Genomic DNA, 72,089 nt, shown 5'->3' with positions numbered 1-72,089 from the left:
CCCAAAATATAGGAGATGACGGTCATAGGACACTTTCTAAGGAAAATTGCAGACCAGGTTTGGAATCAACCCAAGATGGACGTGTGTAGCAACCAACAAAGCTGAAAGGAGTTGGCTATCTGGAGTCCTTTGGCATCAAACATAGAGATGCAGAATTTGGAGTTTTCTCTGCTAAGTTTTGGTCTTGCCTTGGTCCAGTATTTCCTCACTGTGCTTTCTTTCTTCCCTTTTGGAATCATAATGCATGTTCTGTGCCATTGTATGTTAGAAGCATGTGATCTACTTTTTAATTTTTATTTTACAGAGGGTTACATTTAAGAGATTGTCCTGAGTCTCAGAAGAGACTTGGACTTTGGAATTTTAAACAGTGTTGAGACTGAAAGACTATGGGAACTTTTTGTTTTGTTTTGTTTTTCAAAATAGGTTTTCTCTGTGTAGCTTTGGAGCCTATCCTGGAACTCACTCTGTAGACCAGGCTAGCCTCGAACTCACAGAGATCCGCCTGCTTCTGTCTCCAGAATGCTGGGATTAAAGGCACGTGCCACCATTGCCCAGCTTGGCTATGGGAAATTTTGATGATAGACTAAATGAATTTTTCTTTATGATATGACTATAGGCATATAGGGGACAGGGAGTGGAATATGGTGGTTTGAATAAGTATGACTACCATAGGCTCATGTGTTTGAATGCTTATTCACCAGGGTGTACCACTATTTGAAAGGATTAGAATGAGTGGCCTTTTTGGAGGAAGTGTGTCACTGAAGGTGGGCTTTTAGAGTTTAAAAGTCTACACCAGGCTCAGAGCCTCTCTCTCAACCTATAGATAAGAATATAGTTCTTAGCTATTTCTCCAGCACCACACCTGCCTGCTGCCATGCTCCCTGTCACCATGCTCCCTGCCATGATGATAATGGACTACGTCCCTGAAACTGTAAAGAAGCCCCCAATTAAATGCTCTCCTTTATAAGAGTTGCCTTGGTCATGGTGTCTCTTCACATCCGTAGAACAGTGACCAGGACACAGTTTTCCTATACGAAGTGTTTCATTTGGAAAGGATATATTCCACTTAAAATTTGATTCTTACTTGGTCATCTATTATTATATTTGTTTTGGGCCCCTGACTTTAAATGAATCAGTAATTGCATATTTAGTGCTGTGGACTTATTTTCTATATTAATCAATCAATTTAGAAAATCTGAGTGTAAAAAAATTCTCCACAAAATCTATACCTTCTTGCTAATGAGTCAAGGATGTCCATTTGTGTTGATTATCTATCAGGTAACAAATATTATGTAAATTTTAAATGTCAAAAATCGTTTAAATTTAACTTTTTTCTGAAATCTTAGTGAAGTCTGTGGCAAATTCTACTTGTAAAAGTGTTCTTTCTGGCTGATCCATGCAGGAATTCATCTCATTTGTCATAATTCCACATCTTGACAGCAAGCATAGTACCATGTACTAACATTTCCTATAGGATGAAACTTAAATGTTGCGTCCCCAGGGTTCCAAGGTAGAAAAACCAGTCACATTCTATCTTAACTGTACTTGGAGGGATGAGGATGTTTCCACTCTAGTTTAAGAAGACTAGGAACTTTTGTCTAATATACCAAATCATATCTATAAAAACACCTCTGATCAAACTGTGGTCCTGGTTATTACGATGTGACAGAAGACTAAGATTCTCTACCTCTGAAGTGTTAGCCAAATAAAAATATACAAGAGTATAAATGACATTTTCTTTTTGAATCATATGGACTCATCCCCCACAAACTTTTCTTTTTATTTTCTTAAATAATTTAGTTAGCTATTTATAGCTATAAATTTGACTGCAGCTGTTCCAATTAAATTATTCAGGATTTAGTTTCTTATCCTTTTGCCAATATACGAGCTACTTCTAATAGCTTTTATGTAGTATGTGGGAAATACATTGAGTGAGAAAATAGTTTCCATTAGGTAAAATAACCTTCAACCTTTTTGACCACATATTTTTATCCAAATTACTTTCCCATGTCTTCTTCCTCTCACTTCTATTTTGAAGCTAACTATTCCAGCTTCTACAGTCTTGGGATATTCTATATAGTTCCCATTTTTTTCTTGATTTTGCTCCATTTGTTACTTGCATTCTTCTAATTTCTCACCCTCTTTCAGCTCTTTTTTTTGGCAACCCAAGTTAAAAATCCACCTTACTTTTTCATGTGTTGAGGAGCATATTCATGTGTGACTGTACATGTGGAGGCTGAGGGTTGGCACAGAATGTCTTCCTATTCTCTCCACCTTGTGCATATCTCTCAAGAGCTTTATACAGTGAGTCGTCTCCCAAGCCAAGTTTATTTGCTGAAGATGCAACTCAGCGGTAAAGACGGACATGTGTAAGGTCCTGTGTTACTTCCATAGTATGATAAAATTAATAATGATAATAATATACTGAAGTAAAATAATCCCTTCACTGTCATCTGAAGTTGCATTGTCTGTGTTTTAAGTTTTCTTGGTAAACTGTGTCAAAAATATAAAACATGAAATTTAAAAAACAATAATAAATTTTAAATTGAGTGTTGTCTGGAGATAGTGTTCGATCCCAGCCTGTCTTTCCAAGGACATAAATCCTTCCTTGCTCCAGCATATCGACATGTATGCTACAAGTGCAATAGTAATTTTGGAGCAGTCTCTCTGATCAGATTGTTTGTCATGGCACTTCATGAAGTGTTCCTTTATTGAGTCATCTTTATTTCATTTAAAATGGCCCCAAGGTGCAAACCTTTATTACAGAATATTGTTATTATCATTATATTCCATTAGCTATTGTAGTTTTGTTGTTAACATATTACTGCTCTTGATTTGTAAGATACATTTGGCCATAAGTGCATTCTGTGAAGAAGGAAGATGATTGCATTCATTGACATGTATTCTATCTTAAGTAACATGTTGTGTCCATGAGTTTCAAAATGACTAAAACATTTTCAAACTGGACATAGAAATAAATGTTAAGCTGTTGGGTAAATATAAACCAACATTGTATAAATAAATAATAGTAATAACTACATTGGTGAGAGAATAAAACAATATTGTACATATGTGAGAATAATGTAGCATTCAAGTAAAAAGGAGTAATTAAAGTATCTTACCTTTATTATCTTCACCAGGTAGTAAATATCTTTATTAATTTAGCCATCTGAAATTTGTTACACAGGAGTAACTATTAAAAGAAATAATAGAGTCCTTAGCTAAAATTCAATTAGCAGAAACTTACTGTTCCACTCAAGATAGACTAATAAAAATCCCTTTCTATCTGAGACAACAGCACAAACCAATAGACAAATGGATGAAATAATTTCAGAATCCTGAAAGAAAATGAGAGCCATGCAGAGGGAGATTACCTTACAAGACTTTGGCCTACTGTCCCAGGAAAGAATTTAGACTACAGCGGGGAGAAACACAGATGTTTCTCCCTGAATGGAAGAGATGCTCCTGTGAGCCTTAGAGTTCAGGGCAACCAGAATTGTTCAAGGAGCAGACTAATGAAGAGTGGAGAGCTACCAAAGGAAAGAACTCCACAAGTCTATAGTAGATTCCCCGGGCCACTACAAAAGTGTAGGCATGTGAGCAATGACAGTGAACCACTTGAAAGGAGTAGAAAGATGAGTAGTTGGTATTCCCAGTAGCCTATATAAATGAATGCTCCCACCAGCCACTCCAAGCTTAGGGTACATTCCTCAGGTGAATACTGCATCAGTAGTTGGGGACAGTTGGTTTCAGCGTGTTGTGTGATATCCAGTTAGTACAATTTCATTGCATCCCAGATAGCAAATCAAGAATATGTATAGACATAAAAACACTACTACCTATCCTATAAGAAACTCTCCCCCCTTATCACTGCCTAGCAGCCAAGTAAAGAGTCATAGGCATGCAAAGAAAGAGGAAATAAGAACACAATTTCTAAAGAAGTCTCTAACTGAAACCAAGAGAGAACTGAGACAGATGCCGTCATCACTCAGTGACATTAAAGCAGTTTCTAAAACTGTTTTTCATATGAGCCAAAACCTAAGGAGAAATGTGGAATGTATATCTTTATCTCTTCTCATATATATTAAAGATTATAATTAAACTTCCAGAACTGATGACTACATCTTCTGCAGTAAAGATGCATAGGATGGAAAAACTGGAAGATAATGCAGTACAAGAGAAAAATACTAGAAATGGAAACTAAAATTAAACTTATTGATGGAAAATAATTTAAAATAGAAAATCAGTGAACTGGGGGATGATTCCAAGCATAAGTAAATAAATAAAGGATAAATAAACATAATTGTCATCCCTAAAGGAGACATAGAAAAACAAATGGAAAAAAGTATTATGCAGAACAGAACAGTGAATAAATAATGGTAAAAGAAATGTGGATTGCATAGTGTATGTACACAGAGACACAGGCAACTCGACAAAACCCAAGGATGAGAAAAAGGATTAAAAAGCATAAGTGCACAGCAAAGTCAAATGAATCAAGAACAGGAGTAAGGATGGTGTCTCTAGAGTGACAAAAGGCAAACATAAGAACTGACAGTTAGCATCACTCTGAATGGCAAAATCCCAGAAGCTTCCATCCTCACAATCAGGAATGAGACTGTGATGGTGGGTTGTCATCACCTCTTCTTTAAAAATATATTCATCTCTATTGTTCTTGAGTACTGTGTGTGAGTGTGCACATGCCATAGCTTATGTATGGAAATCAGAGAACAACTCTGAGAAACCAGTTTTGTCCATCCTCCTTTATGTAGGTTCAAGGACCACATTTGGGGGGTCACACTTAGATGGCTAAGTGCTTCACCCACTCAGCCATCTCACTGGCCCCATCATCAATTTTATTCAGCACTTACATAAATTATAGGCCAGTACAATACAGCAAAAACAAGACAGGAAGTCCCATTGAAATTCTATTTTAATATCTTGGATAAACTTATTTCTGTGGTGGTATTTTACTTGTACTGAAATGTGATTTTAATTGTATGTTAATAAATAAAGTTGTCTGGGGGTCAGAGCTATTAGAGTCATAGCAAGTGCATGGCGGCGGTGGCGCACACCTTTAAGGACCTGGAGGGCGGTACATTCAGGCAGTGATGAGGCAGTCACATGTTTGGGTTTACAACCAATGAGAAGGCAGAACAGGAAGACTTTAAAGACAGACACACAGGAAGTAGGTCCTTTGCGGAGAGCTCTCTTGGCTGGAGAGGATCCCTGAATCAGGAAGGGTGAGGCTCTTAGCTCTGACCTCTTGGCTTTCTTCTCTGAATTGGCTCTGTGTTTCTTATTTTATAAGACCGTTGGTTACATCTACATTTGGCGCCCAACGTGACAAGAATCCATTAAAAACCGCTTAACTTGGCTTGGCGGCAGGTCCAGTTTCCCGCCAGGGCGGCCGGCAGGTCCCGTTTTCCAACAGGGCGGCTGGCTCCCTAGCCCGGGCCCAGGTCGGCTTGGCCTCAGGCTGGACTAACTTTGAGCTACTTGCTTAAAGCCGGTGCTACAGACAATTCAGGCCTGCCCTGCCGAACAGGGCCCCTGCTTGTAAAGCCAACGCACGTGGTTGGAGCTTAAGATAGCCAGATCCAAGGCTTGACTAGGCTCAAGCGGGAACACGTGGCTGGATTCAAGTTCTTAGGCAGAACTTGTGGCTACGGTTCTTGCGTGTTCTCGTGTTCTCTCTCTCTCTCTCTCTCTCTCTCTCTCTCTCTCTCTCTCTCTCTCTCTCTCTCTCTGGATTCACACCTCGGACACTAGGAGGCTGTTTTGAAATTCCCTTGGATTGGTACTGTTCTACGAGGACTTGGTAAGCCACTTAACATATCAAATATTTTAAAGGAAACTATTTAAAAGAGAAATTTTTTCCACATTTAAAAAGACATGGGTTTTCTGTGTTCATTGGAAGAAAATTGGGCTTTGTTTGCAATTTTAGACAGTCTGACAATGGAACAGCTATATGAGAAGATTAATGTTGACCGAATTATGCTTTTTATTACTATGCTTATTCTCATTTTACTATTTAAAAAGATAGTCAATTTAAGTGCCAGGATGACAGCTTTAGAAAAACTTGATAAACCTGTAAAAACTCAGACAGAAGAAACTAACAGTGAAGTTGCTTCAAGATTGGATCATAGGGTTACAGAAAGAAAGCCTGTGTTCACACAGTCACCCTTAGTTTGTCCAGTAACCATACAGCAGTTGCCTGATCAAATGACTACACAAAATATTTGGGCTCCAATTGAAATGTTAGATTTACGAAGGTTTAAGGAGGCAATAGTATCTTATGGCATGCATTCCCCGTATGTAAAGCAAATGTTAAACTCTTGGTCAACATATAATAGGATTGTACCACAGGATTGGCGGGAGCTGGCACAAGCTGTTCTTGAACCCAGTCAAAGGCTTCAGTGGCTAACTTGGTTCAAGGATGAAGCTAAAAACATAGAAAAACAGTGGAGGGATAAAGGAATACAAGTCTGCCAGGATCAGCTTATTGGAGAAGGTCAATATGCTTCAGCACAAGCACAATGTTTATATGATGTCCAAACCCTAATTTTATGTCGAACAGCAGCCTTGAATGCATGGGACAGAGTTGAGGAACCAGGAAAAAAAAATGAGTCATTTACAAAGGTTGTACAAGGCCCAAAAGAATCTTTCACAAATTTTTTACAAAGACTGGCTTCAGCAGTAAAGAGAATGGTCCCGGATTCAGAAGCTAGTAAGATAATAATTGAGTCTTTGGCCTTTGAGAATGCGAATGCAGCATGCAAAACAATAATCAGGCCGTTAAAGGCAAGATCTGCACCTTTGGAAGATTGGATTAGAGACACGGTTAATGTTGAAGCTCATGAGCATGATGATACGTGGGTAGGAGAAGCAATTTCAAGAGGTTTGAGGAATGTTAGATGTTTTGGATGTGGAAAGCAAGGACATTTGAAAAGGGACTGTAAACAGGTCATTCCTAGAAACAATGTTTCTTCAAGGAACAATGGCAACAGACTGCCCCTTCCTTCTGGAGTATGCAGAAGGTGTGGTAAGGGAAAACACTGGACCAACGAATGTAGATCAACAAGGGACAGACAGGGTAATCCTTTGCCTCAGTCTTCGGGAAACTCCCAGAGGGGCCTCATGCAGGCCCCAATAGCAAATCCAGTTCAAACCTTTCCTGCAGTCGTAGAGGAAACCCCTACTCAGAACAATTAAATAACCAAATGCCTATTGGAATAAGTCATGCTGGTCAGGATGATGAAACAGAGAGAATAGAAAATTCAGGAGAAAACATAAAGAAAATTTTTTGGCAAACTTCTATTAATGAACAAAGACCAAAATTATCCATAAAAATAAATGGTGTTTTGTTGTCTGGTCTGGTAGACACAGGTGCGGACGTTACCATAATTGCACCAGAATTTTGGCATCCAACTTGGCCTCTTCAGGAGGTAAACATTCAACTGTTAGGAATTGGGACATTATCTCAAGTGAAACAGAGTGCAAGATGGCTCGAATGTATAGGTCCAGAAGGACAGAGAGGAAAATTAAAACCATATGTGGCTAACATAGCTATGAACCTGTGGGGTCGAGACTTGTTACAACAATGGAATACTCAGATTAACATCCCACCAATCTCAGAAACAAATCATAAACTAGCACATGTTTCTGAGAGAAATATTAGAAGGCAATATTCTGAATGGTCACCAGGCATCCATATTATACAAGAACAGGGCACAACAACTGATGATCTTCCAAAGACATCAACAGCTCTACCTTTAAAATGGTTAACAGACAAGCCTGTATGGGTCCAGCAATGGCCTTTAACAACAGAGAAACTCCAGGCTTTAGAAGAGCTGGTAGAAGAACAGTTAAATGCTCAGCATATTGAAGAATCAACCAGCCCTTGGAATTCTCCTGTATTTGTTATTAAGAAGAAATCTGGTAAATGGAGAATGGTAACAGACCTTAGAGCAATTAACAAAGTAATTCAGCCAATGGGCTCTCTACAATCTGGAATTCCTTTGCCTACTCTGTTACCAAAAGGATGGCCTCTCATAGTTATTGATTTAAAAGACTGTTTCTTTTCAATACCCTTACAAGAAAAAGACAGAAAGATTTGCTTTCACAGTGCCTACTTACAATAATTCTCAACCGGTTAAAAGATTTCAATGGAGAGTCCTCCCACAATAGTCCAACTGTGTGCCAATATTTTGTACAACAGCCATTGGAAGTGATACGTAAAAAATTTCCTAAATCTATAATTTATCATTATATGTATGATATTTTACTAGCTGACTCAAATGCAGATACTTTAGAAAGAATGTTTGAAGAAGTAAAGAAAATTTTGCCTTGCTAGGGATTACAAATTGCTCCTGAAAAGATACAAAGAGGAGATTCTATTAATTACTTAGGATATAAAATAGAGCTACAAAAAATTAGGCCCCAAAAGGTGCAAATTAGGAGAGATAGACTACAGACTCTTAATGACTTTCAAAGATTATTTGGAGATATTTCTCATCTAAGAACTATTGTTGGGGTAAAAAATGATGAACTGCATAATTTGTTCAAAACCTTAGAAGGTGACAAGGACTTAAATAGTCCAAGAGAATTATCACCTGAAGCTGAGAAAGAATTGGCCTTGGTAGAAAAGAAAGTACATGAAGGACACGTGGATCGTATTGATCCAAAGCTGGATTGCATTTTGGTTATTTTACCTTCTAGGCATTCTCCAACAGGAATATTAATGCAGAGGGAAGATATTATATTAGAATGGATATTTTTACCAAATAAACCAAATAAAAAATTAAAAACTTAGGTGGAAAAAATCTCTGACTTGATTTGGAAAGGAAAATTGAGACTTCGTCAATTAGCAGGAATAGACCCAGCAGAAATTGTCGTACCTTTAACTAAGGAGGATATTGAAAAATTATGGACAGAAAGTGAACCTTGGCAAAGAGCTTGCAGTAATTTTTTGGGAGAAATTAACAGCAAATATCCCAAAAGCGATAGAATTGATCTTATAAAGAGAGCTGATTGGATCTTGCCTCGAATTGTACGGGAAAAGCCCATATCTGGAGTTCGTACATTTTATACAGATGCCAACAAACAAGGAAAGGCAGGTTACAAATCAGAAAATTTAAGTAAAGTGGTTCAAAGTCCTTATAATTCAGTTCAAAAATCAGAATTGTATGCTATTCTGTTGGTATTAATGGATTTTTCAGAACCTCTCAACATAGTAACTGACTCTCAGTATGCTGAAAGAGTAGTATTACATATTGAAACTGCAGAATTTATCCCTGATGCTTCAGAATTAACTTCACTATTTATTCAATTACAAGATACAATCAGGAAAAGGGTCATCCTTTATATATAACTCACATTCGATCCCATACTGGTCTGCCAGGCCCTCTAGCACAAGGCAATGATGAGATTGATAAATTATTGATAGGAAATGTGCTGGAGGCCTCAGAATTTCATAAAAAACATCATGTCAATAGTAAAGGTTTAAAAAAGGATTTTTCCATAACCTGGCAACAAGCCAAAGAAATAGTAAAGAAATGTCCTACTTGTTCCTTCTACAATCAAACGCCATTACCAGCTGGATGTAACCCAAAAGGTACTCAAAGGAATGAAATCTGGCAGATGGACGTGTTTCACTTTGCAGAATTTGGAAAACTGAAATATGTACACCACACTATCGATACTTATTCAGGATTTCAGTGGGCAACTGCTTTGAGTTCTGAAAAAGCTGATTCTGTAATCACTCATTTGCTCGAAGTTATGGCCATCATGGGTATACCTGCACAAATCAAAACTGATAATGCTCCATCATATGTCTCTATTAAAATGAAACACATTTTTGCTTATTACAATATAAAGCATATTACAGGCATACCACATAATCCTACAGGTCAAGCAATTGTAGAAAGATCAAACAGAACTCTAAAGGATATGCTAAATAAACAAAAAGGGGTAACAAAAACCCCCAGAAACAGACTGCATAATTCTCTATTAACTTTGAATTTTCTTAATGCCAATGAGAAAGGAACAACAGCTGCAGAGAGACATTGGATAATAGAAAAAACTACAGAATTAAATCAGCCTATATACTTTAAGGATGTGCTGACCTCAGAATGGAAACCAGGGTATGTGTTACGTTGGGGACGAGGTTTTGCTTTTGTTTCTACAGGAGAAGATAAACTGTGGGTACCATCAAAATTGATAAAGGTTCGATTTGAACAAGAGAAACCTCTTAATTAGAGGAGATGATAGTTCTTCAACAAGCATGAACATCCAATTTAAACTAACTTATACCAGTAACACATGTCTTTTCATTTAATCAGATAATAACTTGCCAAAAAGGAACATCCCCAAAATTAGTCTTGGGGAAAGGTTTTTGTTTTTGTCTTTTAGGAGAATGAAGGTTAAGGAATCTGAAGAACACTGGACAAATGAGACAACTGAAGAAAAGGGACAAATCATCTATCCCAAGAAACAGAGTGAAACGGCATATGGGTATATATTATCTAAAAAATTTTATGTCTTCCTAAATGTTTGTTTCTTCTTTTCTCTAAAAATTTAACACTATTGGTCTTCTAATAGTCCCAGTTCAATTAAAATTTAAAGCTGACTTTAGAGTTGGAGAATGGCTCTCTCCTTCTTTAAACTCAAGCATGTTGTTAAAAGGAAAATGCAAACCCCCTGTATCATGCCAGAATAAAAGAGCCATCTTCTGCTATGGGACAGGAGAAAAGCCAAATTAACTAAGGGACTATTCTATTACTAATCTCAACTCTTTGATTCTATTCTGATTCTTTAAAACTTTTCTTAAAGTATAAATTTTATATCAAAATTTACAAGATTAATATATATAGATATATATACATTTTAACCTTTGTTAAGATATGAATGGTCATATAGAGTATTAATTAATTCTAGAAAAAAGGCTTCAATTAGCTGCATATATATGTCTTTGTGTTCGAGTCTCTTATCAGTTTTCTGCAGGAAATCACAGCCAGGCCTAACATCAACTGAAGTCTCCAGGAAGAAGTTGGGGCCCCACAACAACAACAATTCCACGTGGACAATAATAACATCATTAAGCTGACAAACATCATCTACAGATCAGCTTTGAACTACAAGGTGCTCATAGCAATTTTGAGATGACTAGCTGAGATGATCCAGTCTCAAAGACTACTTGAATAAAGACTTGAGATAAACCCTGAACTTTGGCATTATACACAGACTGGATAATAAAGGATATGGTTACCTTTCCTAGAATTTGACAATTAACCTAAAATTTTTCTTTCAGGATAAAGATAACTTCGCCCATACCCAGCAGGAAGCAATTTTAAGAATACGACGCCCACATTCCCAAAGAGGTGGTGTGGGGTGGGTGGTTTTTTGGTCTTTTTAATGGGTTTTGGGTCTGGGATAATTTTCATTGTTTAGGGGAGTTGGTTACAAGTTGTTGTCAAGGGTTAGGAAAAAGGCTAAGCAAAAGAGATTAGATTTAAGGTTCTTGTTTAAAAAAAAAAGAGAGAAGGAAAGAAGAAGAAAAAGACAATTACTAGTTTTAAATACTTTACATTGGATTGGATTGTTTTATATTGTATACAAATTATATATATACTGAAATTGATATTGTTAGAAAATGCTATATATATATTTCTAATTGTACTTATACCGTTCATTTAACAATGCAATTTTCTGATCCTTGAATGTTATTATTACCAACTATTAGGATATAAAGAAATGAAAGTTAGTAGTTAGACATTACAATTGAACTTGTAGTCATATTAGATATGTTTTAAAAATTGAGCAGATATATTTTAGACAGGTCATCTTCAAACCCTTCAGAGATCTACAGAATATGGCATTTAAAATGTTTTAATAACTTAGAAAATTTTTCTTTTTTGTTATGATTATGAGACATGTCGGCTCCTGGCAGTACCAATCTACTTCAGAGAAAATATGGGCACTGAAGAAACTGCATATGGAGTTAACTTTCATTGTGGCAAAAGTTAGCCACTGGACAACAAAGTATCCTTGAATCAACTGCTCACAAAATGGACAGACAGGACATGAAACAAAGGACTACTGATTCTTGCCAAAACAAGTGTGGTTATGGCTTTATCAAAAGGCATCTTCTGAGGCCAGGACAATATGGCACCATCCCTGAAATGGCCTTCGCAATTTGGAAAAGGTACAGTGCCCTTTTCTTCGAAGGCAGCTGAATAGGCAGTGGGCTGATGGCTTCTGATGTGCAATGAAACAGCAGCTGAAACAGTTATTCTTGAAGAGTAACTAAGCTCACGCCTCGCAATAGTAAACTGGCATTTGACAGAGGGATGTGGAGAAGAACGGGATGCTAAGATGAAGCCATATATACACAGCCAAGAAGAATGGACAGCTGAATTAAAAAATCAACAACAATTTCCAGAATTTAAAATCCTGAATCATGACATGACACTAGTGGAATTCAGGTGTTTCTGGTACATGGACTGCTCTCACCCAATGTGAGGTTGAACTGTTGACCTTGTGTACATCCTACTTCACAAATGAGTCTGTCAGATATGCTAAGCCTATAGGCTGAAGATGATGCCCCAACACTGTGGAGAAACCTCAGGTGACTGTCCAGGCAGCTGGCTGTTTCTGTCAACTCACAAATTTTTTGGAAGTTGCTTGCATGCACTTTCTGTTTTTATTTTTGTTAGCTAATATTATTTCCTTCTTGGGTCTCTGAGGGAGTTGAAGATTAGGTAGTTATAGTTGAAGGTTAGTTAGTTATAGTTGAAGATTAATTAGGATAGAAAGTGAATTAGATACATTTTGGACTTAACAAAATAGAATAGATAATGAAATTATTTTCTCTGAATTTGTCAAATACAAATGGACTAGACATTGTTTAGACATTTATTACTTGTATATATTGTATATAGTCATTGTACTTTTGTATATAGTTTTTCTTTTGTTAGTTATAACCTTTTTCTTTTTTTCCTTTTTATTAAAATAGAAAAGGGGAAATGTGGTGGTATTTTACTTGTACTGAAATGTGATTTTAATTGTATGTTAATAAATAAAGTTGTCTGGGGGTCAGAGCTATTAGAGTCATAGCAAGTGCATGGCGGCGGTGGCGCACACCTTTAAGGACCTGGAGGGCGGTACATTCAGGCAGTGATGAGGCAGTCACATGTTTGGGTTTACAACCAATGAGAAGGCAGAACAGGAAGACTTTAAAGACAGACACACAGGAAGTAGGTCCTTTGCGGAGAGCTCTCTTGGCTGGAGAGGATCCCTGAATCAGGAAGGGTGAGGCTCTTAGCTCTGACCTCTTGGCTTTCTTCTCTGAATTGGCTCTGTGTTTCTTATTTTATAAGACCGTTGGTTACATCTACATATTTCACTCATCTCTTTTGTCTTCTTTGCATTGCTTGGCCATAGTTGTTATATCTATATCTATATATGTATAGTTATTAATTATGTAAATATATATGTATATATATGCATATATATATATATATATATATATATGAATCTGAAATGGATTTACCCTATAATCGGATGAAAATGGCCCTACGAGACGTTATAAGCTAACAAAGAGAAAACAGAGTGCCATGAATGGGTTACTTCTTTTGGAGGTGCTGGATAGTAAAGTCCTATAGACTCACAAACATTACAGGCTATTGCTAATGCTCTTGGTTACCTTCTAGAACTCGATAAAGGACTACTGCTGAAGCCACCATGGACTTAAGTCACAGAACATGGAGTAATGAAGGTCCTCTGATCTATGAGAACAGAAAACCTTTCTATCTTATGATGGCTTTGTCAATTTCTTTATTATACAAGTCATTCATTTGGTTAAAGTTTTCCTAATTTTTTTGAGGCTGTTGTAAATGGTGCCATTTCCCTGACCTCTTTCTCAGTTTCTTTGTCATTTACATATAGGACAGCAACTGATTTTCTTTTACGTTCTTTCTTTTGTTTTTTTTTTTTTTTTTTTTTGGTTTTTCGAGACAGGGTTTCTCTGTGTAGCTTTGCGCCTTTCCTGGAACTCACTTGGTAGCCCAGGCTGGCCTCGAACTCACAGAGATCCGCCTGGCTCTGCCTCCCGAGTGCTGGGATTAAAGGCGTGCGCCACCACCGCCCGGCTTCTTTTGGTTTTTTGAGACAGGGTTTCTCTGTGTAGTTTTGGTGCCTGTCCTGGATCTCGCTCTGTAGACCAGGCTGGCCTCGAACTCACAGAGATCTGCCTGGCTCTGCCTCCCGAGTGCTGGGATTAAAGGCATGCGCCACCACTGCCCGACCAGCAACTGATTTTCATCTGATAATTTTGTATCCTTCTACTTTACTAAAAATATATATCAATTGTAGAAGTTTCATAATGGAATCTTTGATAAATGAAGTCATATTGTACACAAATAAAGACATGTTGACTTTTTTCATTTTTGTATTCCTGATTTACTTCAATCATCTCAGTGCTCTAGCTAAGGCTTCAGGTACAATATTGAATATGTATGAAGATCCTTATCTTGGTCCTGGTTTTAGTGAAAATACTTTGAATTTCTCTTCATTTGGGTTGATGTTGGCTGTGGGCTTTCTGTAAATCATCTTTATTATGCTGAAGTATATCCTTAGTCTCCAGGACTTATTTCATAATGAGGTGTTGGATTTTGTCAATGTCATTTTTTGTGTCTATTGAGTTGGTCCTGTGATTTTGTCTTCAATGATGGATTCATACATTTATCATTTGGTTTATATGGTAGATTAGATTTATTGATTTGCCTATGTTGAACCATTCATGGCTATCTGGGATAAAACCAATTTGATCATATGAATAATCTTTTTGAGATGTTCTTATATTCAGTTTTCAAGTATTTGCTGAGAAATTTTGCATTTCTATTCATAAATAATATTGGTCTATAATTTTCTTTTTTTGAAACGGATCAGTAGATTTGCAATGAAAATTAGGAAATGTTCTTTCAGTTTCTATTTTGCTGAGTAATTTGAGATGTATTGATGCTTTTTACTCTTTGAAGGTCTGGTAGAATTCTGCACTGAATTCATCTGACCCTGGGCTATGTTTGGCTGGGAAATTTTTTATTTACTGCTTAAATTTCACTAGATGTTATGTGTCTGTTTATATTGCTTATCTGATCTGGATTTAAATTTGATAGATTATATATATATCAAGAAATTCATCCTTTTTTTTAGGTTTTCCAGTTCTGTGGAATACAGATTTTCTTATTAAATTTTTTTTCATACAATATATTCTAATCACAGTTCCTTCTTCCCAACTCCTCCAAAATACTTTCTCACCTCACCACCTACCAAACTCCATGTCTTTTCTATCTCTCTTTTCTTAGAAAGCAATCAAACAAAGTCATACAAACCAGCATTTTTAAAAAAGAAAAAAAAACACAAGAAACACCTATACACAGATGCATACATACACATGTCATCACACAAACAAAACCCATAAAACCACAAAATCAGAAACCAAAATATACAAGAAAAAGGCCATTAAGACAAAAGAAAGTACCTAAACAAAGCAATATAAGACTAAGTGTCTACAAAATATCATTGAGTTTCTTTTGTTTTGGCCATCGATTGCTGGACATTGGGCCTAACCTTAATTGTGGTTATATACTCAGTGAGACCCCATTGGGGAAAACTAAATTTTTCTTTACAAGTGAGTATCAGTTGTAGATGCTTCTTGGTTAGGGGTGGGTACTTGTGTCCAACTATCCCCTTCCTTATCTTGGTTGAACCAATGCAGGTCCTGTTCATTTTGCCACAGTCTTTGAGTTCATGTATTCAAATCCCTAGCCATAGGGGAAATCCAAATGAAAACAACTCTGAAATTCCATCAGAATGGCTAAGGTAAAAACACAGGCGAGAGCTTATGCTGGAGAGGATGTGGAACAAAGAGAACACTCCTTCATTGCTTTTGGGAGTGCAAACTTATACAGTCACTTTGGAAGTCAGTGTGGTAGTTTCTCAGAAAACTGGGAATCAATCCACCACAAGACCCAGCTATATTGCTTTTGGGCATATACCCAAAGGATGCTCAATCATACCACAAGGATACTTGCTCAACTATGTTCATAGCAGCTTTATTCCTGCATAAATAGCCAGAACATGGAAATAACCTAGAAGTTTGTTCCTCAACTGAAAAATGGATAAAGAAAATAGTATATTTACACAATGGAGAATTACTCAGCTGTTAAAAACAAGGACACCAGGAAATTTGAAGGTAAATGGATGGAACTAGATAAAATCATCCTGAATGAGGTAACTCAGACCAAGAAAGACAAATATGCTGTGTCCCACCTTTTGGCATTGCAATATGCTGTTGTCATGTACAATGTTCCTGCTTGAGAACCATACTGTATCATGTGCATGTGGTCCATATATCTGCAAAAATCACACTATTTTAAAGGTATTTATGATTTTTTTTTTTTGCTGTGCTTCATTCATAGCTATTCTTGGCACTACTTTGGCCACTCATGACCCAGAGGTCATATACGATACAAGTCAACAGTTTGGAGGCTAGGGTTTTTTTTTTTTTGTCTTATATATAAAATTAGCAAGTACTTGGGGATTAAAAATGGATTATCTGCCCTGCATTGTTTTCTTTCCATAAAAAAATTTTTCTCCACTAGTCTTAGTTGCCATAAAAGTATTTAATTCTATTCAGAAATGTATTTATTTATTATTTATCTATTTATAATAGTTTCTTGACTTTTCAATAAGACCCTAGAGTTAGATAAAAATCAGAGTCTAAAGTGCAAAGCTTCATATTTAATTGTATACTCACTCATAATGTTTTTTTTTTACAGAAAATGAAGCTTTACCAAAGTATTTGTGTATTGTTCTCTCAAAACTTAGTGTATTTTAATTACTTCTTTGCTCTCTTTTATGAATATCCTAAAAGGATCTAAACTCTGGAAAGCATGTGACAGTATATATTTATAGTTGCCAACAGAATTCTAATTTGGTATAGTTGAGGATGAAATCTGAGGAGTTGAGAAAACACTAGAAGAGGGATACCAGAAGAGAAAGCAGTGGGGTTTGAATTAGAACAGCCCTCATAGGTTTACATATTTGAATACTTGGTCCTCAGCTGGTTGAAGTATTTGGGAAGGCCTAGGAGGCGTGGCCTTGTTGAGGAGGTGCACCACTGAAGGTGGGCTTTAAAGTTTCTAAAGCCCAGGCCATTCCCAATTATATACACCCCCTTCTCTCTGCCTCGGGGTTGGGTCTTAAGATGTAAACTCTCAGCTACTGTTCCAGTACCATGCCTGCCTACCTGCTGACATGCTCCCTGATGTGATGATTATGGACTCACCCTCTGAAACTGTAATCCCCAATGAACTTGTTATCTATAAGTTGTCTTGATCATGGCATCTAACAGAGCAATAAAAAGGTAACTAAGACAAAATCAAAAGAAAATATAAAAGTATGACCTATTTTCTGGAAAAAAAGATTTAAAATTATTATGGAACAAAGAATGACATTTTATCCCCAAACCTTATAATTGTCACATTTTCATTTCATGCCTTTATATAAATTCTCATCTTTGATCTGTCCAATTAAAAAGAATTGAAGCTGGGCAATGTTTGCACATATCTTTAATCCTAACACTTGGGAGGAGGCAGAGGCAGGTGATCTCTGAGTCCTGGGTCAGCCTAGTTTACAGACTGAGTTCCAGGACAGTCAGGGATACACAGAGAAACCCTGTCTCAAAGAAAGAGAGAGAGAGAAAGAGAGAGGGGCATCTCTAATCACTGTTCCCTAAATTTTGCACATCCACATGTGTAGCTGAAAAATTGCTGCATCAAATTATTATTTTGTTTGTTTTGTTTTTAATAAAGGGTTTCTCTGTGTATTTGTGGATGCCCTGGAACTTGCTTTATAGATCAGACTGGCCTTGAACTCATAGAGATCCGCCTGCCTCTGCCTTCCAAATGCACCTAATTTGTACACCACCACCAGATTCTCATTGGAAAATGGATTGATACATTTTTATCAGCACTTCCCAAACAGTTACATCATGTTACTTTGTATACAATTCCCATTGACAGTGATGTTATGAAAGCCATGTTGCATGCTGGGTAATACAGACTTCAAGAGTTCACACTCTATTAATTAATTCATCACCTAAAAGCTAAGTATTGATTTTTTAATGGTTTTACAAATCTATTTTAGCTTCTGTGATATGATTAAGAGGATGTGTGTTTACTGTAAATTATCTAACAAGTACAATGCATTACTCAGAAAGAGCAAACAGTTTAGCTTGTGAGAGAACAGCAAAAAAGCTTTATTAAAACATTTTCTCTGTATCGATAATTCATTTAAGAGCTATTGTAAGCTATTGTACTATGTCTTAAAATCTATTATTTCCAAATACAGGCACAGTGTTTCTTGAATTATAGTAAAAGTGAAGCCACACATCAATAATTGGTTTTCTCCAACTTCTCCTACAAATGATACTAGGATATGTACTGTAACTGACCACTTGTCAAACATCATGTTAACTCATACTTTGGAATTATACTGCAGATTTCCATTTATGTTTCTCAACAGTGCCTCACAAGGGTTTTAGAAATAGTTCTTTATATTCTTATAATAGTTCCTTCATCTTTTATAAGATTGCAAAAATTCACATCTGTTATTAATTCCTAAGACAATAAAGGTCTATCAGGTATCCACTAAAATTAGAAATGTTGTCATTTATAGGATGAATTGATTAGCAGTACAGAACAATGAAATCTTGTTGTGGTTATTATATCCAGAAAACATGTTTGTTTACTTTCATTTGCAAAGACTGAGTCATGTACAGAGTTGTTCGTGTGTGTGTGTGTGTGTGTGTGTGTGTGTGTGTGTGTGTGTGTGTGTATGTACCTGTGTGTGTTGTACATGTGGGGAGGACATATGCATGTACATGTGTTTGCTTGGGTGTGGGTTCAAGAGGTTGATTCTCTCAGTCTCTCTCTACTTTATTTCCTGGGGCAAGGTCTCACAGTTCACTGATTTGACTACTCTAGCTTGCCAGTTACCCCTGGGAACTATGTCTGAGTCTGGAGTTCTGAGGTTATGGACAGGCCAGTTCTGCCCACCCAGCTTACATGTGGGCCCTGAGAATCTGAACCACGGGCCTTCATGCTTGCATGGCATGTTCTTTACCCACTAAAGTATCATCCAAGCCCCTTCCAAACTTCAACACACATTCTGATGATATTCAGCATAAATTTTCTCAGACATGATGGGGGTGTATCCTCTTAAAGGAATTTCACTGCAAAATTAATAGAGTATTAGAAGCATTTCACTCAAAAGCCTTGATTATTTCCAGCAGTTCCTTTGCCTTTTAAACCATCATGAAATCAAATTAGAAGTTCAGAAAGAAAGTACAGCACAGTCTCACAACAAGTACATGCCAGAAAATGCAGAGAGTGTTTACTAGGAAAAATTGAGAACAATGTGCAAGAACTGTTTGTGACTCATATGTGTATGTATGCAGAAATTACAAATGTACAGTTGCAGGCATGGTGTTTAGATAAAGAAGTCTGTTGCTTGGTTCTCCATTTGCAAATAACATTGACCATGTATCTACTCTAGGAGAGCAGAACGATGCTCATTGGATAGTTAAATGGTTGATTATCTTCTTTTAGCCATAATAGTTTTAATGGGAACTGTTGCTACTGCTGCTCAGTTTATAGATGACACCCAACTGGCAATGGAAGATGGGAGGCTGTTTGAAGTTTCTCAGCATGCAGAGATAAAAAGGCTGCAGAATAATCCTGCTAGACCTTTTGATATCATTAATTAGCAGCAGAGTCAAGGTTGGTATGTACCATTCTTTCTTAAGTCAAAGTTAGCTTTGTTTTATATTCTCAGAGTCAAAGAAAGAAAAAAAAAATAGCAGAATGACTCAGTTTTGAATACGAAAAAAGTGACCTTTTGTGATGGAAACTAACTAGGTGGATGTTCCCTTGGTTTTGACATAGAAAAAGAAGTGTCTTTTTTCTATATTTGGTTTCTCCCTAGCTTTCTTCAAATAATCACCGTTCAGCACTTCTTTAAGAGTGTGTGTAATTAGGATTTCAAAAAGGCTTCTGTGGATCATGAGGAAATCCTCTCATTTATGGTTAACTTCAAATAGTCTTCTAGACCTTCAAAATGAAATTAAACATTTCCTATTTACATATTTTTTCACAGAGCCCACCCTTTTCTACATCTCTGTCTGCACCTAAGCACAAATCCACAGATCTGCTTAATTATGTCACCAACAACAAATGGAGAGCTCTACATTAAGCTTCCATTTCTAAAATGGTCATTTCCAGAAACAGATATTTCTCAAGGCTGAGTGTGACTGCAGACATCTCTCTGAATTGAGATGTGATGAAGAATATAGCCGAAAGAACTACAGGCAACTAAGGAATGTTGAGAACGCAAGAAATAGTCTGCCCCAGGGATGAGTCCCCCAATTAGTTATCCAATATCAAGTGTTCAATCCTGAAATTATATACTTACATTAACATTAAATGTACCAGGCAGGTTGAATTTATACATTTAGGCATATATATCCTCAACTAATAAAAAACAATGGAAGTGAATGTGGTGCCTCAACATAATAGCAACACTTGGAAAGTTGAGGCAGGTCATGTGGATTACCATGTGTTTAAGGCTAGCCTAGGTAACAGGGTAAGAACCTGTCTCAGGAAACAAAAGTAAATAAAGATTAAGTAAAGGAGAATAATAAGAATACCAAGAGGAGAGATAAAGAGACCATATTAGAGACATATATATTTGTGTGTGTGTGTGTGTGTGTGTGTGTGTGTGTGTGTGTGTGTGTGTGAGTGTTCACTCATGCACACACTAAAGAAAAAGAATCCGTGATCTCAAGAGGGAACAAGTTGAAAAGAACAAGGAAGGAATGAAGGGAGGACAGGGAAGGGGAAAATTATGTAATTATATATCAAAAATTTTAAATTGCTTACATTTTTCCTTCATTCTTTCCTGAATTCCATGTGCAGAAAGAGAAAATAAAGTAAAACCACTGACTTTAGACACCCCCAAAATTTTAAAAAAATTAGCAGAAATAGAACTCATCATAGGAAGAAAATATTAGTAGCATGTGATATCTAAGACCAAATGGAAAAATGACTAATCAACAGGACTTCCTGGGATATTTTTATTATTCCTTTGGAGTTTGTTGAACATATACCAAACCACTGCCTCCTGAAGACAAATACAAGAAAAAAAAACTTCTTATGTTTTTAGAGTATATGCAGCCCAAAGAAACACTTTCTAGGATTCTTCAGTGTAGTAAAATCTAGATGGGATGATTCATATTTATTCAGTAAGCAAAGTGGGTCAATTCGTCATCTGAGCATTTACTGTGCATCATGGAGCATCCTAATCAGCAGAGATACAGCAGCAAATAAGTCAGCCAAGTCCTTCTTTCTTCAAAGAACTTAAAATCTAATCGGAGAAGAAAAATCCTCAAATAATAAAAACAATACCAACACTTGAGCAGTTAAGGCAGGTCATGTGAATTGCCATGTGTTTAAGGATAGCTTGGGTTGTAGAATAAGACCCTATCTCATAAAAAAAAGAATAAATAAATAAAAATCCACTTTTCCCCCCAGGGTACTCTTGAGCAGGGAGACATATATGTAGATAGAAATATAAAGAAGAGAGAGACAGACAGAAACACAGGATAGCCACAGGAGGGCCTGGGTCAAAACCCACCAGCCCCTTCTGTCTCTACTAAAGGGCTATTTATAGCAATACCAAGGGCTGGAGCAAAAGAACTCCCCCTTGCACAACCAAGTGCAGACTGTCCCAAACACCTGGTGACCATGCACATGGTCAAGCCACTACCTAATGCAGCCCTTTTGTATAAAACAAGCTCAGATCTCACTAGGAGGCTTTTGTGGGCTTCCACAATTGAATAAGAAAGAATGGAATGATAGGAGGAGAGAAGGAGACCATATTGGGGATATAACCTGGAAGTTTGTAATAAAGTGGGTGGGGAGAAAACATTAAGTTATATGGAACACAGCAGTAAGTATAACTTTGCTGAAAAGTACTTCTCTTAACACAGTACAGTATTTCTGTTATTTTCATGTGTCCTTTTGTCTCATACCTGTCTTAGGAGGCCCTCACCAAGAAAGTCCCTATAGTCATTGACCCTGAGACCTGAAAGGTGAAAAGGTACAAATCTGACAATGGCATTCAACAAATGGCCTGTGCTTTACCATCTGGGTGCCTTTGGATGAGTAAAAGAAGCTGACGAATTGACCTTAGTCTCACTCCTGCATTGGGATTAATCATGCTTTATGACAATATGTTTCTATGTTAAGAACTCAGTGGACACTAAATCTATAGGACTAACTTGTACTTTATGATTACTTGTAAACTATGGAATGAAAAATGTTATGATGGATATTGAACATTTTAAGGAGAATTGACTTGTGACTGATGAGCTCAGAGATAGACAAAAACTGTAATTGGGATATAATTAGAGGACAGGAAGTCCTCTTCTTGAAATGAATAACTTTCAACAATTCTCTTCATATTCAATACTAGAAATGAATGTTTTATTGAAAATGAATACATATTGCATAATGGCATGAAAAATCTAATTTAAAGTAGAGTCCTTCCTGTGTTTTTCATTTTGCTCCAGCTTAGGTTAAGCCACATAGAAGATCCTGAACACACCAGCACAGAAGGCAGAAAGATTTTCAAAGGGGAGGACAAAATACTTTCCACAGAGAGACTAGAATCCTGAAAATAGGAAATGTCCAGCTACTAAAATGATTAAATGCTAAGGTGCTTGCTGGCTGTGCCGTCTCTTTCGGGCACAATACTATTCTTGCGGCCATTCCCTTCTCTCTACCCATAACATGTTGTCCCAGAAGCCAATCAAATCTCCAGCCATTTTCCTCAACCAGTTAGGTTTGGCTAGTGGGAAATCTGATGAAATGGACAGAGCCTGGATGATAAGGGTCACTAGCTTTAGCTTCTGGGAGTATTAGCTTTAGCCTCTGGGTGTTTCTCCGGCTATCGCCAGTGGAAAGGAGAATGAGGTACAGGAACTAAAAGTAAGGGGTTCCTAAGAAATGATCCAGGCCAGAAGAGATCCCAAACTGCAGAGAAGTGCACTTGACCATTTGCTGCTCCCATGTCTCGGTTCATTAACCAGCTTCTAAAAGCTGATGAAGAGTGCAGACGATGCTTACTCTCCACATTCTTACCGTGTTCTGCTGATGAGCCTACACCTCTGTTGGGAAGTCCATCCTTTATCAGGCTCATCAGCAAACCACAGTAAGAACCAACCAAGAGAGGGCACAAAGTAAGAGAACCATAAAGGGAGTTTGAAAAATCCTCAAGATGGTTCTAAGGCTGCGTTTAAGAACTGTAAATGGTCAGTAGGGTCTGAGAAGATACAATCATGGGAACTCTCAGCAGGAGTTAGACAAAATAAACCCATTAGGTCTGAATTCTTTAACAAGAACTGTTATCATTTTAATGAATGGAATTAAATGTTTCATATTAAAATTCATATTTCTTAGTTTTTATACATAGATCTGACTTGATAATGGGTGGCTTCAACCATATTCTTTCTGCAACTTCTGTGTTTTCTCTAAATTGGCTTGAGATTAAAGGTCTTAGCACAGAAGTGAACATTTGGTGTGTCTGGCAGGTCATTCTAATTATCTGAGTTGAATCCAGAAGTCCTTGTTCTCTCTCAGTGAGACAATACCGAGTTCTGAAATTACTAACTGACAGACATAACACATTCAGAAGGATCTGGATGGACAGTTGTACAGAGGGTGACAGGAGCTCCTTTCAGGCAGTCCCTTAAAGCACTTGGGGCTGAGAAATATTTCTTTGTTTTGTGGCAGAAATTCAATTCCTAAGTATGTTGTCCAGTGACACATGACTGATGGGTTCCTCGAATGACTGGTTATTTAAAAAAATCAATCTCTTGACCATAAAACTGTGTAGAAGGTAATTCAGTTCCATTTTAGAAGTTCTGAATAGTTTTGAGATTAAAAAACATAATAGTTTATTCCTAAAGCTTTAACTTGTGCTGTGCAAAATCTTGGATATGCCCTTGGTATTATCAGTCACCCAAAGAAATGATTTTTAAAGTAAGCTTTCCAAAAGATCCTCACATAAGGATGGCCCATGATAGTTTACTCTAGCATAGATGTGCACAGGGTGGGGAATAAACTACATTATGCTTTTGTGATGGTTGTAACCTGATAAGAATCAACTTAAAGAAGGGAGGGCTTATTCTGGCTTACCATTTAAAGGGGTCTAGTCCATCATAGCAGAGGGAAGCATTACCTATGAGTATAAGGCAACTAGTCACATTGTACTATACAATACAGAACAAACAGGAAATAGGGCCAGGCAGTAAAGGCCCAATGACCTACTTCCTCCAATTCCAATGAAGTTCCACCTCCTAAAGTTGCCTCAACCTTCCAAACTAGCATCCCAGCTGAGGACCAAGTGCTCAAACATATGCTCCTGTGGAAGATATTTTACATTCAAACCATAAAAGAAGTACACTGCAGAAACAAAACATGATTATATTTCCAATTTTAAGTATTTTCTCCATCACTAAATCATGACCAGGAAACACACTGCTGACTTCCAGCTTTTTTCATCTGATTAGTTTTGCATGAGGATTTTCTTGTTCGGTACCAACTCCTTTGCTCAAATGGTAGTTAGTACCTTTATTGATCAGAGAGCTGAAAATGAAACTATGCTGACTTAGAACCAAATGTTATTTTTTTTACTATTTTTTATTTTGTGGTTCTCAAAAATAATTATTATTGAAATAAAAAGTCCCATGTCCATAAACGTGGTAGTGAATAGATTATGACTGAATTCCCATATTGATACGTGGCCCAGGTTTGCCTTCCTATGAAATCATCTTACTGATTTACCTTTCTACATGTTTGTTTGACTATGTACAACTTATCAATATTTCAGCATTTGTCTGTCATAGCACCTTTGAATGATGCCTTTTTATGCTCAAAGCAATAGGTGACTCTATTATTGAAATCTTATTAGAAATATATAGAAGTTTTCTTTGCTTAGAGAATGACAAGAAACCTTTGATGGATTATGCCACTTGTTGATAAAACTTCAAAGACATAAGTCAGGAGAAATGGATTGAGGCTCCAATGAAAGCTTAAATAATTATTTTCTATAGATTCTTTTATATTTTAATATAAAATATATACTCAAAATATATTAAAATCTAGATTATCTTTTATGGCAATGTAATACTTAATATACAAAAGTTTAAAAAAATAAAAATTCTAGGAATATCATTGGCTTTTTTAGGAAAATGGGTTAGATAAATTTTTTCCAGTTCAGTCTTTAGAGCCTTGTCTGAACCTCTAAAAACGTAGCATCCAGGAATCACAATGAAAATGATAGTTAATCTTACATCTCCTATTAGTGAAAGGTATGTGAGATATACTACTAGGTTTTTCAGCAAATCCATCTAACTGTAGCACAAATTCTAATTGGTCTTAATAATAAAAACCCGGAGTCAGATATTGGGATAAATGCTGAAAGATCAAAGAAATAAAGGAACAGCCACCAACACCGCTTACCTCCACGACTCTTCAGACCAAAAAGGGCCTGAGCTCCTGTCTACGCCCATTTTATATTCCTCTCTCCGCCCAGCCATATCACTTCCTATCTCCTGTCTATACAGACTTGCAGACCTCCGTGGTTAACTAATGACTAGCTCCACCCTCTGATCTTAGGCAAGCTTTATTTGTTAGAGTATAAACAAAATATCACCACATCTATCTGCCAACAGATTAAAATTATACAAATTAAACCAGCAGTACTTGCACAAAGGAAAACTGTTTCAATCAAGTGTTCTTAATCCTTATGTCTATGTCTCACACATAGTAGGTGATTAATGTATAAAATGTAATTGATGAAAGTCATCTTTCCCCTTTCTCTCTCTTCCCCTCCCTTCCCTATCTGATCCCTCCTGTTCCCATCCCCACCAGGCCCCAATTCATCCACAAAATCTATTCTATTTCCCTTTCCCAGGGAGATCCATGCATCCTCCTAGACCTTTCCTTCTTTCCCAATATCTCTGTATCTGTGGATTGTAATGTGATTATCTTCTACTTACCAGCTAATATCCACTTATAAATGAGTACATATCATGTTTGTCCTTTTGAGTCTGAGTTGCCTCACTCAGGATGATTTTTTTTTTTAGTTCCATCCATTTCCTTGCAAATTTCATGATGTCATTTTTTTTCTAACAGCTGGTAATACTCCTTGTGTAAATAACCACATTCTATTTATCCATTCTTTTGTTAAGGGACATCTAGGCTGTTTCCAGTTCCTGGACATTATGATGTTGACCCTACTCAGGGCTCTTAGTAATGGAGGATATAGAGCCTGAACCAGGTATCTTCTCTAATCAAGCTAGGCTCCCAGTGTTGGTACTGGAACACCTATCCAGCCACAAAATCTATGATCCATTACCTGCCCTGCCTGCAAGATAAGCTAAGGCAATGGTGGCTCAGAGCTTGTGGGAGTGGCCAACCAATGACTGGTCTAACCTGAGACTCCCACCACAAGAGGGAGCCCATGCCCAACACTTCCTAGATGGTCAAGATCAGATGGCTCAGAGACTTAATGATATTGTGTTATAGTCACAGTAAGGTGCTTAGCCCAATCGTCATCAGAGAGGTTTTTCTCCAGCAGCTGATGGAAGCAGATACAGAGACCCACAGCCAAACATTAGGTAAAGCTGGGGAAACTCCGTAGAAGTGGGGGAGGAAGGATGTAGGAACCAGAGAGGTAGAGGACACCAGGAGAACAGGACCACAGAATTAACTAAGCTGGGCTCAGAGGGGCTCATAGAGACTCACAGTGCAACAATGGAACCTGCATGGGTCTGCACCATGCTCTCTGCATACATGCTTAGTTTCTTTAGTCTGGGATTTTTGTTGGACTCCTAACAGTGGGGTTAGGGGTGTCTCTGGCTCTTTTGCCTGTTTGTGGGACCTATTTTCCTCCTACTGGATTGCCTCATCCAGCCTTTATATGAGGGTACATGCCTAGTCTTATTGCATCTTGTTATGCCAAGTTTGGTTGATATTCCCAGGAGGCCTGCTCTTTTCTGAGGAGAAAAAGAGGAGTAGTAGATCTGGAGGAAAGGGGAGGTAGGGCCAGAGCTGGGAGGAGGGGATGCTGTGGTTGGGATATATTGTATAAGGTAAGAATAAATAAAATAAAATAAAATGTACTTGATGAATTAATAAAAGAATATGAAATCATGTGGCCATGAGAATTATGGGACTTACCTAAGAAGAGCTGGTCTAGACTGAGTTAGAGACGTGGGCTCTGCAGTTCATCCCTGGGTTGCTGTTCTAGAGTGTTGTTTGTGTGTGTGTGTGTGTGTGTGTGTGTGTGTGTGTGTGTGTGTGATATTGGTGTTCTCCAAATGAGCAAATGAATGTGAGCACTGGTGGGTTTGGGAAAACTGGTTGAGAAGGAATACTCAGGAAAATTAAAAAACATAACATTTGTATTAATTATTTGAACGTTTCATACATGTGTACGTGTATGGTTATAGTACCCGCCCATTTTCCCCCAAGCTTTTCTGGATAGACTACTTTTTTGAAAGTACAGGGTGAAAGAAAACCAAATTGCCTGCTTTTTGCAATCCCTGGAACACAGGTTGTATAGTGGGGTGGACTGCTTTCCAAAATTCAGTGGGTGACATGTTTCTGGAAGCCTTGGGCCTGTTTTATGGTCATGGTTTGGGGATTTGGAGATTTCCTTTATCTGTCATTGTTATTTCTGAAATGGATATTTGTAAATACTTTCCTGGTGGTAGTATGATTGGGGAACATATGCCTGGTTATGGAAACAGAGGGAACCCAAGTATTTAACTTTGAGATAAACATTTTATTCTAGTTTTTTAAAAGCAATATATTTCCAAAAAAAAAAAAAAAGCAATGTGCTCTTGGACTTTTCTTCTAATCAGCCAAATGTGCCAATAATTCGGATATAAAGAATTTTGGGCATGTGTTCCCATGTCTGCTTTGCCAGTTTGCTTCGTTCAGCCTTACCACTTCTCTCTACTTATTGGTAAGCACTTTGATGAGACAGATTTGTAAGATCACAATCTTAACTTGGCATTTGCCAATTTCATGGAGCTCTTCTTTCTCAAAATCTTATCAATGTCAGAAGCAATAGATTGCCATAACTCTGAGTTTTACTCATCTCCACTCCTTTTCATTCCTGTTTTTAAAATGGTAATTTATCATGTGAACTTCTGTTTTTCCTATAACATGGTGTCCAACGCATCTCACAGTAGCCAAGAATCATGGAGTTTGAATTTTTTCCAATACTCATTATTGAAATTTAGTTGAGAATCCATCTTAAAGAGGGAAATGTCACCAGGTCAACTCAAACCATGAGAAGCATTACAAGTATTCATCTAGAAGACCAGAATAATCAGAAGAGTTCTATATAATGAATATAGGTGTTAGACTTGACAAGTAAGGTATAAATAACTAGTGAATTCAGGGCCCTCTTTAGACTGTTGTGTGTTTGGGATCATATTGAATTGACATTTTGTCTGAAAGTGGTCTAAGTATTGCTCAGAGCATCCATTAATGTCCTATAAACTAAAACCAAAAAAAATTAGATAGTGTGCTAAGGAAAAATGTTATTCCTGAATTCTCCATGTGTATAAATATCTACTGATAAGTTGAGCACTGAAAATGATTCACTAAATGAAGTATGAAAAAATTACTGTTTTTGTTGGGAATAATAATTGTTCTGCTATGCAAAAGTATGTTTATCATGCAACCCTGACTATGCAGACCTACTGTAATAGGAATCTAGAAAACAAACAAGCAACAAAACAATCATAAAATTAAATTACCATCTGAATCAAGGCAGTGACTATGGCTCCAACACCTGCCACAGGTTTCAGAAGATGGACTCAGGGCTTCTCAAATTCCCAGACAATGAGTAAGGAGTTCAGTTCAGCAGTACCAACTTTACACTGTTTCCCAGACCTGAGGAAGAAGCTTTAAATGGAATTTTCCAAAGATTTGCACTGTGGTGGTTTGAATGATATGTCCCTATAGTTTCAGATGTTTAAATGCTTGGTCCCCAGTTGGTGTTACACTTTAGGAGGCTTGAGGATGTGACCTTATTGGAGGAGGTATGCCAGGGAGGTGGTCTTTGAGAACTTAAACTCTTTCTGCTCTCTGCTTGCAGTTCAAGATGTGAGCTCCTTAGCTTTTTGTCCCTGATGCCATGCTTGCCAACTCCTTCCTGTTGCCACTATTCCCTGGCAATGCTGATTCTTATCTCTCTGGTACTGTAAACCCAAATAAACCTTTCATTCTGTAAGTTTCCTTGTTCGTGGTACTTTATCACAGCAGTAGGAAAGTTAGTAACAGAGAGTAGACTAGTACTGTGAAGAACTTGACTCTTTTTTTTTCTTTATTTTGAGCTTTTTGAACATCGAAGGATTTATGAATGTGGGACTAGAAAATCAGTTGAATAATTGTAAGTAGAACATAGTGGGCCACCCTTGTAGGAGCTTGGAATACAGCAGTACTGACATTGAGCATCTTGGGGGCTGTAGAGACCCAGTTCAAGAGGCTTCAGAGGAGAACAATAATAATCACTGGGATAGAGACCTGCTGTGGGATGGTCTGTATGTCAAATGTGTTGCTGATTGGTCAATGAATAAATCACTGATTGGTCAGTGGCCAGGCAGGAAGTATAGGCGGGACTAACAGAGAGGAGAAATGAGAGAACAGGAAGCTGGGTGAAGGAGACACTGCAAGCCGCCATCAGGACAAGGAAGATGTAAAATACTGGTAAGCCACAAGCCACGTGGCAAGGTATAGATTAATAGAAATGGATTAATTTAAGCTGTAAGAACAGTTAGCAAAAAGCCTGCCACGGCCATACAGTTTGTAACCAATATAAGTCTCTGTGTTTATTTGGTCGGGTTTGAATGGCTGTGGGACTGGCAGGTGTCAGAGATTTGTCCTGACTGTGGGCCAGGCAGGAAAACTCTAGCTACAAATGGCATCCAACTTGGTGGCAAAAGTTTCCACCTAAAAACTGAGAAAAGATTCTAAAACGGAGCTAAAAACAGTTCCTAATTGTCTCTCTCAAATGAGCGGCAGCTGCCGGTTTGAGCTACTGGTGGGTTCCTAGCGTGTGCACCCGACCTGCAGTATGGCGGGAATGAGGCCTCTGCAAATGGCACATTAAGCTGCATGGTGGATTTAGCCTTTGCTAGTACAAAACAAAAAAAGAGGTTTCTGGGCTACACGCTGCTTGGCTAAAAGCATAGACCCACGATAGCTCCCAGGGCTGGTGGAAAACGTAACACCGCCATGTTGGGAAGCTGAGGTGGGCGGAGCCAGCAGCCACAGCTGCTGCAGCTTAAAGCAATAGATTCACAATAAGACAGATTCAGATATAATAGTTTAACATGTGTGTAAAATATATGTAGGCTTGAAAGAGACAAAAAAGGTGATATATACAGTATAGAAACAAATACATAGTTTAAAAAAATAAAGTCTTTAAAGAGACAGTAAAATTAATATAAAAAATAAGCCATGTAAAGATGAATATTACACAGAGAATCTGGATTCTGTTGTCTTTGGGATTTTTAACTGCGGAAAAACATTTGATTGTAAAAGCTGTTGAGTTATGCCAAAATGTATATTTTAAAGGTACCTTGACTTCAAAATTTGGATATAAGGATATGTTGCTTTGGAAAGGAGATTCTGCTTTTGTTTCCACAGAAAGCCAGAGGCTATGGATTTGTTCCAGATTAAGATACATCAGGTTTGACCAGCCAAGACCCCCTGAAAGGTGACACCAAGGCACAGATGATCCAACATCCAGAACCGTTTCAAGGCAACTGGCTCAGACGATACACCCTCATGGACTACTCCATAACCCTAAAATATTCTTTGTGTCCCCATAAGATATAGCGCCCCCTCCAGCAGGAAATAGTAAGAGAAGCTAAGCCCAAATTCCCAAATATACCAAGCTGACTTTGGAGATGTGTAAAGGTTAAAACCTTCCTTTTTAAGAAAAGAAAAGGGGAAGTGCTGTGGGATGGTCTGTATGTCAAATGTGTTGCTGATTGGTCAATGAATAAATCACTGATTGGTCAGTGGCCAGGCAGGAAGTATAGGCGGGACTAACAGAGAGGAGAAATGAGAGAACAGGAAGCTGGGTGAGGGAGACACTGCGAGCCGCCATCAGGACAAGGAAGATGTAAAATACCGGTAAGCCACAAGCTACGTGGCAAGGTATAGATTAATAGAAATGGATTAATTTAAGCTGTAAGAACAGTTAGCAAAAAGCCTGCCATGGCCATACAGTTTGTAACCAATATAAGTCTCTGTGTTTATTTGGTCGGGTTTGAATGGCTGTGGGACTGGAGGGTGTCAGAGATTTATCCTGACTGTGGGCCAGGCAGGAAAACTCTAGCTACAGAGACCATTCTTCTGATTTGTGTGTGTGTGTGTGTGTGTGTGTGTGTGTGTGTGTGTGTGTGTATGTGTGTTTGTGCAAAGAATGTCGCTGCTTTCTGCCCTTGTCTTAAGAACTTGCCTGAGGCTAAATTTAAATTTATCTGGGAAGTAGATTTCAAAATAGCTTAGTATTGATTCTGCCATATTGTTATTAGCAATCGCTCTTTTGTAGGTCTGTAATAAAAAAATTAGCTAATGGGCAGAAAGAAACCTAAAACATACAGATTGGAAGGTAAAAGAACACTGACAAGCTTAATTTTATACAATGCTTATGCTGAAAGACAGGCTACTATTGGTAAGGAAATCAGTGCAACTACAGAGAGGGCAGATAAAGGGAAGGGTGCCCTCAGGACAATTCTCCACCCCACCAAGCTTCTAAATTATAAAAGGAAAAGGTCTAAAGACTTTCCTGCTTTTACAAACAACCATAAACAAAAACTACTGCAAATGTAATTGGCAAGTGTCCATTCCAAACTGACAGCCAAAATTGGCATTATTGTCCATATGTCAAGGATTCGCCAGTAAATGGAGTCATGGAAACTTCATTAATGGTTTCAGAGAGCTGCTGAGGTCAGAAAATGTATGGCAAAGGAGATACGGTATGAAGGTCATGAGAGGCCATTATTTCAGGTTGTGCAAGTGAAGCCTGGACTATGTTGGAGACCCCAAGATGTTGTAGATATCAGAGCCATGAGCTGTCTCTCTGTAAAGTAGAAATGAAAAACAGGGAGTAGAATAAAACTAAGAAAGAGAGAAGTATGTTACAGTCAGTGAAGGCAGAAGGGCAGAGCCACTAAGCCGTTTTAACATCTAAACTGATGTTAAAGATTTGGTATTGTTCCTGCTTGATTTCAGTCTTGATTTGGTCCAGTATTTCCTCACTATTCCCATTTCTGTCTTTTAGAATGACAATGTATATTTTGTGCCATTATATGTTCAAAGTATATCATTTGCTTTTTGGTTGTACAAGGGCTTACAAATAAGAGATTGCCTGGATTCTTAGAAGATACTTTGGACTTTTAAACAGTGTTGAAACTGTGAAATACTATGGAGAATTTTAGTGCTGGACTAAATGCATTTTACATCATAGTATAGCTATGAGATTATGGGGGCCAAGTAGTGGAATTTGGTGATTTGAATGAGATGTCTACTATAGTCTTGGGAATTTTTATACTTGTTCCCTCATTGGCAGCACTGTTTGCAGAAGCTTTAGAAGGATGGCTGTGCTAGAAGAGGTAAATCACTGAGGGTGGGATTTCAGAGTTTCAACACTTGCACCATTTTGATTTTGATCTCTCTGCTTGTGTTTGTGGTTCAAGATATAAACTCTTAGCTTCCTCCTCTAACAACTATGACTATGCCATCATGGACTTTTGTCCTTATGAAATCATGAGCCCAAATAAACTTTTTCTTCTATAAATTGTCATGGTCGTGATATTTCATCACAGCAATAGAAACGTAACAAACACTACATTGTGACGAGAGGGCTCTTGCCAGACTCATATACAGCCTGCCTTGAGTGTTGTAATGGTGTATCTCTGTGTTTGTGTCGGGGGGGGGGGGGTGTTCTGAGCTGTATGCTTGTGTCATAGCAAAAGGTCTTTGTCAAGTGTCTTCCTCAATTGCTTTCTATCTTCCTTTTTTAGACCGGGGTTGAAGGGTTCCCTTGTTTCTTCACCCTCACTGCTAGAATTATAAAGGATGGAGTATAATTTGTAATTTTAAGATGAAAGAAATCTTTTTCCCTCTTAAGACCCCTAAGTTGCTTGTTGTCAGGGTTTTTAAATCACAACAGCAGAAATGAAACTTGAACAATGTAAAATTTAAGGTTCAGTGTCTTCCAATATAGTTCTATCCTGCATGTGCTGATGCTCTACTTTTGGGAGTGACTCTGCGGAGTTTCAAGGCTAATCAAGGTATCACCTAGCAAGACAGAATTTCTCACTCTTCTTATAAAGCTATCATCTCATTGTATCAACATCTCATTATTATAGTCTCATTTAATCTTAATTATTTCCTAAATGTCCCAACTTCAATAATATGATTGTTTTGTTTCTACTTCATATAAAGAATTAAATTTAAATTTTATGGTTTTTTTTGTTTTTGTTTTTGTTTTTGTTGTGTTTTTTTGTTTTTTTGCAGGGTGCGGGGGAGGACATAGTATCCCTACAGCATTTAGTAGATGCAGTCTAGAAAAATACTGTTTTTTTCACCTCAATGATTTTGTCTATGATAATCTAAGCTATTCCAAACTGGTCACATGGTCTTCATTAAAATCATGTGCCATCTGAAGTTATGAATATTTGTATCTTCATCTTCATTGTGACATACTCATTAAACAGGTATCGATGATTTTAATCAGTTATCTGAAACAGCAAAAATATGGATAATATTTGTTTAAAAATATTTAATATTCTACCACTCTCTATTTTATAGCTTTTACAATTGAAAATAGATTTCATTCAAACAACATATTCTGATTATGGGTCCCCTTCCCCAACTCTTCCCATATTCTCTCAACCTCTCCACCCATACAATCCACATTCTTTTCTGCTACCACTCCTTAGAAAACAAACAGGCATCTAAAAATTAAGAAAAAGAACAAGAAAATAATATAAAATAAAACCAAACAAACCTTATTAGGGCAAAACAAGCAGAAAAACAAAGGGCCAAAGAAAATCACAAGAAACAAGAAACACATACAGGTGCAAACACACACACACACACACACACACACACACACACACACACACACACACACTAGCAAATGGAGAAATCCCATAGGAACACAAAATGGAAAACTAAAATATAAAAGCATAATATCCATGCTGAAAAATAAAAAAAGGAAGGGAAGGAAGGAAAGGAAGGAAGGAAGAGAGAGAGAGAGAGAGAGAGAGAGAGAGAAGAAAGCCCAGACAAAGCATTGATACAAAACCAACAACAGCAACCAAAATATCCTCCAAAATATTATTGAGTTAGCTTTGTGTTGGCCATCTACTGCTGGGCATTCAGAATTTACATTTGGCAATAAGACACATCATAGCTTCTACTGTAACAGTTTTCTATACTACCCCTTGAATGGTTCTTACTTTTAGCCATCCTTCCTTGTATTTCTTCCATCACTCCACTATTCCCTCCTCCTCTCTATCTGATCCTCCTGTTCTAGTGCTCCCACATCCTTCCATAACTATCTGTTTTATTTCCTCTTCCTAGGTGATCCAGTTCCCCCCATCCCTTACCCTATACCTAACCATTGTGGTTATATGGATTATAGACTGCTTATCAAAGACCTATAAGCTAACATCCATATATAAGCAAATACATACTGTATTTTATCTTTTGGGGTCTGGGTTCCCTCAGTCAGGATGATTTTTTTTCTAGTTACATCTATTTACCTGACAATTTCATTATTTCATTTTTTCAAACAGTTGAGTAAAATGCCATTGTTTAAATATTCCATATTTTCTTTACCTATTCATCCATTGATGGACATCTAGTCTGTTTCCAGTTTCTGGCTATTGTAAATAGATCAGCACTGAACATCATTGAGGGTATCTCTGTAGTAGGATGTGGAGTCTTTTGTGTAGATGCTGGAGCATGGTATAGCTGGATCTTGAAGTAAATTGATTACCAACTTCCTGATGAACCACCACACTGATTTCCATAGTATTGGTTTAAGTATTCCCAACAGAAATAGTTGAGTATTCCCCTTATTCCACATCCTTGTCAGCATAAGCTGCCATTTGTTATATTGACGTTAGCCATTCTGATTGGTGCTGTGGGATGGTCTGTATGTCAAATGTGTTGCTGATTGGTCAATGAATAAATCACTGATTGGCCTGTGGCCAGGCAGGAAGTATAGGCGGGACAAGGAGGAGAATAGAGCTGGGAAGTGGAAGGCTGAGTAAGAGACACTGCCAGCCGCCATCAGGATAAGGAAGATGTAAAGTACCGGTAAGCCACAAGCCACGTGGCAAGGTATAGACTAATAGAAATGGATTAATTTAAGCTGAAAGAACAGTTAGCAAGAAGCCTACCACGGCCATACAGTTTGTAACCGATATAAGTCTGTGTTTACTTGGTTGGGTCTGATGGCTGTGGGACTGGCGGGTGAGAGAGATTTGTCCTGACTGTGGGCCAGGCAGGAAAACTCTAGCTACAAATGGCGTCCAACGTGGTGGCAAGAGTTTCCACCTAAAACCTGAGAAAAAAGATTCTAAAACGGAGCTAAAAACAGCTTCCTAATTGTCTCTCTCAAATGAGCGGCAGCTGCCAGTTTGAGCTACTGGCGGGTTGCTGGCGTGCGCGCTCAACCTGCAGTATGGCGGGAATGAGGCCTCTGCAAGTGGCACATTAAGCTGTGTGGTGAATTTAGCCTTTGCTAGTACAAAACAAAACAAAACAAAAAAAAGAGGTTTCTGGGCTACACGCTGCTTTGATAGAAGCATAGACCCACTATTTCTGAGAGTTGATGGCTCCCAGAGCTGGCGGAAAACGTATCACCGCCATGTTGGGAAGCTGAAGTGGGCAGAGCCAGCAGCCATAGCGCCAGTGCCGTTTCAGGCTTAGAAGGCTGCAGTTTAAAGCAATAGGCTCAAGCTAATATAAAAAAATAAGCCATGTAAAGATGGCTACCACACAGAGAATCTGGATTATGTTCTCTTTGATATTCGTAACTGAAGGAAAACATTTGATTACAAAAGCTGTTGAGTTATGCCAAAATGTATATTTTAAAGGTACCTTGACTTCAAAATTTGGATGTAAGGATATGTTGCTTTGGAAAGGAGGCTCTGCTTTTGTTCCCACAGAAAGCCAGAGGCTATGGATTTGTTCCAGATTAAGACACATCAGGTTTGACCAGCCAAGACCATCTGAAAGGTCTCCGATGACACCATGGCCCAGATGATCCAACATCCAGAACCGTTTCAAGGCAACTGGCTCAGACGATACACCCTCATGGACTACTCCATAATCCTAAAATATTCTTTGTGTCCCCATAAGATACAGCGCCCCCCTCCAGCAGGAAGTAGTAAGAGAAGCTACTCCCAAATTCCCAAATATACCAAGCTGACTTTGGAGATGTGTAAAGGTTAAAACCTTCCTTTTTAAGAAAAGAAATGGGGAAGTGCTGTGGGATGGTCTGTATGTCAAATGTGTTGCTGATTGGTCAATGAATAAATCACTGATTGGCCTGTGGCCAGGCAGGAAGTATAGGCGGGACAAGGAGGAGAATAGAGCTGGGAAGTGGAAGGCTGAGTAAGAGACACTGCCAGCCGCCATCAGGATAAGGAAGATGTAAAGTACCGGTAAGCCACAAGCCACGTGGCAAGGTATAGATTAATAGAAATGGATTAATTTAAGCTATAAGAACAGTTAGCAAGAAGCCTGCCACGGCCATACAGTTTGTAACCGATATAAGTCTGTGTTTACTTTTTGGGTCTGATGGCTGTGGGACTGGCGGGTGAGAGAGATTTGTCCTGACTGTGGGCCAGGCAGGAAAACTCTAGCTACAGATTGGTACAAGAGAAATTTTCAAGGTAGTTTTGATTTGCATTTCCCTGATGACTAAAGATGTTGAACATTTCTTGAAGTGATTCTCAACCATTTGTATGTTCTTTCCCCTAGTTTAATTGAGTCATTTTGTTTGCTTAATGTCCAGATTTTTGAGGTTTTAACATGTTTTAGCCATTTATCTCTCTATCAAATATGCAGTTAATAAAAATCATCTCCCAATCTGTAGCCTGCTGCTTTGTTTGAATGATGGAGTCTTTCTCAGTGCAGATGCTTTTCAGTTTCTTTAGACCTCATTTGTTAAATGTTCTTGTACCTGTGCTATCAGTGTTCTGCATAAAAAGTCTCTTTCTGTGCCGATGAGTTCAAGATAATTTCCTACTTTCTTTTCTATCAGATCCAGGGTATCTGGCATTATGTTGAGGTCTTTCATCCATTTTGAGTTGATTTTTTTTGCTGGTCAATAAGTATGAATCAATTTGCATCTTTTTACATGTAGGCATCCAGTTTGACCAGGACCATTTGTTGAAGATGTCGTCTTTTTTTTTTCAGTGAGTATTTCTGGCTTCTTCATAAAAAAAAAATCAGTTGTCCAGAGGTGTTTTGGATTTATATATGGATCTTCAATTCTATTCCATTGATGAACATGTCTGTTTTTTTTACTATAGCTCTATACTACACTTTTAGGTCAGGCATAATGGTACCTCTAATAGTTCTTTCATTGTTCAGGATTGATTTTGCTATCTTGTTGTTGTTGTTGTTATTATTATTATTATTTTGTTGTTGTTGGGGTGTTTTGTTTTGTTTTGGTGTGTGTGTGTGTGTGTGTGTGTGTGTGTGTGTGTATGTGTGTTTATATATGAAGCTGAAAATTGTCCTTTCAGTATGTGTGAAGAATTGTCTTAGAATTTTGATGAGGATTGCATCATATCTGTAGATTGCTTTTGGTTGAATTGCCATTTTTGTTTACTCTATTAATACTAATGATCCATCAGCTTAGGAGATCTTTCCATATCCTGATATCTTTTTCAATTTTGTTGTTCAATGTGTTAAAGAGTTTTTTATACAATTCTTTCATTTTATTTAGAGTTACCCCAAAATATTATATTTTTGAGGCTATTGTAAAGGTGTTGTTTCCCTGATTTCTTTCTCGGACCATTTGTCATTTTTGTATAGGAAGGACACTGATTTGGGGTGTTAATTTTGTATCCTGCTATTGTGCTGAAAGTGTTCATCAGCTGCAGGATTTTTTTGGTCACTTATGTATATTATTGTATCATCTGAAAATAAAGATACTTTAACTTCCTACTTTTCTATTTATACCCCTTTGATTGCTTTTAGATACCTTATTGTTCTAGTTAAGAATTTAAGTACTAGGGCTGGAGAGATGGCTCAGAGGTTAAGAGCACTGGCTGTTCTTCCAGAGGACCTGAGTTCAATTCCCAGCAACCACATGGTGGCTCACAACCATCCATAATGAGATCTGGTGCCCTCTTCTGGCCTGCAAGCATACATGCAGGCAGAACACTGTATACATAATAAATAAATTTAAAAAAAAAAAAAAAGAATTTAAGTACTAAATTGAAAATGTATGCAGAGAATGAACAGTCTTGTCTTTTCCTGATCTTAGTGGAAATATTTTGAGTTTATCTCCATTTATGCTGATGTTTGCTATGGTCTTGCTGTAAACATCTTTTATTATATTTAAATTTTCCCTTGTATACATAATCTGTCCAGGAATTATATCATGAAGGGGGATTAGATGTTGTCAAAGACCTTTTCTCCATCTAATGAGAAGATCATATTGTTTTTGTCTTTCAGTATGTTTATTAGGTGGATTATATTTATCAATTTACATGTGTTGAACAACCCCTGACTTTGAGTTAATTTGGCAAAGGATTTGTCAATCTTAATGATTTTCTCAAAGAATAAGCTCTTTGGCTCATTAATTCTTTGTACTTTTTTATTTCTATTTTATTGATTTTAGCCATTCATTTATGTCTTGCTATGTACTCCTTTTGGACATTATTTCTTCTTTGTATTCTAAAACTTTCAAGTGTGCAGTTAAGCTACTAATATGACATCTTTCTAATTCTTTTAGATATGCATTTAATGCATGAACTTGGTCTTAGAATCACCTTCATTTTGTCCCATAAGATTGGATATGTTGTATAGACATTTTCATTTAATTATAGAAAATCCTTAATTTCTTTCTTAATTTCTGCTTCACCCATTTTTCGTTTAGTAGTGAGTTTTCCAGTTTCCATGAGTTTGTAAGATCTGTTGTTGTTGATATCCAGCTTTATTTTTTGGTGGTCAGATAAGATTCAGGGTGTTTCAATTTTCTTGTATCTTTTGAGGCTTGCTTTGTGTCCAAGTGCTGTGGAGTATCTTTCTATATGCTGTGAATGTGTTGCTCTGATTGGTTGATAAATACAATACTGATTGGCCAGTAGCCAGACAGGAAGTAAAGGTTTATTGTACCTGAAAGATTCTTATTTGTGGAAATATAGAGATGATAGGCAAATGACCTAAGCTTTTACCTTGTCTACTAGTTTGAAACAGACAAATTCAGGTTATGGGGTAGTCCAACAACAACATGTCAACAAGAGAGACTATAGGCTTCCCAGAATGTAACTCTATGAGAACTGTAAGTCCACTACACTATATCAGAGAGAAGAGCTGAGTCTGAGGACACATGGCACTGATCTGATTACGCAGCCAATATTCTACCTAATTAAGAAGTTTGAGCCTGAGAAATGTGTGAAGGGAAGAGATTATCATATTTGTTAAAAAGAGTAATTTCTTCACTTACCATTGTAGAAGCAGGTAATGTAATGATATCCAGGAGGATTTTCTAAACCATTGTGTGTGATACCATCTGTCAAGGTACATTGAGGACTGCAGAGAAATGAGACATACATTGGTAGCAATCATCATTCAAGGATCCTACAGTTTCTAGTAGCACAGGAAAAAAAAACTTGACCGGAAGAGGCAGATGAAAGGACTTGGTTGAGTAGGTCTCATAGCTAGATAGACCAGTTATTTTCCTCACTGGTGGTCAGTGATGTGATCAAAAATCTGGAAAAAGGCAACTTCACAGAGGAAGAGTTTGCTTTACCCACAGTTCAGAGGAATGATTTTTTTTATTGCCAGGAGGCATAGCAGCAGAAGCAGGTTGGTTCATGGCACCAACCAGGAAACAGAGAAAGCTGGTCTCAGGCCCCTTTCTCTATTTTGTCTTTTTACTTAGTTCACACCCCACCCTATCTGATAGTTCAACCTACATTCAGGGTATATCTTTCCTTCTCAATTGAATCTCTGTGGAAGTGCCCTCAACAACACACTCAGAGTGTGTTTCCTAGTCTATCCTAGACCCATTCTAGTTCATAGTGACTGTCAAACACAACCAGGCAGCTCTTGGGTATTGTTTTAGGAAACCATGGTTCTGGAAAATAGTGTATGTAGGGGTGGTTGTCTGTATCCTGAAGCACAGCCCCTAGTAGGCAGTAGGTAACTGCTAGGTACCTACCCCCTTCCCCCGGGGAGTGGGGCGAGAGGGATCCCTTAAGACCTGGGAGGAATACTTACTTGCACTCTCTTGGCTGCCTCATGGTCTAGGATGCTGGTGCTGCGGAATTCTCTAGAGAACTGCATTGGATCATGCCCCACCCCTCCCAGATTCTGTGACCAACTCCTTTATGCTTGTTGTGAGTTAACCCCACATAAATTCCTTTGATTATCAGATAGACTTCATAGAATTTCCCCATTAAGTGTATGTATGTATGTGTACATTTGAATACACACATGTGATAGAGAGGAGATACAGTACAAAATTGCAAAATACAGCATTAAAATACAGGAATTCTGTAACATGTTTCACAAAACTTGTTCTCAGAGTTTCCAGAGATTTTTAAACAGCATGTTCTGTATGTAACAGAAAAGAATCTTTTAAAACTTTAATTACATTTGATTGAAAAATCAGAGAAAATTGTGCATGAGCATGGAGTCTGAATTATGCCAGTGGACTATAAATTTCTGAGATTTGCTGAATAACCACAACCCTATAATTAATAACACTGCTTTCTGCATTTAAACCTTTATTAAGATAGTAGCTTTAATGTGTTCTTATTGCAACAAAGTCCTTTTTAATGAGAAGAAATTCCACCTTTATCATTATATTGAAAATTATGAGACAAGATATATAGATATTATAAAATTTAAAATTAAATACCTGGATGGAAATTAAGACAAGTGTTATTTTAAAAATGTATATAAAATAGGGTATTAAGTACTTAGCCATTTTCTTTGACAGACTAAATATGAAAAATATTTTTAATTAAATATTAAAATTTTGAATGTTAGAAATATTTAAACAGACTAAAAATATCTCAACTTTTATTAAATCAAGTTGGTATACTCAGTCATTATGTCACATTAAGGTATGTTTTGAACCTCCTACCACATTCAGTCAGTCCCTTGGCATCCTTGAAGTTATCCTGAATAGACACATAAAGCTTCAAAGAGTAGCTGAGTTCAAACATGGACTTGATGGCTGTCTCTCAAAGTCCTGCTGCCTATTTCTCCATGGCTGTTTAGCTTGTAAAGATTATCTTTTTCAATAACAATTAGCTCACCCCATTTCATGGTTTTCTAAGTGCCTTTCTAGTCACCAATAGCAGCTCCTTAAAAGCTATAAGATTTTAAGCCATTCAATCCTTTACACGTAAAATTGATGAAAATCAACAGAGGTCCAACACAACTCTTGAGATGATGGCACCTCCATCTCTGTCTCTAGTGTTCCGTGTGAAGTCATTTATGGCTGTGCTTTGCTCTCTGGATAGAAAAGCAGTATCTGAACATTTATAAAGACTCAGGAAATCCTTTAATCCCTGAGACTCTGCTTGAAAGTTCAGTAGGACAGACTTTTGCATTCTGGTAGAATGCTTGCTCCACCCTATGTTGACACTTTTTCGATCTTGTTTTGTTTAATTTTATGTATCTCCTTATTTGTTTTTATAATTTTATATGTCTCCATGTTTTTCAACTCCTGTCTTATCAATGTCTCATTGTATATCTCATTTCATATTTTCGTAACAATACACTTTCTTTTAAAAAATATTTTGTTTATTATTTTTAAGTGTGTGTGTGTGTGTGTGTGTGTGTGTGTGTGTGTGTGTGTGTGTGTGTGAGTGTGTGAGTGTGGGTTTGTGTACATGACTGCAGAGCCTGCAGAATCGAGAAGTGGACATCTGAGCTTCTGTTGCACAGTTAGAGGTGACTGTGTTCAATCCTATGTGAGTGCTAGGAACTAAACTATGGTCCTCTTTAAGAGTACAGTGTGTTCTTAGCCTTGGAGCCATCTTTCCAGTCCCATAACAACATACTTTCTGATGAAATAAGGAGGCTATCTCTTGAAGGTGATGTGACCTTCATGGAATCACATTACTAGCCAGCAGAGTGAATATATCTTTAAATCTTTAAAGGTCTTTGGTTTGTTATTGTGAACTAATGCTTTTATAGTTTGGGAAATCCTGTGGATTTCCATTTATCTCAATGGTCTAAGTATTACTCAGTGATGAACTGTGATTCTTTGAGATATTAGAAGTGGCCACAAACAGATGTTTATTGTAAAATATGAAAAATTGTTGTCGTTTTTGATTTGAGAACATTCTCTTTTACTTATTATTTTACAATAGTAAATATTAATCTTTCATTGTCTATTAGAATTAAAACAAATATGTAATGTATTTGAACCTAGAAAATGACATTTTAATTTATTGAGTTTTATAACCTGACAAAAATGGATGAAGCTTCATAGGAAAGATAACGATAACTAAGAGATAGTATGACATATTGCATGGTTACGGTGATACCAAGTTTTTGTTTTCACTGGGAGTTTGATTCTTAAGTTAATAAAGTGGAAATACAGACATCTTTACTAAGAAGAAGGAGCTATTTCATGAACAGTCAGAGCAGTGAACCCTAATTTCTGTTCTGAGGATTAAAAGGTAGTGGTAATTTTTAAAACACGTACTTCTCTTTGGGAATCAATAATTGAATAAAAGGAAGAAGTTGAGGTCCTCGAGGGCATTCTCTGTGTATCTTACATCTGCATGTGTTTTTGTAAGGTTTACTAAAACAGGAAAAATGTCTATATGTTGGTAAAGAATATGCAGCAGTAGGTAGCCTTGCATATCTAAGTTCTGGGATTATGAAGGTGAAAAAGCATGATACTTCCTTTAGTGATTCCAAACTGGATTTTTATCCTGAACAATACACTTAAAATTTTTCTTCAAATCTATGGACTACTGAAAGCAGGAGATATGGTCTTCCCTAGGAGAAAGCACACCGATTGGTTATTCAATACCAAATGATCAAACCTGGAAGCATACATACAAGTAATAGCATATGGATCGATCAGGTTTTATTTATGTATTTAGGGATATTTACACACATGCACAGGCACACACACACACACGTAACAACAATTACAGAAAAATGTCGTGGATTTGAAAGAGAACAAAAGGAAAGTACATGGGAAGAGGTTTAGGGATGAAAGGGAGGGGAAGGGAATGATATAATTATATAATTATAATATAGTTCTATTATAATTTCAAAAAGTAATAATAATAATAATAATAATAATAATAATAATAATAATAATAATGTCTTCAAAGTAAAACAAAACCAAAAAAGTGCTTCCATTTCTTTCTTGCTTAATATTATCTGCCAAATTCGAGAGAACCAACTCTAGTTGGATTCTGGTCAATCCCTAAGACGATTTACATAGATTATAAATTCCTTATACAAAGTAATTGATTGAAAGTTCACAGTAGAGGCTAGGAATGCAGTTCAGTTGATAGAGTTCTTGTTTAGCATGCATAAAGCCCTAGCTGTGGTCTCCAGCACCACTTCAATAAGTCATGGCAGCACACCCCTGCAGTCCCAGCACTCGGAAGGAAGTTAAGTTCCAGGTCATCCTCTGATAGACAGTGAGTTGGAGGTCAGCCTGGGTTACATAAGACCTTTTTGTATTGAAAAGAAAAAAGCAAAGAAACAAAACCCCAAAACCTACCTGTAGCTTGAGTTTTCCTGACTGGCCCACAGTCAGGACAAATCTCTGACACCCACCAGTCCCACAGCCACTCAGACCCAACCAAGTAAACACAGAGACTTATATTGGTTACAAACTGTATGGCCATGGCAGGCTTCTTGCTAACTCTTCTTACAGCTTAAATTAATCCATTTCCATTAATCTATACCTTGCCACATGGCTCATGGCTTACCGGCATCTTTACATGCTGTTTCTCATCATGGCGGCTGGCAGTGTCTCTCTGACTCAGCCTTCCACTTCCCAGCTCTATTCTCCTCCTTGTCCTGCCTATACTTCCTGCCTGGCCACGGGCCAATCAGTGATTTATTCATTGACCAATCAGCAACAAATTTGACATACGGACCATCCCACAGCACTTCCCCTTTTCTTTTCTTAAAAAGGAAGGTTTTAACCTTTACACATCTCCAAAGTCAGCTTGGTATATTTGGGAATTTGGGCGTAGCTTTTCTTACTACTTCCTGTTGGAGGGGGGCGCTGTATCTTATGGGGACACAAAGAAAATTTAAGGATTATGGAGTAGTCCGTGAGGCTGTATCGTCTGAGCCAGTTGCCTTCAAATCATTCTGGATGTTGGATCATCTGGGCCATGGTGTTATCATAGACCTTTCAGGGGGTCTTGGCTGGTCAAACCTGATGTATCTTAATCTGGAACAAATCCATGGCCTCTGGCTTTCTGTGGGAACAAAAGAGACTCTTTTCCAAAGCAACATATCCTTATATCCAAATTTTGAAGTTAAGGTACCTTTAAAATATACATTTTGGCATAACTCAACATCTTTTACGATCAAATGTTTTTCTGTAGTTAAAAATCCCAAAGACAACACAATGCAGATTCTCTGTGTAATATCCATTTTTACGTGGCTTATTTTTTATACTACCTTTACTGTCTCTTTAAAGACTTTATTTTTTAAAACTATGTATTTGTTTCTATAACTCTATATATCATCTTTTTTGTCTCCTTCAAGTCTACGTATCTTTTACACACATTGTAAACTATTACATCTGAATCTGTCTTATTGTGAATCTATTGCTTTAAGCTGCAGCAGCTGTGGCTGCTGGCTCCGCCCACCTCAGCTTCCCAACATGGCAGTGGTACAGTACGTTTACCGCCAGCTCTGGGAGCTATCGTGGGTCTATGCTTTTAGCCAAGCAGTGTGTAGCCCAGAAACCTCTTTTTTTGTTTTGTACTAGCAAAGTCTAAATCCACCATGCAGCTTAATGTGCCACTTGCAGAGGCCTCATTCCTGCCATACTGCACACACGCTAGGAACCCGCCAGTAGCTCAAACCGGCAGCTGCCGCTCATTTGAGAGAGACAGTTAGGAAGCTGTTTTTAGCTCCATTTTAGAATCTTTTTTCTCAGTTTTTAGGTGGAAACTCTTGCCACCACGTTGGACGCCATTTGTAGCTAGAGTTTTCCTGCCTGGCCCACAGTCAGGACAAATCTCTATCACCTGCCAGTCCCACAGCCACTCAGACCCGACCAAGTAAACACAGAGACTTATATTGGTTACAAACTGTATGGCCATGGCAGGCTTCTTGCTAACTCTTCTTACAGCTTAAATTAATCCATTTCCATCTATACCTTGCCACATGGCTCGTGACTTACCGGCATCTTCACATGCTGTTTGTCATCTTGGTGGCTGGCAGTGTCTCTCTGACTCAGCCTTCCACTTCCCAGCTCTATTCTCCTCCTTGTCCTGCCTATACTTCCTGCCTGGCCACGGGCCAATCAGTGATTTATTCATTGACCAATCAGCAACACATTTGACATACAGACCATCCCACAGCACCTACCAAATGAAAATCAGCATAGTATGGCTAAGTCCCTAATCTCTAGAATTATTTTGCTCTTTTATTGGAGGACAATAGTTATATAGTTCCTGAATGACCCTGGAGGCAAAGAGACACAGAACTCAAGGTAAAGGAAGATGTTCTTTTCTTTTTTAAAATGTTGCACACAAAAATGAAATTGAAAATATATCCTATCCGCTTAATTTTACATTACCTTATCTTTATATGTACATATATGAGTCTCTAGGAGTATAGGTTAAACCTGGGTTATGTGCCAGAATGCAAAAATCTTGTTTAATCTACCATCAGAACGTGGTATACTGTAACACAGACTCTAAAGGAACACATAGCAAAGGGTTACCAGCATGGATGCATTTAAACAGTTCCTTCTACTTTAGTCCCTCGCTGGACCAATTTCCTGTGCCTACCCAGTGTGAACACATTTAATCATTTGTCATTGGATTCCAAATTTAACTGAGTTAACATATTTTATTTAATCTTCCCCCAAGGAAATATATTGAACTCTACTAAAATAGCAGGGCTTTTTTGGGTAAGGAGGTTTCACAATAAATCACACACACACACACACACACACACACACACACACTCAGAGAGAGAGAGAGAGAGAGAGAGAGAGAGAGAGAGAGAGAGAGAGAGAGCGCAAACACTTTAGTACCCTGTGTATATGGAAAGAAAACAGCTGCCAAAAGAGTTTAAAATATAATAAAACGGAGCCTTCTTCCCACGCACAAGTATGGACATTTCTATTTTTTGTTCTATCTTTTTTTAAATTTTTTTTTAATTCATTTTACATACCAACCAGAGATCTCCCTCTCATCCCTCCTCCTGCTCCTCCTTCTACCTCCCCTCTGCCATATCCCCTCCTCCAACAGGGTAAGTTCTCCCATGTGGGGGGACAGCTAAGCCTGGTACATTCAGTTGAGGCAGGACCAAGCTCCTCCCCACTGCATCAAGGGTGAGCGAGGTGTCCGACCATAGGTAATGGGATCCAGAAAGCCAGCTCCAGGAATAGATCCTGATCACACTGCCAGGGGCCCCTGAAACAGACCCAGCTACACAAATGTCTCCTGTATGCAGAGGGTCTAGTCTGGTCCCATGCAGGTCCCACAGCTATTGGTCTAAAGTTCTTGAGTTCCTTTGGTTCAGTTGTCTCTGTAGATTTCCCCATCATGACCTTGACCCCCCTTGCTCATATAATCCCTCTTCCATCTCTTCAACTGGACTCCTGGAGCTTGGCCTAGTGCTTGGCTGTGGATCTCTGCATCTACTTCCATCAGTTACTGGATAAAGGCTCTATGATAACAGTTAGGGTATTCACCAATCTGATTACCAGGGAAGGCCAGTTCAGGCACCCTCTCCACTATTGCTAGTAGTCTAGTCTGGGGTCATCCTGTTCTATCTTTTTTAAAGAAAGGTAAAAATACCTCCTTAATTTTAGAACATCACTTCTAACATTTATTAAATTGTGATGTGGATAAGTTTTTATTCTTTAAGCATAGTTAAGACTAGAAGATTCTTATCTCAACCAGGAACACATGACCAAGGCAAGTATGCAGAAGACATGCAGGAGCCTGAAAACAGATTAATCAGGAGGAGGAGAAAGCATTCAATGTTGCTTAAAGGGGGAATACAACTAAATTCATTTATTTGATTAAATAACTTAGTATGTACTTAAGGACAAATTTTGGGCAAAGTTTTGCAGCGAGAATTTTTCTTAGCAGTCTAAGATAATGTTTTCATTTCAGAAGCTCATTAAAGTCTGAGCAATGAGGCTGCCTAGACCCAAGAAAAGAGAAGCAATACACACATCTAAGTCATCCTGGTAGTACAGGTAGATCACATAAGTAGAAAATGACAGAAGGGGGAGGACAGAAGAGGTGACTCCCTGGTTAACAGCACTTGCTGTGCTCTTGGAGAGGGCTAGTTGAAGTTTCTAGCACTCACATGAGTGGGTCACATCCATGCTTAACTCCAATTCCAGAGGACCCAATGCTCTCTTATTGCCTCCTTCTTGAGTAATGCACAGACATGGTGCATGTACATAGAAACACAGAAAACACATGTATGGAGTAAATATAATTTCTTTAGAAAATGAATGGTGAGTGTATCACAAAGCAGGAGCTTCTCCAGAACAAGACTGAGGAGTCAAAAGTCTGGAACTTAACTGCTGATTTGGGCTCTTTATAATATACCATAGTTTTAGTTAGATTTGGAGATACCCAGGTATAGGTAAAATAATTTAGTTTTTAAAGATATGCTACAAAATAAGTGCTCATTTGCTTGACTTATATAATCCTTTATTACATTCCTCTTGATTGATTATCAACTTTTAGTTATCTTCTCTGAACTTCAGACATCAAAATTTTATAAACATTCAGGCAAAATTCCTAGCTGAGTAAAAAATAGTTGAGATCACTATTAATATTTCAAGTAAAAGGTTTCTATATTTGAATTTTATGATGTGACCTCTTTTCCATAGTCATGTATTATTTAAGTTGTATAATGCCAAGGTTTTATTGTACACATTTTGACAGCTACTTTTTATTCAGACAACATTAATAAGGCATTCAGTAATTGCAAGATACTTCATTAGGCACAACTCAGGATATATGATGGGACTTCATCTTCAACAATTTGACATGAGAATAATAAACATCAGAAGTGTCTATACAGAATGAACTCATGACTCTGAGTGAAGATGGCATTGCATTGGTTTTTCAACATAAAGGATGTCTTCAGTACCAAATGACCACATAGGAATCCTCATTCTGACACTCCTCACTTTGTAGCTGTGTGCAGACTTTGTAACTGTCTCATGGCCAAAATTTTCACACCTACAGTCTTAAAATTCTAATGATGTATCTCTTTGGCTAGACTCCTAGGACTCAGCCTGATGCTTGGCTGTGGATCTCTGCATCTACTAGTTGCTGGATGAAGGCTCTATAATAACAGTTAGGGTACTCACTGATCTGATAACCGAGTAAGCCAATTCAGGCACCCTCTCCACTATTGTTAGCAGTCTAAGCTGAGGTCATCCTTGTGGATTCTTAGGAACCTCCCCACCACCTGGCCTCTCCCCATCCCCATGATGTCTCCTCCATCATGGTATCTTCCTCACTGCTCCCCAACTCTGTTGCTGCTCCAGCATGACCATTCCCATTCCCTCATGTTCTAATTCCCTATCCCCCACTCTCCATCCCCCCCCCCCGACACCTCCACTTTACTCATGGAGATATCCTCTATTTCCCCTTCCCAGGGCGATCCATGCATCCCTCTTAGGGTTCTCCTTGTTAGCTAGCGTCTCTGGAACTGTGGGTACTAGTCTGGTTATTCTTTGTTTTACATCTAGCATCCACTTATGACTGAGTACATACCATGTTTGTCCTTCTGAGTCTGGGTTACCTCACTCAGGATGATATTTTCTAGTTCCCTTCATTTGCCTGCAAATTTCATGATGTCATTGTTTTTTATTGCTGATTAGTACTCCATTGTGTATGTTGTCTTTATCCATTCTTCAGTTGGTGAATATCTGGGTTGTTTCCAGGTTCTGGTTGTTACAAATAATGCTGCTATGAAAATAGTTGAGCATGTATCCTTGTGGTATGATTGAGCAATCCTTGGGTATGTGCCCAAGAGTGGTATAGCTGGGTCTTTAAGAAGATTGATTCCCAATTTTCTGAGAAACTGCCATACTGATTTCCAAAGTGGCTGTCCAGTCAAGAGAGAGAAGAAGGATTCTATGAGCAAGGAGCATCAAGATCATGATGGGGAAACCTACAGAGACAACCAACCCAAACTAGTGGGAACTCATGAACTTTAGACCAACATCTGTGGAGCCTCCATGGGACTTGATTAGGCCTTCTCATGAGGGAGAGAGTTGTGCAGCTTGATTGCTTGATTTGCTTAAGGGGCCCCCTGGCAGTAGGATCAGGATCCATCCCTGGTTTGTGAGCTAGCTTTTTGGAGCCTACTACCTATGGTGGGACACCTTGCACAACCTTGATGCAGGAGGAGGGGCTTAGACCTGCCTCCACTAAATGTACGAGACTCTGTGGACTCTCCATGGGAGACTTTGCCTTGTTGGAGGAGGGAATGAGGGGTGGGTTGGCAGATAGGTAGGAGGGTTAGGAGGAGGGAGGAGGGGGTTTGTGTGATTGGTATGTAAAATGAATAAATAAATTCCTAAATAAAAAAAGATATATTGTAATAAAATACTAATAATGTGTATGATGCTAAAGTTTTACAATTAGAGATGTGGTCCATTGTGCATTTGGCATATGGCAATTGTTAAAAGACAATTCTATGTGGTTAGCTCACATTTTTGCATTAGTCAATTCTTATAAGACCTTTATAACAGAGGTTTGAATAAAGAGGTAGTCAAGGGTTGGAAGCTGACATGTCTCTTTTCTTTGAGACATCCCCATGGTGATATTTGTGCTGAAATGTGATTTTATTTGTATGTTAATAAATAAAGTTGCCTGGGTATCAGAGCTAATAGCAAGCCATAGCAGAAGCCAGGTGGTGATGGCGCACAGCTTTAATCCCGATCACATGACAGGCAGATCTCTGTGGTATCAAGGATACAGCCAGCATGGAAACACATGTCTTTAATCTCAATACCAACCATAGAGACCTAGAGGTCTGTATAGACAGGCAGTGATGAGGAAGTCATGTGGTTGGGTTTACAACCAATAAGAAGGCAGAATGGAAAGTCAATAAAAAGACAGACACACAGGAAGTAGGCCTCTTTCTGAGGGGAAGGACGGCAGTGGCAAGAAGGGTAAGAAGGCGGTTTTAAGTCTCAGCTCTTAGCTACTGCTCTGACCTCTTGGACTTTTAACTCTGCATTTGGCTCTGTGTTTTTATTTAATAAGACCCTTACATCTACACATCCCATGATCAGAAAAATAAAGACCTCCCTTTTCCTTTGTGGATTTTTTTATGGAATAGGGTAGAAATATTAGAGATGCCTTTATTTGCTCTTTGCTGGACACATCAGCTTACATATTAGAGTGGCTACACCCATAAAGTCTCATCAGATAGCTGCCCAAATAGGACTTGAACAATGGCAACATCAATGGACAGGCTAACACAGAAAGGGAAGATCTCTTGGGGCATAAAGCCTAGACAAAGGACTACTGGCAAATAGAGAATGCCTGAGCATGACAAAAATGGTCTTCACCAGGGAAAAGGCCCCCAGTTGGTTGTCTAATTCCAAGTTGTCAGCCCTGAAATCATCTAGATACAAGTAACATCATACAGATTGAGTATGTTGCATTTATGTATTTAGAAGGATAGGTAAAGAAGAAGTGGCCATAGTTTTGAGACAGGGCAAGGGTATACACTGTAAGTGCTGAAGGGAGGAAAGGGAAAGGAGGAATAATGTAATTATATTGTAATTTCAAGAATTATATGCAGAAAGTGAACAGGCTTGTTTAAGTAATATTCCCAATGTGACACCCAAGTGTCACATAGTTTTTGGATTAAGTAGGAGGCAGGCCGTCATCACATCAACTATAGAAGACCTTGAATAGTCTCAAAAAGGAATAAGCAGTTTCTAATTAAAGCTAGTTATAAATTCAAGTGGTAGCTGGTCATCTTCTAAGTAGACCAATTGTGACACAGAGAGAGGACAACATAGATTAAAAAAACAAATGAATGGATAAAAGGCAGAACCCCAGACTCCAATGGTCCATTGTTATCTTGGATGGACCACTGGCTTCTCTGTGAATGTAATTGCCATCACTTTAATAGTCTTGCTTGCTGCATCTTTCTTTGTGTCTCCTTGATTTTTTCATGAGGATCAAGAACTGAGGGACTCCCATAAAATTTTGTCTCACATAGTCCACATTCAGGTGTTATGGGTAGCTGTTTGAGCCATGACCTGAAGCACTGCCCCTAGTGAGGCAGCTGTGGTTGTTACACCTGTCTATGACCTACTACCCTTTAAGGTCAAAACCGTGACAATATGAAAATGTGATGGTTAATCTTAATTTTCAACATTATGGGACTTATATCAACATGGAAACAGACTCTGTGCTTGTCTGTGAAGGAGTTTCCCAGTTGGATTAATTGAAGTAGGAAGATCCATCCTAACTGTGAGAAGCACAATTCTATGACCTGGGATCCAGGACTGAGGAAAAGGGGACCCAAGGACCAGCATTTGACTCTCTCTGCTTCCCAATGCTGTGTGCAATGCTGTGTGATCGGCTCCTGGTACTGCATTGGAACTTCCCTGACAGGGTGTCCTAAACCCTCACAGTTTTACCAAAAGTGGACTTGGAGATGAATGGGTGGATAAAAGCACCTTTGTCAAGCCTGTGGAACTGAGCTAGATCCCTGGAATCCAAGAGGAGAGAATCAACTCCTGCAAGGTGTCCTCTGGCCTTTTCAGGTTATCAGGACATCCACCCAAGCACAAACACATACACAAAGGAACAAATACAGTTTGAACCTAAATAAACCTTACCTAAATTTCTTTTGTTGGGCATTTGATGTAGCAATGTGAAACATTATTAGTACAGGAAACTCAGGCAAGTATGTGACATGTACCTCCAGAAACACGGGATGTGGAGGGAAATTAGGAGGGATGACAACTGGGTGGACTTTACCTGATTCTGGAATCAGTTCTTTCCTCCTGGGCAGCAGACCACTGATTCACCCTGGTGCCTCTTCACACGTTTAGAGTGGATGCGGTCCTGTCATGTGTGAAGGGCACATAGAAAGACAAGGAATCAGGGAGAAGAGTTCAGGTACTGCAAATGGTAGTATTCTGCTGACAGCCTGCCTCTGGACAGCTCACATAGTGAGAGCAAGTGTGTATTATCTCTCAGGAGGAGCTTGAAACCTCGGGGTAAGAGGTAGAGACCCCACACCACTTCAGCCTCAAACAGACAACTCTCCTGGTTCCCAAATACCCAAATTCCCACTCCTGGCCACACTGTGGAGAATGGAGGCATTTTGGCTGCTAAACAGCAATATACCAATGGCATTGTAAAACCTCAATAAAATGTTTATTGGGCACATAATGAAATCTAATTATGCTTAAGCAAAACATAACTATGTACTTAAGAAAGCAAAAGGTCTCCAAATAAATTTAGACGTTGGTCAAACTCAGTAAAATATATTGTTTTATTTGGCAAGCCAAAAATCTGATAAACGGTGCTTGTTTTTTGTTTTGATTTGGTTTTGGTATTTACAAAAATATGTGTAAAATCTATCCTTAAACACATAAGAATGCAAGAAAGTAGATGTAAATTGAGTTTACCTTAACAACAATGTGTTTTCTTAAAGTACATATGTCCTGAACAGACAGTATAAGTATCTTCAAATGATTGATTAAACCAATCCATATTTTTGGACAAAACATTTTTGTTTATTTAGTTTGTTGATTTTCCTTTGCCTATTTCCAAGAAAATATTACAAAACAGACTGACAAGAATTTAAAAACACACAGAGTATTTCCTTTTTGTTGTTGTTGTTTGTTTGTTCCCCATCCTATTTATCCCACAAGACTTTTGGGGTCTAGCTAAACCTAGAGACTCAGGTAAAATGGCTTCAGTCTTAACTCATCCATGTTATCAAATGTCCAAGTCTTTTGGAAGCATGGGGCTCCTGAACTCCGCAGATGGGTAGATAACCATCAGATTTTTCTGTCATGATCTGTGGCCTAAAGCAAATTCAAGTTGTCTCTTTTGTATGTTTTTTGTTCTGTTCCTCAACATAAAACAAACAAGCAAACAAACAAAAAAGGATCCCATAGATCCCATAAAAGACTGCTGGTACTCAGACTCTAAAATCCCCACCTACAGTGAAAGCTTGTTCTGTTTCAATACAACTGTTTAATGTTAGCCACATTGTGGCAGTTTCAGAAGTTTTTAACTCTTGACTTCCGGTTTTGGTTGCTTGTTCTCATACATGTGATTAGATTATCAGGATAAAACAGGCCCCCTAATTGGCCAGTTGACTTTGTTATCTCAAAACATTTGTTATCAGTGATATGAGTGCTGTTTTGCTCAGTGAAGTCATATAAACACATATAACTAAATTTATGGGCAGTGATAAAACTATAAATGTACAGAATGAAAGAATGTATGAGAATGCTTACCTTTCCTAGTCTGTGACATATTTCTACATCACCTTTGGATCACTGGCCTGCCTTTCTACTTCCCTTCTTTTTTCTCTCTTTAGTTAAGTTTTACTGACTTTTATTATTACTTTCTTTAGTCCAGATATCAATCCTTTATTACATACAATAATTTTTCTAATATACAAGTCATTTTAATTTTGTTCATAAAATTTCTTGTTAAGGAAGGGTTTATTTTCAATATCCTGATTTCATTTATATTGTTCTGTATTTTGGGAAGTCTATACTTGAGTGCTTTCTCTAGTATTTTACACTGTAATATTTATAGTTCTGTTATCTTACAATTATAACTCTATTGTAGCACGAATCTTAAAAAGTCTTATCAATAAAATCAAACCTGAGGCCAGTTATTCGGGTGAATGCTGGAAGATCAGAGAAACAGAACAAGTCACAGCTACCTCACCTCCGCAGTTCCTCAACTGATCCTGTCTCCTCAAACTGGAAGCTTCTGTGTCCTCATCTGAATGGGTCTCAGCTGAACTGCTGCTCAAAGCCTAAAAGTTTAACCAGGCCAAAAAACCTTCTAGTTCTTGGTTTTCATGCCTTATATACCTTTCTGCTTTCTGACATTACTTCCTGGGATTAAAGGCTTGCTTTCTGGGATAAAGGCGTGAGTCACCATGCTTGGCTGTATCCTTGAACACACAGAGATCCAGATGGATTTCTGCCTCTGGAATGCTAGGATTAAAGGCATGTGCTACCACTGCCTAACCTCTATGTTTAATATTGTGACTGTTCTGTCTCTGACCCCAGATAAGTTTATTAGGGTGCACAATATTTTGGAGAACATAATACCACCACACTCTATGGATATTAACTGATTCTTTTTTGTAAGTCATGCCAAATTCTCACAATGCCACAAAATATTTTGTATTTTAGTCATGGATTCAATATTCAAAAAAGCGAACTAAATAAATCCTCCACTCAATATTAATTATTTTTTGTTTTCTGATCTTATGACAAAATGTCAGATTTTAGTGCCTCTTCTCTATAATAATTTCTTGACATACACCACAGGCCTCCCAACTTCTCACCATAGTCTGATTTTTTTTTCAAAAACAATGTTCCATATTCTTTATAATTTCTTTAAGCAAATACAATTTTGGTTTCAATTATCAAGGTAACCTAAATAGTTCCAGGTATAATTTGAACATAATTCATTTAAGACCCATTCTATGTAAGCTAATCTTTCTAGTAGGCCTATAACACTGTACTTCAATCCCAATGCTACTTCTCAGACCCTAGCCTTCCATATGACAGTGATGGCATGAAGATGGATCACCTGTATGTGTCTAGTATGTCATGGTCTCATTATATTAATCAGAACTATTTCGTATGAGTTCATTTGATTTGTCAAGAGGAAGGGTATATGGTAGTTCACATGCTACCATAATAGCAACATTTGGTGGAGCTACCAGGTGGAAATCCAAGTTTTATGTCTTCCACTCTTACCCTTTTTCCATTCCACTAACCAGTGAGAGTCATCTCTCAAGACACTATCTGAATAGTGCACTGGTCACTGAAAAGATATTGATGGATATATGTGGGCCACAGAAGCACCATCTACAAAAGCCAGATAATATTTGATCTGGAAGGACCTTTAGAAATTATTGAGTAGCCTTTATTTGATTTTGGTTGAAGAAATTGAGATGATAAGAAGTAAAGACATTTTAAATGCCAGCAGTTTCTTGGTGACTGTGTAGTGTTAGATCTGAATTTGAGCATGAGTTCTGGCATTGGTCTATTGGCAACTCCCTGCTCAGACCTGCCAACCTAAGATAAATAAGATAAAAGATAATAAAGTAAAACAAATCTTCAGTAATACATGCCAGGAACTCAGAATTACAGTTACTGTTCTTCTGAGACCTCAGAGTACAAGTTCTCCTCCCAAGCTTGCATTAGTCATTAGAGACATGGTAGCTAGACCTCCACTCTTTGCTCCCCACTGTCATGGGGACCAGAGTTACTAGGCTAGAATTTATATATAATCATCAATAGTGGCTTAGTTCCCATGTGCTTAATCTTAATTTTAAGGGGCACAAATTACAGCTTGTTTTCTATCTAGCCATAGAGAGCAAGAGCTAAAAAACATGGGAGTCAGATATTGGCTTTACTTTTTGTCTCTTATCTGACCATATATTATACTTCGTGAGTGAGATGATTGCTAAACTTTAAACACAAGTTGTATTTGTACCTTTTTTTCCTGGATCTTAAGTGTCTAAGACAAGTACTGCACTTGAGTTAATGAGGTGTATCGAAGTCATATTCCAATCTAAACTTCCATTTTCTGCAAGCAAGTCAATCTCTAAAAAGATCAAGCTTTGTCTAGTAACTGCTTCTCAAATTACCTTATATTGTAGCTCTTCTGAATATTTTCACAGACTGAGTAACAAAAACAAAAGTCATGGTTCAAAACTTTGGAGCAACTTATACAACTTAGAATTTCTGATGTAGCTCCTAGATCAACTATGCTCTTAGTTTAGTCAACCTGAGACTGGCACACATAGTCTGCATATTGTTTTACCTCCTTTTGTGCATGTTATGCTCCTTCACCTTCTCCTTCCCAGCAGAGACCTTTTCTGTCCTGCTCACCATCATATTTCTGTTTGTCTAGAAGAGAATATGACACAAAATAGGTGCTTAATAATGTTTAGGGTTAGAAGACCAAAATTACCTATAACTTTGCATAGGTAAACTCAATGCCTAGATATACTATGTAAAAATTAGTAGACATCCACAGTGCCTTTAAACTTGGCAGAGATACTAATGACACACTCTCACCTGGTGTCTATTATTTTATGTACACCTAAATTTATATGTATTATTTTGTCTACACAATTATGTTCTCTCTGTCCTTTCAACTTTTTGTACTTTTTCTGGATGATTTTTCAGTTTTGATTATCCCTGGTTAGCCTGCCTCATGGTTATGGCTTTATCAATATTACTACCTATTATAGGCTCGTCATCTAATGGATCCTATGAATTTACTGGATTGAGTCAAGTCCATATGAAGCCTATATGCATTCAGTCATGGCATCTCACTAAACCAAGTTAAAAAAAAAAAACTTTGCTAAAACACAGACGCAGTTAGCAAAGTAAGTAACAAGAATGGCCACATGCCATGTAAGAAAACTTTAAGCATACCAAAGACTGCTCTGATTTTCTACCAGGAGAAGAGAGCAATTTGTGACCATTCTGATAAGAGAAACAGAAAAGATGCATACAGTCCTTGTTTTCCTTCCCCATGAGCCATTGATTTAAGGCTTTTTTGACAGCCCCCACAAAAATATACCTAGCAGCACATTCAGGGGTCCCAATTCTCTTTAAGAATATGTCCTAAGATCACCAGGAGAAGGGTAAAAATCTTGGGTAGAGCTCAAACCTACATACATTATGTTTTTCCTCTGTGACACACAGCAGCTACATAGTGCTGGAGTTCGCCTTTCCTTCCATATTTTACGCACTGACACCCCCTTTGAATCAGTCATCAGGCAACTGCATCACTACTCTATTTTGGGGTGACTACTAAGTAAAATAAAAGTGATTTCAACAAAGAAGTACAATATCTCAACAGCTGACCTGACATCTGAGATGGATTTCTAAGATAATAATATGAGGGCAACGTATATTACATAAATCTCTTAGTCAAGGGAATGTATCACATGCCCAGAAGGTAAAAACAAAATGAGATATTTTTATCATGCTATTCTATTTAAAACTTAGAATTTTTACTAAACAGTATATAGTTCAGTTGGAAAAGTGCTTGCCCAGTGTGTACAAAACCCAATATTTCTTCCCCAACACCACATGAATTAGCTGTAGTGGTATACACTAAAATCCCTGCCCAAGGGATGTACAGTCAGGCCAATTAGAAGTTCAAAATCATCCTTAGCAATATGGCAAGTTTGAAGTTTGAATCTAGTGTGAGATACATGGTAATTTGTTTCAATAAATAAAATCCAATAAAAGTTATAAAATAATTATTTCTGTATATTCCCTTTTGATATTTTAGAGTATGTTTATTAAGATCATTGAAACTAGGGCAACCTTGGTAGGTGAATGGGGCTACTATCTAGACTTGCATGACTCTGCTGGACTATGTAATACAAAAGACAGATGTAAGTTGGCCAATATCCAATACTGTTAGAGTAGGTCATCACAGCCCAACCCAGTCTGTCTACTTTTGTGGCTTTAGTGATGAAACCATGAGAAGAGTTGTTTGTTGAGATGAAATGAAATGGAAGTGATTGTACTTTTCTACCCTACTATGCATCTTTTCTGATTTTATTGAACTGTCTCAGTTCTGGGGATAAAATTAAGTCTTTTACAGTTTTTATAGCTAAACTGAGTAGACAAAATACCCAGCTTATATGTATGTTTAAGAAATTCCTCATATTTTATAATTCAGGTATGAACTAAAAATTGGTTAATGTCCCAAAATTTATACTGGGATGCATCAATTATCTCTCCAATTTTCTAAGATTCAGAAAGTTACTACAGACAAGAGTCTTCATGTTCTAGATGGTAGACGAGGTAAGAGTAAGTGTACAGAACTGTTGTGGTTTGAATGTGAATTTCCCCAGAAGGTCATGTGCTTGAACCTGTGGTTCCTGACCAGTGGTGCTGATTTGAAAGGTTATCCAACCTTTCCTCACTAGAAGAAGAGGTTCACTGGGGGTTAAGCTATGCTTCATAGTCATTCCTCACTCCCTATTCAAACTCTGTTTTCTGTTTTGCTAAGCTGTGAGGAGGTAAGGAGTTCCAGTTGTCCTGTTCTATTAACATGAAGCTGCCTGTGTATATGACTTCCCCTCCATGATGGACTGTTTTCATTCAAACTGAGAGCCAAGATAAATTTATTGCAGTAGTTTAAATAAAATTGGCCCCATAGGCTCATGGAATTTATTGCTTGGTCACTGGTAAGTGGTACTTTTTGAGTGGATTACGAGGTGTGGCCTTTTGGAGGAAATGTGTCACAAGGGGTGGGCTTTGATGTTTAAAAACCCATGCCAAGCTCAGAATCTCTTTCTGTTGCCTGTGGACCCAGATGTAGAACATTAGCTGCTTCTCCAGCACCATGTCTTCCTGCATGCTGCCATGTTTCTTGCCATGATAATAATGGAAACTAAGAAGGTCCCAGTTAAACACTTGCTTTTATAGGAGTTGCTGTGATCATGAGGTCTCTTCACAGCAATAGAACACTGACTAAGACCTGTCACCCCTTAGGCTGCTATTTTTCTTCTTCTGGGTGTTTGGGAACAACTACAAGAAGAATAACTAATTCAGGAGTATAAAAGACTGATTGTAGACTTCTGAAACCCTGTTGAGTTCTCATATTAGATACCCAGGCATTTGCCCATGGAACTTGGGGTTAACATTGGAAACAAGGAGTGGGAGAAGTGCAAAGAAGCACAGGCCTTGAAACCGAGGGTAGGAATCCTGAATTCAAATGTCACTCAAGCCCAGAACATCAACGTCAGGGATCATTTCTGATCATGAATACTTTTCTCTTATAAACAAGGCAGGCTAAAATGAGCATTTCAAAATTCCCACTTGAGAACCTAAGCATGAACCTGAAGACACTGGAAGCAAGCGGTGGGATGTGACTGAGAAAACTGGGTTTAGAAATGGTGCCGGGCGGTGGTGGCGCACGCCTTTAATCCCAGCACTCGGGAGGCAGAGCCAGGCGGATCTCTGTGAGTTCGAGGCCAGCCTGGGCTACCAAGTGAGTCCCAGGAAAGGCGCAAAGCTACACAGAGAAACCCTGTCTTGAAAAAAAAAAAAAAAAAAAAAGAAATGATGACTGTCTCAGATCACATTCAAAGGAGGCCAGTTATCTTTTCCTGTAGTACTGCAAGTTACCCTCTTGGGAGACTTCATGAATGTAGGCTGAGACTGCTAAAACTGCAGTTTTTATGAAGTGTTTCCAGGTTGAGAAAAACAGACATGAGTAAAATATAAATGAAAGTAACATTTGAGTCTAGAAGTAGAAAATCAGTTCCATCTCACACTCTCTCCTCACTTCCTTTCCCTTTTTCTTCCTGGAAAATAACCATTTCCTTGTCTTTTCGACAGCATTTTGTGTTTCCTACTTAAACAGGATGTCTTATGCACACAGACAGTGTTTTGTAGTCATACTGTAATCATTCCTTTGTGGCTGGCTTGCTTTGTCATAGTTCATCTTGATAAAATCCATTGTTGTTTATAACTACAATCTGATCATGTTATTCAGCTCATAGTCTACCCACTGTTCTACAGATAAATAAGGTTAATGTTTCCACTCTTCTATGATTGTTTTATTCCCATCCTTTGATACATGTATGCATAGGATTCTCCAGGTCACAGATCTAGGATTGTAGCTAGTAATGTATATGTATGAGGACAAATGGAATGGTTTAGCAAGTGAAAGAAACTGCTGTCAAGCTTGACTACTTGAAAACAGGGACCCATGGGTGGAAGAAGAGAACTGACTAACTCATGTTATTCTCTGACCACCACACCCATGCTGCAGCATGTGCATATTTAGTGTGTACATATGTACACATATGGAGTACCCAGGGTCCAGGAATTTTACTACATCTGGCATGGAATATCTGAGGGAAAAAAAATCTACATGCACTATGTTTTTATGTCTGTAAACTTTATTTCTCTAAGACAAAATTCTATCAATTCAGCTATAGCTCCATCAGGCATTCAGGGCAAGAATAAGTCTAGATACACCAAGCTCCTTATCCACTTACTTTATTTCTCTGGGATGAAATCCTGTCTACATAGCTTCAGTTTCATCTGGTTCCCTCTCATAGTCCTGCTAATGACTAAGCTCTGTGCTTCCAGCCTCGTCTTCGTCCTCTGTTTCTTCATTCCCCATCTCTACTTCTCTCTACTCCTAGCTCAAGAGTTCTGCCTTACCATCTATGTTACCTCTCTGTTCTTCTCTTCTCCCTGGTCACGCTGTTCTGTCTGCTCTACAGAAAAATGCCTGTCTTTCTTTTCCTGGCCATGCAGTTATCTGCTTCCTAAGGCATGTTGCTCTACCTTCCACCTTGATATATAAAACCCTCTTTTGTTCTCAGTCCATTGCTCTGGAGACCACTAGGCCTCAAGGCAGGGAGATGGTCTGAGCTTCATTTGCACAAGAAGCAAAGCTACATTCTCCCACCAGCTTGTCTTTGACTACATGACCTTATCTAAGTACCAACTCCAGCAGGGAAGTTAGTTACCTAGAAGTTCAGCAGGTCTGAGGAGCTGAACTGTTTGCCAATTTGTCTGGGAATATTTGGGCATGCAAGAATTTCATAGCAGAAGACAGATGAAATATTAAGAGCTGGATAACACCAAATATTCATAATAAATGGCTTGCCTTTTGACAGACCCTTGGCCAGTCAAAGTATAGCTTTAATACACAGCTGAATCTCTATTATATATTCTTGTGGCCTGCCACATACACACACACTAAATAAATAAAATGGTGGGTAGGGAGGGGGAAAGGATCTGGAAGGACTTTGGGGAGAGGAAGAATATGATCAAAATATATTTAAATTTAAAAATTATTTTAAATAATAAATATAATAAAAAGAAAAACAAAAAGAATATATGAATGAGTCTGTCTATATAGTTTCATTGGATGTGGAAAACTATTTTTCAAAGTTTTTTTTTAAGAAATATTTTCCCTTAGAGTTAGAGGCCATTGATTGGCATAACTATTTTTTGCTATTACTTATTAAAATCATGTTTATTTCACTAGTAAATTACCACTTCTTACTGATTTATGCATTACTTGACCATGGTCAGATGTATAAGTGATATAAATATATAAAAATCCATGAACTACCTAATTCAAATATTCATTGCTTTTACTTTCCAAAATAGCTTTGTCTGCATTAAAAACACATATTTTTGCATTGAAAACTTTTAAGATTCTCGAGTAAAATATGTTAAGCTATCTACACATTCATATTTTGGAAGCTGGTATTTATTTCTATGCAAGGGTTATGAAAGCAATCTCACTTTTCGTAGAGCACGGGTGCACGTGTTGAGTGACCATTGCATCTATCCCCAGATGTTTCTAAGTGTTTCATGTGGCAGTCCCAAGCATAAATTTGTACTCAGAATGAATGTGAGATATTATCATGTGAACTCTTTGGAGCTAATTTGAGAACAGTTGTGGTTTAAATGTGATAGAAAAGACCTTAAATCCAGTAGTGTAAGTGAGTTTTGTATACCTATGACTATACATATGGGCATGGTTTTATTGCTTTTTAGCAACTAACTAAACTCAAGGCAGCAGCATGCAAGCAGACAAACCCCAGACAGGATATCAAAATGGTGAGTTTTCACTTCAACAGGTTCTGATAGGTGTTCTTTGGTCATTCCTTCCTGTTGTGATCCTTCCTTGTCTCTCGTTGTTTTTCTTCTTCTTTCCCTATCTAGTTTCCTCTGTTTAGATTGCGTAGGACTTACATGCTTGTAATTACTCCAGTCTATTAGAGGTAAATGCTACAGAAAAGGATCAAGAGAAGACAAGAGTAGCAAGAGGGGTGGCTCTGAATGCACTGGACACTAGCATGTGCCTCAGTTGCCTTCTTCTACCTACAGTACTGTAAAAGTGCCTTCCTGCCTCTCAGAACACCAGACCTGGCATCCTTATGCTCGTGCCATGCTGCAGGTGCGAGCTCTCAATTAGGAGTTGCTGCTCATCTCTGTCAACACTAATGAAATTCAGACATCTAAAGTGACAGGCACTGCAACTGGTTTGGGAGTTTAAAAATTAATACCTTCAAGTTTCATTTTCTCATTCCGCCCTCAGTGCCTTCCCCTGGAAGGAGAATCACCCTGACCAGTCCAAACATGCTTCGCAGTGAAGGTCAAAATTCAATGACACTATAGAATTGATTTGAAAGGGAGGGAAGGGGAAGAGAGGAGGTGCTAACACTTGGGTGCCCTTTGAACTCTGGCAAGACAAATGAACCTTCAATCCTGATATTCCAGACCAGCACTGACAACTTTCAGAGGCAGCAATATGATTGCAAGTGCAGTCTGTCTGTCACAGCCCACTCAGAAGGATGCCTAATGAACACTGCAATTCAGCAATGGTCCATCATCTGAAACTACTTTTAGACTAAGTGTAGACACTGTCAACGAATCTAATTTCTGAAAATAATCGACTATAATATTTTATGTAATAGGATTATACTTTTCCCTTGTGAAATAAATCACTAAATATAAATTGTGTCTCAAACTAAAGATCTTTCTAGAAACACAATCACACACAGGTTCTTTTTTTTTTTAACACATTATTAACAGAAAAAGTTTTTAAAGGGACTCTTCCTTTTACAATTTGAAAACTCAACTGCTGATATATGCATTTCTTTTTACAGTCACCAAAAAGTTTCCTCTCAATTTGCCATGAATCAGGCCAGAAACACTTGACAGTAAATCCCAGGATGCAATCTGAGAGCCCAGGCTTAAAAGATTTCTGCTACAGAGTTGGAACATCAAGATTTTTAAGAGTACCCATGCCTTGGAAGATTGAACTATTCTTTTTACTGGTGCAACTGAACTCTACACATTCCTTGTGTTAGGACCAACATGTGGGGTGTGGCTCTTTCCTTTACGTGCATTAATCTATCTCCTACTTCTGAACTTCAGTGAAATTAGAAGCTGCTTCCTCTCCCTGGTGAGTTTTAACTCAGGTCATACATAGGCCAGGCCAGCTGGGACCTTCTTCTCTGAGCCCCATTTCTGTGTTTTCTCTCAGTCATCCCCTGTGTTATGCCTTCAGCCCTTCTCAGCATGGTGCCTATTACAAATTCATAAACCTCAGCTTATCCTCACCCTTCACTGCACACCATCTAAGATGGAACGTGCAAACATTTGGAAGCCATCTCAGAGCAAACAGATTTCCCCACTCAGATCCCAAGAAGCAGCTCTTTAATGAAAATTCTTCTGCACTTTCAGAGTAGGGTAGTATTAAATGATACATAATTTAAAGATTTCAACCTATCTTTCTTTCTCATTTCTAGCAGGGGGATGCATTTTTACAAGAAGCAGAGTAGGTAAAGTAAGTAACTTATTATTAACTATGTCTTTTTAATAGTATTAATAATTACACCAGGATAATAGGCTGAAGACATACCTGGACTAACCTGATTAGCTCTGGGCTAACCTGGACGACATCATCTTAAACTGTGTTTAAAAGATGGTCTTGACAATAAAAGCTACCAGTTAGCTAGTTTGTACAAAAGTACCTGAATTAATAGTATTAATCTACCTTCCCTGACCAAAGAAATTTAAAGACAAGTATTTTGTTTCCCAGTAGCTAAGAATTGTACATACCATGTTTTAAGAAATGTGGAAAAGGTGAGAAGGGTAACTTCAATCAGGAGAAGAAATCAACAGAGAAAAAAACCCCTATAATTATAGGAGTATTTGGTGTTGGCATAATCAGTCAACACATCACAATAATGTCTGAACTACAGGATGGAGCATGCTTCCAGGCACTGAAGGGTTTAAAATAACATCAGCTGTGGTTCTTGTGTGCACAAGTTTTGATAGAGAAATGCGGCAAAGCAAGAAAATAGTTAAGACTCCGATGATCAGGGAAGGATTAAGAAGACAGTGAGGGTGCAGTTGGTTAGGGTAGTCTTCAACTGAGGTATGCAGGTAGGCAGAAATGATGAGGGAAGAGAAGAATAGTAGAGACAAATGTGGTATTGATGTCTGCTTTATATTGCACAGAATACCCCATTCAGTGAGAGAATGCATCAGGGACAGGGAAAATAAAGCAATGATGATTGGATAGGGGTACTTGAGGTAAGAAAGCCTGAAAATTGTGTATTGTGTATTAGGGAGTTTACTGGAATTTACTGATATTGAAGAAGGGACATCATTTCCTCTGGTGTAAAAAGAATGTTGTTAAGTATCTATCAGGGAACATTTAAGAGACAAAGAAGTATATTTGGACTTAAGATACTGCTTCTCAAAAAAATCAATGTCCAAATGTCTCCATTCCTCTCTTCGGGAGATTTACAACACTCATTATTTTGTTTGTTTCTTCTTTCTTCTGTACCTTTCTTTATATTCTGTTTATGTGCTCTTTTAAAGTTTTTCTTCATCTTTCTCTTTTGTGTTCACACTTAATGAGCTATACATAAATAAATCATATGGGTTTAGTTTGATTTGTCACATTTCCTATATATTTTGTGGTATCTGCTCATGGTTCATTATTTTCTTGTGGTTTTTTAGTTAAAACATTTTCTAATGACTCTCTAGCCCAAGTCAGACTGAAATCTTAAAGCTGTTTTGATGAGAAAAAAAAGACTTGAAATACTAACATATTTAGTTTTTCATTCTTACTAATGAAGTTATTGCTGTTAAAAGTATATATAAGTTTATATTACAGTTTACTAACAAATAGAAAATAATGAAGATGTTGGACTTCAAGTTATGCTCTGTCTTATTTGTAGTATAAGGAGCTACACTTTAGCTAATTTCACATTGGACTTGGGGAAAAGGAAATGAAGCAATTATAATGATATAAGAGGCTGAATTTGTGCAGCAAGGAAACTATGAAAATAGCAAAACACTAAGGAAATTCTTCAATGATTTATAAGTGATTCGTTTTTATTTTTATTTTTTATGTCTTATAAAAATGCTATCTGTATTGTAAACAGCTCAGTTCTCTGCCAAGTTGATTCATAGGCTGTCCACTTTTGACTTAACACAAAATGTGAGAAACAAAGCTAAAACAATCAGATAATTACCTAGAAAGTCACAAATACCTAGGCTTTTGGCCTTATGTATAAAACACACTTATATTCGATCTTTATTCAAATATCATATTCAAATGTTTGATTCCTGCAGATCTTGAAATTGTCTTTTAATCTGCTGTATGTTAGAACCTAACTCAATTACCATGCAATTTTCATTTCACTTTTCATATAGAAGCACTACACATATTCCCCCTGATTTTCCCCTAGCCACCTTGACATTTGGTAAGAACTAATATCCCAGGAACTGCAAAGTTGTTGACATATATTGTCTCTGGTCATTCCAGTCATTCTGTGAAGTATTCAGCAAAGAGATAAGTATGCTGAAGTATGTTGAATGCCTTGTCCCCAGTAGTCTCAGGCATTTGAATACTTGGTCCCAGTGGGTGGCACCCTTAAGAGGTTTAAGTGGGGCAGCCTTGCTTGAGGAAGTAGATCACTGGGAGTTAGCCTTGAGATGAAATGCTTTTACAATGAGAATTTGAAGTTGTGAGCTCTCCTTCTTCTCAGGCCACCACACCTACTGATTATCACCATGATGAACTCTAGGACTGGAGACCCAAATAAACTTTCTTCTATAAGTTGCCCTGGTCATAGCATTTTAGCACAGCAATAGAAAGGTGACTAGTAAATCTACCAACAATATCTGAGAGTACACAGGGTTCTGCAGCTCAGGGTCTACAGTCTTCCTTCCACCAGCTTAACCCACCTTTCTTTTACACACCTGTGCAAATACTTTCTAACTGGAACTGCCCAAACACTAACATGATGGATTCCCTATCTCAGCTTCCACCATTAGTCAGCCTAACATGACATGTTTATCTTGACTATCCTCCTTGTAACCATTTTCAGTGATCTTTAGACACTGAAAAAGAGTTTCAGGAGATACTTTACTTGGGAGAGTGAAGCAAACAGATTAAAAACTTTTCATTGTGTGATGTTCAGGATTAGATTGCCATGAGACCTAGTAATTTTAATCTGCGTAGGTATGGGTGGGTTTTTTTTGTCTACTATGTAACCAATTTGTGCAAATTTTTTTTTGTGTGTATATATATTATATATATTACTTTAAAGTATGCACACATGTGTATACGTGTGTGTCTTACGTATCTAACCTAATAGATTAAGCCTATAAAGCAAAACCTTCCACTGATGCTGTCTCGTTCTTCTAGGTTGTTTTTCTGGTTACTCTCCTATTCCTAATGAAGTTATGGCTGTGTTTCCGCTACTGTTGTATTTTCAGACTAACTTTGTCCAGTCCCATCTTTTGAAACCTTGCAGTATGGATGTAGGGTTTACAATGTCAGGTTACGTAAGACCCTATCTTGTAGTGAGACTAAGAATAAATACTACAGGTCACCTATCAAGTTAGCAGTTGACCTGCCTTAGTTCATGGTCATCTAGCCTAGTACTGTTCTCCATGACTACAGACAGGCAATTTGGCAGCAATTTACCACTCAGCTTTTGACATCAATGGGAGATGGAAGGTAAGGTGTCTCTGACCCCTGGGACTCTGGTAGTCTTTGACCTGCTCCTGAAAACTGCATCCTCCTGAGCACTGGGTCTGTACAGGGCCTCTGTCCTCTTCTAGTCATGACAGAAGTAGTGTGCTAACTGAAATTCCTCACAGCATTGCTCTTTATTTTCACTTCTAGGATATGGTGGCATTCCCACTCTTTAAAATCTAGACTATATTGATTTAATTTATCATAACTCCCTAGTAATGGTTTGGAGCAAATAGCCTGCGTGAAAATGTACCCTATCCTTACTAGAAATTGTTCATCCTGCTTATGATGTTATTTCATTTTTCCTGAGTGTACATTTCACCATAAAATGCAGTTATCCATCTGAGCACATCTGGAAAGGAGTCTCATTTCCTGGTGAGTTGAAGAAGAACCGACTTCTTATAGAAGGGGAGCATATAGCTTGAAGGTCATGGCATAAACATGAGCAGAAAAAGCCAGTCGAATTTGCTCCCATGCATCCCCTCTGTGGCTTCTGAGATGGACAGCGCCTACACAGATGGGCAAGGTCACTTTGCACACTACCCTTCTGTTCCCAGAATGGGATAGGGGAGGCACTAGGCATGAATCTGGGTGACTTTCCTAGAACTCTGCCTCCTTTCAGAACTCTTGAACTTCCCTCAGCTCTACAGTTTTATTTGCCCATCATTAAGGAAAAAAAACACAGGTGGAAAACACGGGATCTCCATTCCTCCAGAACTACATCCAGCAACCCAAAGGAAAGAATGTGCTCTGGAGAGAACTAAATCTGAAACGCTGTCGGGGACAAGAACAACGAGTGAAGATCACAATCAGCTGCATGGAACCTAGAGTGCCTGCCAGGGGCTCAGAGCTGGGCCAAGTTGCTCTGACTGTTAAAAATAAATACAGCAAATCAATGCAGCTAGGAGCAGATGGTTTCCTTGCAAGTCTTAAGTCTCCATTTCAATCTCCTAATGCCACCGCTTCTCAGATTAACCTGTTTTCCAAAGAGGGATCAAGGTTGATAATATCGAGAATGCTGAAATCCATTTTCCTAAAATATAACTTTAATGTAAGTACAGGCACAAGTGTGAGAAGGAATTTTGTAAATAACCCATATTTTACCAGTACTTGATACAAATCTAGTAGATAAAGTCTTCAGTAGTAAAAGTAAATGATATTCTGTACCAGTAACATCTCAGAGAGGATCAAAAAAACAAGCAATTTTGGAAAGTAATGAAGAGAGGGAAATATCTGTAAGGAGAAAAGCCAAAGGAAATAAAATTACTGTGAAAATTTTATTTGTGCATATAACTTTATATGTCCTGGCATGATAAAATGCTGATTTAAAAAAAAAAAAAAGCTCTCCTATTCTTAACATGTGCCTATTAGGAAGAATCTGTACAGACTCAATCATCTGAAAGCAAATGCCACAGAACTTATAAATTATTTTAGACACAAATGTTATTCAAATAATTAAGGAGGGTCTTATTTTTAACAGATTCTAGCGAACTGAGTACAAAGTACACTTAGGACCTCAGCACCTAGATGCACAAATGACATGCCTATTTCTAGTTCATCAGAAAGACACCAACTATTCTGGTTTCTGGAGAGTAATTTCATTTAATTTATAGAACACCAACAATTGTCCTGTGTATCTACTGTATGAGGTTTTCTTTCTTAACCCAAGTATTCTTTTTACCCCAGTCTTTCCATGTATTTTCTTTCCCTTTTGTTTAAATCATTATCATTTTTTTGTGTGTGTGTGTGTGTGTGTGTGTGTGTGTGTGTGTGTGTGTGTGTGTGTGTGTATGTGTGGTCTGTTTGTGTTTGCAAACGTATGAGTGCATGTGTGTCTGTGTGTGGTGGGTGCAAGTGCACATGTATGCACTAGTGTGTTAATTCCTGAGGTTCATATTGTCTTCCTTGATTGTTGCCCACCTTATATATTGAGACAGGGCTACTCACTTTACCCATAGCTCACTGACTTGTCTCCCTTGAACCATAATTTGCCCCAGGGATCCTCCTGTCCATGCCTCCTAAGAGATAGGATTTCCGGTGGACCACAACACCTGCTTGACATTTACATGGGTGCTCAGGATTTCAAATCAGATCCTCATGTTTGCACAGCAAGTGTTTCATGCACTGAGGCACCTCCTGAGCTCTGTACCTTCGCCTTTTAGGGACAGGTGCCATAAGCACAACCCTGATAAGACAAATCCTCTTTTGAAGCTTGACCATGTACATTATAGGAGGAGTGAGCACAATGTTCCACATATGGTGGCATCTACGGAACAAGAGCAGCATGCCTAACTCCAAACGAACACCAAGCTCTGCCCTTCTAACTACAACTGACACTATTCTGGATTAGGAGAGAAGAGATTATTTCTGCAAGTTAGCTAAAACAACTTGTCTTGTTTTCCTTTAGCAAAATCTCCTGGATCACTTCCTCTGATTAATTGTATTAAGATCTTCAAGGGAAAGAAAATGTCAATAAGCTTGATGACGATGCTGCAGGCTTTGCTGAACAAGAGCAGCAAGGTCAGATTCAGGGAGTGTTATGCCTGAGTGTGTGCTGGCCCACAGTGATGAAGAGTGAGCACAGGTGATCTTTCAACCCGAATCCCACCTCTCCTTGCTGCAGCAGCACAAATTGCCAAATCTCGGTGGCCTGCCCTTCTCAGGCACTTATGACCACAGCTTCATTTCTAGAAGGACATCTAAATAGCCCCGAAAGGTGTCCACATCTTGTGCCTGAATCCCATTAGTATATTATTTCATGGTAAAGGGGAATTATAGCTGAAATGAAATTAAGATAGGTAATTCATTGACAATGAGATGGGAAATTATGCTGGGTTAATAAGGTGGGCCCATCATAAGCACACAACCCCAAAATACACTAGCAGAATAGGGTGACAAGCGAAAGAATTTGGGGAAATTGTAGAGGCTTCAAAAGTAAAGAGAATTGATTTTCATTTTAAAAATAGTATTTTATTAATGATTTGAGAATTTGATACAATATATTTTAATCATATTTACTAACTCTATGTCCACCCTCTGCACCTTCAGCTTTTTACATTCTCAACTTTGATTTCCTTTTCTTCCTCCCCACAGGTTCCAGTTTTTGTTGCTCAACTATTTTGGGGAGTAGAGCTAAACTGGAGTGTTGTCACCCTATCATGGATAGTGTCATTAAAGAAAGATGACTCTCTTTCTAACCTCAGAGCATCCTACTTATGCCTGGATTTCAGCATGCTGCTGTTCATTTCAGGCTTCTGGACTGTAAGACTGTGAACAGGTGAGTCTGTGTTAGGTTGTGATAACTTACAGTAGCAGTAGGTACCAATACTTGTGAAACACATCTGCTTCCATAGACACCTGCTGCTGTGGAAATGTTAAACATGCCTCACAGCACAGTGACCTGAATCAAATCATTGCAACCCATGGAAAGGTGGAAAGAAAGATTTGAGCCTGTAAAATTGTCTTCTGACCTCCACTTGCATGCCAAAGTACATGTGCCTATATATACACATCATTGCACACAAACATATAAATATAACAGCAGTAATAGTAATAACAATATTATTAAAAAATTTTAAGTTTTGTAAAAAAAAAATACCAATTAGAACTTATGTGATACAGACAATATTAGGAACAAAAGAGCTCTGTGTCCATGAATTTGGAATGAACAAAACCATTACTGTTTACTACTTTAACTTATTTTTTCTATACTTTATTATATATTCCATACATATGTCCTAATAATAAAACAAAAAATATTTAATATGCAAATATTTGAAGCTAAAGTTTGTTTTAAGGATGAAAAATATTCATCAAGAAACCTATGCATCTCCTCCAAGAGCTTACTCTTTACCCCTTAATATCCCAGTTTCCAGTCATGACTTCCTACAGTTGGGATGCCATCTGCAAATCACCTTCCTCATCCCTTGTAACTGTGTCATACTGGCCCACTGTTATTCTCCACACTAACTGCTCATGTTCTTGTTTATTCCACTGCCTCCATGGATGGCTGCTACAATTTCTTGGCCTCATCTTTGACTTTTTCTTCACACATCACTCATTTGTTCTCTAAATTTGTACTATTTCTTATTCATTCATTTATGCTTAATAATCCATTTAGACACTTATTCCTTATAACCTCAATTTTATGTACCCCACTTTATGACCATCAACTCCTAACTTCACAAATCATGTCTGTCTCTGGGTGTGTTTGTTTTTCCATGTGTGTGGGGTATTGCATAAGCATGTGTCACATGAATGTAGAGGCCACAGGACATCTATGGCAAGTTCCTTCCTTTTTTTTGGGGGGGGTGCCTTCCTTTTTTATTTCTTCCTTCCTTCCTTTCTTTTTCCTTCCCTCTTTCTTTCTTTTTCTTCTTATTCTTTTTTTTTTTTTTTTTGAGACAGTGGTTCCCAGTGGAACCCAAGGCTCACTGATGAGGTTAGTCTGATTGGCCAGCAGCCCCAAGGGATCTGTTCTTTCCAACCCAACAGTGCTGACACTACAAGCATTCACTACCATCCCTGGCTGTTTGTTATTCATTTGCTTCTATCCTTTGTTTTACTAAAGTGAATTATGGGGGTAGAACTTAGGCCCCATGCTTGCAAGGCAAGCACATTGCCAACTATGTATCTC

Source organism: Peromyscus californicus, unplaced genomic scaffold, assembly GCF_007827085.1.
Source record: "Peromyscus californicus insignis strain IS unplaced genomic scaffold, ASM782708v3 Scaffold_8__1_contigs__length_139910024, whole genome shotgun sequence".
Lineage (NCBI taxonomy): Eukaryota > Metazoa > Chordata > Mammalia > Rodentia > Cricetidae > Peromyscus > Peromyscus californicus.
Note: the sequence above shows the minus strand (reverse complement) of the source record.